Source organism: Papaver somniferum, chromosome 11 (assembly GCF_003573695.1).
Source record: "Papaver somniferum cultivar HN1 chromosome 11, ASM357369v1, whole genome shotgun sequence".
Classification (NCBI taxonomy): Eukaryota; Viridiplantae; Streptophyta; class Magnoliopsida; order Ranunculales; family Papaveraceae; genus Papaver; species Papaver somniferum.
The window spans coordinates 128,057,829-128,129,917 of NC_039368.1; the positions used below are offsets into that span (position 1 = coordinate 128,057,829).

The 72,089-nt window shown below is 35.8% G+C and overlaps 4 protein-coding genes and 4 long non-coding RNA genes across 24 annotated transcripts; 5 read left to right on the forward strand and 3 right to left on the reverse strand.

Annotated features, from left to right (window-relative positions):
- Positions 1-9,358: 9,358 nt before the first annotated feature.
- On the reverse strand, positions 9,359-14,584 carry LOC113322971. 17 transcript variants are annotated; one of them, XR_003347381.1, is made up of 12 exons: positions 14,156-14,584; positions 13,998-14,065; positions 13,820-13,897; positions 12,754-12,816; positions 12,449-12,531; positions 11,965-12,094; positions 11,500-11,672; positions 11,324-11,387; positions 11,029-11,143; positions 10,820-10,885; positions 10,645-10,726; positions 9,359-9,454 (listed from the first exon to the last, which is right to left on the reverse strand). XR_003347381.1 is itself a non-coding variant. In XM_026571183.1 (9 exons), the coding sequence occupies exons 4-9, from the start codon at positions 12,049-12,051 to the stop codon at positions 10,704-10,706; spliced, it is 528 nt and encodes a 175-aa protein (XP_026426968.1). In that variant the 5' UTR covers positions 12,052-12,816; positions 13,820-13,897; positions 13,998-14,065; positions 14,156-14,584; the 3' UTR covers positions 10,406-10,703. The 17 variants fall into 17 exon arrangements, 1 of the variants encoding a protein (XP_026426968.1); XR_003347379.1 differs by having other exon boundaries at positions 12,652-12,816; XR_003347382.1 differs by adding an exon at positions 13,681-13,730 and having other exon boundaries at positions 11,965-12,531.
- A 13,634-nt stretch (positions 14,585-28,218) lies between these two features.
- LOC113325112 lies at positions 28,219-30,119 on the reverse strand. Its single transcript, XM_026573339.1, has 3 exons — positions 30,088-30,119; positions 28,364-28,738; positions 28,219-28,248 (listed from the first exon to the last, which is right to left on the reverse strand). Exons 2-3 carry the CDS (start codon positions 28,730-28,732, stop codon positions 28,219-28,221), a joined length of 399 nt encoding a protein of 132 aa, XP_026429124.1. The 5' UTR covers positions 28,733-28,738; positions 30,088-30,119.
- A 672-nt stretch (positions 30,120-30,791) lies between these two features.
- On the forward strand, positions 30,792-33,025 carry LOC113323654. Its single transcript, XR_003347755.1, has 2 exons — positions 30,792-32,604; positions 32,765-33,025. It is a non-coding gene; the product is annotated as an uncharacterized LOC113323654 (long non-coding RNA).
- A 71-nt stretch (positions 33,026-33,096) lies between these two features.
- Positions 33,097-34,982, forward strand: LOC113323736. Its single transcript, XR_003347795.1, has 2 exons — positions 33,097-34,561; positions 34,722-34,982. It is a non-coding gene; the product is annotated as an uncharacterized LOC113323736 (long non-coding RNA).
- Positions 34,983-35,793: 811 nt separating this feature from the next.
- LOC113323866 (bifunctional protein STORR-like) lies at positions 35,794-38,150 on the forward strand. Its single transcript, XM_026572213.1, has 3 exons — positions 35,794-36,549; positions 36,626-36,960; positions 37,047-38,150. Exons 1-3 carry the CDS (start codon positions 35,823-35,825, stop codon positions 37,668-37,670), a joined length of 1,686 nt encoding a protein of 561 aa, XP_026427998.1. The 5' UTR covers positions 35,794-35,822; the 3' UTR covers positions 37,671-38,150.
- A 26,824-nt stretch (positions 38,151-64,974) lies between these two features.
- On the reverse strand, positions 64,975-66,459 carry LOC113321839. Its single transcript, XR_003346887.1, has 3 exons — positions 66,313-66,459; positions 66,173-66,224; positions 64,975-65,222 (listed from the first exon to the last, which is right to left on the reverse strand). It is a non-coding gene; the product is annotated as an uncharacterized LOC113321839 (long non-coding RNA).
- Positions 66,460-66,891: 432 nt separating this feature from the next.
- On the forward strand, positions 66,892-69,125 carry LOC113323648. Its single transcript, XR_003347748.1, has 2 exons — positions 66,892-68,704; positions 68,865-69,125. It is a non-coding gene; the product is annotated as an uncharacterized LOC113323648 (long non-coding RNA).
- A 699-nt stretch (positions 69,126-69,824) lies between these two features.
- Positions 69,825-71,263, forward strand: LOC113322713 (bifunctional protein STORR-like). Its single transcript, XM_026570855.1, has 2 exons — positions 69,825-70,689; positions 70,766-71,263. Exons 1-2 carry the CDS (start codon positions 69,963-69,965, stop codon positions 70,810-70,812), a joined length of 774 nt encoding a protein of 257 aa, XP_026426640.1. The 5' UTR covers positions 69,825-69,962; the 3' UTR covers positions 70,813-71,263.
- The last annotated feature ends 826 nt before the right edge of the window (positions 71,264-72,089 follow it).

The following is a 72,089-nucleotide window of genomic DNA, read 5'->3' on the forward strand; positions in this document are numbered from 1 at the left end:
CATGTAATCTTTTGTTTCCTTTTGATATGTATCAAAAGTGTTTTTTTTGTTAAAAAAAAAAAAAAAAAAAAAAAAATCAGAAAAATACAAAAAATCAAGTATTCCATCATCTCTTGTTCCAAAATAAAAAGAGAGTAGTCAATGTAAATAAGAGTCATGTAAAGAGTCATCTTTTGTTGTTTCATTGTAATAAGCAAGGAGGGTGTATGCCATTGATGTACAACGCGAGTAATTGTGAAATACCTCCAACTCATTCACAATTCTCGTAAAGTCCGGACAGCTAGCTAGATTTCGACCTTGGTTCTTAGCCTGAGAAACTATCTCTTGGTGATTAGTAGTCATAACTTCAGATCTTTCTTTACACATGTGTAGATACACTTTACACTCTTATCACATGTCTTTTTTTGTTATCAGTGCTAGGATTGTGCCTTCGATAGCTAGATTGACATCTCCATTTTGCTGTGAGCTTAACTGTTTTGCACATGTCACATTTGATGGAATCTGAGCTTATATTTTGACCTAGAACTTTGTAGGTACGTTCTAAGCAAACCTTCACGAGACTTCAACTCGTCCACTAGGGACACTTAGTGGTTTAAAAGGCTTAGTGCATACGCTAAATGCATTCGAGAGACCAGCGACAGTGGTATAGTTAGGATTTCCTTAGTTTTGTTTTACTTGAGGACAAGTAAAATTCAGGTTTGGGAGTATTTGATGAGTGCCAAATATTGTATATATTTATCCCTTTTTGTTGGCATTTAACTCATCTTTTATGCATTAATTCTACATTTTATCCCATATTCTGTATTTTCATTGTTTTCAAGAATAAATATTTTTATTAATTAATTTTGCATTTTTAGGTAATAAATAAAGTCTGGATGACTTGCGGAGCAAAAAGAGCAGAGAAGTAGTGAAAAGCCGGGAGAAATCACGCAAGGAAGCCGCGAAGAATGGTGCGCACAACCTCATTTTCTACACACAAAAACGCCTCCGTTCTCAGCCATCAGATCAGTTCTCAGAAGCATCCGACGGTCGCTCCTTCATAGAGCATCAAAATCTGAAGTCTCTGCCAAGCACCACAGCGCTGAAATTCCAAGCCTTCAGATTAGATGGTAGTTGAATCCAACGGTTGCTCCCTTGTTGTGCATCAAAGTTTGATATCTCCGCCTTACACTACATCACCTAACCTAATCTAGCACCGTTCGTTTCGTTGAATCCATTCATCCGACGGTCGCTCCTCGCTTGCCTCCGCATCACCGTCCGATTTACCTACCAGCTCCACATCTCACGGCTTAGTCTCGCTGAACATCAAAAATCGATGAATCCGCCACACACTGGAACACCCGAACCCTATACCAGCTAACCAAACACCCCCCTTCTTCCCAAAACAGTCGACCCTCACCATCACCACACCCTGTTTGCAGAACCAACTCCACTGCCACCACCGCCGTACCTCCATGTCCGCTACCACCAACTCCCCACCTGCTCAACATTGAAACCCCTATCACTCTAACATGCCTCTCACTTCTTTTCACTGTTTTCCCCTAGTCTAGGGTTTTGAAAATAGAGAAAAAGCATTGATAGACATGGTAGAGAATTAGGTGAAGCTAGAGTGAAATTGAAGGCATTGAGAGGTAGAGGAGGACAAATAGAAGAATGGGTCGAGTTCAATTTGATGTTGCTACATCAAATTAGGTAAAAAAATCAAAACCCTAATTTCAGTTAATTTGGGTATTTTCGAGTAAGCTCTAATTACTGTTAGGGAGAAGCATGGAGGATCATTATAGAAGATATGGGTCTGATTTGTACTGTCAATTTAGGTAGAAATAATTTACCTAATTTCTATTTGATTTTAGGGATTTTTTTGGTAGAACCCTAATTGTGTCTGTGGGTATAAATAGGAACTTTGGGATGTTGTAAAAACTTTATGCTGGACTAGCCAGTGTCCAGGACTTTCAAGTTCTGTTAATTTTCAATTTTAGTTTCACATCAGTTCCTGTTAATGTGCATGTTTTAATTTCATGTTTTAATTTCCAATCAATTCCTGTTTATGTTCCTGTTAATGTGTTTATTTTCATATCCTGTTGATGATCCTGTTAATCTGCTTGTTTTGATGCATTGTGTTGATAAGTTCCTTTGTTAATGTTCCTGTTATGTTTAATTTGCTGTTAGTTTGATGGAATGCTAGGCTAGTTACCTTTGAAGCATTGAACTGATTGAGTAATGGAAGAAATCAGTGCTCATAGCAAGCTGATTATCTTGCCATTCCTTTTGTATGCTTAGGTTGCACTGATTTGATTGAGTAGTGGGGAGAAACTAGTGCTCACTAGTGACAATGAGCAAGCTAGTTCTCTTCCCACTCTAGAAGAATGCCTTAGTTTTGCTCCATTTCAGTTTCACTATCATCCCTGCCCTTGGCCTTAGGCCTTGGTTCATCTTGCACTGTTTTCTGCTTGTAGTTGCTGTGTTCTTTCCCTTTGCTATATTGCCTTGTTTTGCTTGTTGAGTCATTGTCTTGTTAAATTTTCTTCATTGTCTTTGCTTCTTATTGCATTGTCTTCACTGTTTTGTTCACTGCCATCTTTGCTTCCACTGCCCTGCAACTCTGTTGCTTCTCTTATTCCACTGCCCTGCAACTCTGTTGCTTCTCTGTTTTCTTCCTCTTGCCTTGTTTTGCCCTGCTGTTGCTGCATTCATTGCTTATGCTGCTGCTGCTACTTGCACTGCTTGTGCAGCTGCTGTGCAGTCTTGCTACTGCTGCTGCCTCCCTTTCTCTGCTTGTGCAGCTGCTGTGCAGCACTTGTGCTGCTGCCACTTCTTCTCCTGTTGCTGCAGCTGCTGTTGCTGCAAAAGCTGAGCCCAATTCAGCTGAGCCCAAAGCTCACTTCAAAAGCTGAGCCCAATTCAGTTCATTGAAACCAAAGGTTTAAAGCCCAAGGCCCAGTGCAATTCCAAAGGTACAAAGCCCAAGGTTTAGTTCATTAAGGCCCAGAAATAGGTTCAGAACAAGAAAAGGCCTAGCTCCCAAAAGCCTGTGAGGCCCAGTTCAGCCCAAGCCTAAGTTTAAGGCCAAAGCCTAGTGTACTGATAGGCTAAAGCTAAAGCCCAATTCATTCCCAAAGAACTCAAAGACCCAAAGCCCAACAACAGCAATTTAGGAACCCAATTAGCTATAAACACTCCAAAACACACCCGATCTCTGTGGATCGACCCGTACTTGCACGAGCTACAACCGACGACCGTGCACTTGCGGTATTACTGTAGGCCCGCGTTTCATTGCGCTTTAATTTTATACATATCTCCGGGCCCACCAAGTTTTTGGCCGGGGATAATTTTTAGGACCTTTTAGAAGCCTATCACCAGTTACATGGGAACTTGTACGAGAACAATCTCCACCCAAGACAAGAAGTCGTGCGTACACAACCTTGTTGAAGGCTCTTTCAATCAAAAAGACTCATAGAGAAGCAACCTTTTAGAGTACAAGAGTAGCACCTTGTTTAACCAATCAAACAAATATAAATTTTGATCATAACAAATAAATACTTGTGGAAGCATTTTTACAGGATACACATGCTAAAGTCGATAATAAGTCATCATGGAAATCCGAAAAACACCTTGACAACAAGTTTACCTGAACATATCTCTCAACCAGGATTTTTGTGTGAGAGATTTCAACCTTGACAAATGTAAATTGTTTGTGGTTAAACCCCTTTCTTCTGTACTTTGGAAGAAGACTGTTATGATGTGAAAAATTATCATAGAATTTACTATCATCATAATATGACACATAGTGAGGATTTCTACCTGATGAGTGCTGTCTCGATGGAGAACACAATTTGTTGATGATATCCTTATATCCCTCAATAATAAATCTTAGGTTGTCATCCATCTGCTCATATTTGCATTCTTTACTCGATAAATGATTCACGTCATGATTAATATTATCTCCATTTATGATAGGAGAGAGAACACGAGTTCTTCTTGTACGATAAACGTTAACAGGTCTATTATGCTTTTGTGCATTTGAGGAACTCATCGAACTGACCTTCCTGGTAGGGATCACATGGTGTGTACTAAAACCAACTGGTTTAGACATACGAATGTCAGCTACACCTTTAAGAATTAAATCTAAGGTGTGTTGAAGTTGAACCAATGATTTATTTTTAAACTTCGATTTCCCTTTTTGCACAATATGCCCTTTTGAATTACAAAAAAGGCACACTTTCTGATCACGGGAGTGATTAGAGATTTCAGACCTAACATTTTCGTTCGGAGAATTTTGTCTTCAAACTGATGTGTGAATCCTCTACACATTAGTTTGAGTGGGAAGAGAATCTGAAGTTAAGTCTGAAACTGGAGCTCTTTCAGTTTGGATAGAAGTAGATGGCATAGCAGACTTTTCTGAACATCCTTGAATGGAGAGTTTATTAAGAAGATGTTCAATATCCAAAGCATCCTTTTTAAGTTTTGCCTCAAGTAAGATACGAGTTGATCGCACTTCAGGATTTTCCTTAGAATAAGCCTTTTCACTGGAGCCACAGTCTTTTACTACACCAAGAAGAACATTGACATGTTTTCTTAAATGTTTGAATCTATCAGCTTGAATTATAACAAGGTTTAGAATTATTTTACTCTCTTTAGCTGTTTCCTCTTGAACATAGTCAGATTCATTAAAGAAACATATGTCAGTGTTAATCTGTTTCGTTTGAACACTTGGTTCGTCTATAAGAGAGATTTAGGGATCCTTCTTGTTAGAGCATGGCTCGTTTGAACCCACCAAGCGTTGGTATGTCAAGTTTGGTTGTCATATTTTAGTGAATCAAAACTCATGTTAAGAATCGCTTGATTATGTACTAGAGTCAACTTCGTATAGGTTAGCTTGAAAGTATTAGGATATGAGACATTATAAGTATTGAGAAGTCTTGAAGATGTGAAGAAGCAAGGAGCTACAACGACAACAATCATCTTTCCACTTGAGGTTAGTGATATTTGACTTGAATTGTTTCATTCCCTAACGTATCTTTCAAGTCGTGCATGAAAGCATAACTGCGAAGCATATTTGAACTCTAGATAGACATAGTATTAAGGAATACAATATGAGGTTTATTGCTTAACCATTAAACTTTGTAGATAAGATATCGCCATAATCATGTTATTTTGATGATGTATGGGTATGAGGTGAGGATTTCATCTAGGGAACAATGTTACATGTGTTCTAAGGAAGTAAGTTCATAAACTTGTTTGTGGACCGAAAAGAAAATTTCCATGTGTTATTGGTTTTGTTATTCATTGCATATCTTATGAACAACCAATATGTGTGATAGAGTATACCCGCTCACAACTTGTTGTGTTCTTGGTAGAACTATTCACAAAGGCCTGACTTGTGTATTGGTATAAATTTTATTAGTAAAACCGATCTTAAGTAATCACCTGTGGTATGATCGGGTTTGTATGTCTGACAACTTTGGGGAAAGGGGAACCGATCCTAGTAAGGGGTGCAGTACATCAAGGGGAACCGATCCTTGTATGGGATGCATCAAGGTTTATAGCAGAAAGGGGAACCGATCCTAGTAAGGGGTGCAATACATCAAGGGGAACCGATCCTTGTATGGGGTGCAGCAATGTTTATAACAGAAAGGGGAACCGATCCTATGGACATGTGCAACACGTTTTTAGGCAAAGGGGAACCGATCCTATGTACATGTGTAATGGTGGTCCCGGGAAAGCGTATAAAATTGAAGCGAAATGAAACGGTCCTACAGTAATACCGCAAGTGCACGGTCGTCAGTTGTAGCTCGTGCAAGTACGGGTCGATCCACAGAGACTGGGGCTGTTTGGAGTTTCTAGCTATTTGGGCTCTAAATTGCTATTGGGCTTCTAATTGTGCTTTGGGCTTAGTGGGTTTTGTAACAATGAAATGGTTTTGGGCTCAGTGGGCTTTTGGATTGACTGTGAACTTATGGGCTTTTGGTCTTTTGAATTGCACTGGGCCTTGGGCTAACAGTGACTGTGAATTGGGCTTTAGCTTTTCACCTGGGCTTTGATTAAGTCCACAGTGGGCTTTTGTAATGAATCTGGGCTTCAGCAGTCTTTGAAATGAACTGAACTGGTAGCCCAGAATTGAACTGGACCTGAAGCAGCAGCAGTGGTGGCTTCAGCAGCAGCAGATGCAGTGCACAGCAGGGAAAGGGAGAGCAGGAGCTGTGCAGGCAGACAAGGTAAAGCAGGCTCTAGGCAGACAGGGCACTAAATCACACAGGGCCAAGGATGGCATTTACAATGACAATGAAGATGGTAGTGAAATAATGAGACAATGGATGATAAAACAATAAACACAAGAAAACAGATACAAATACAAAACACAAAACAGGTGACAGTGGCAGTGGAGAGTGATAGTGAAGAAAAGCAAAGGAAATGGTGAAAATGGAAGTGAGGATGGCAATGGAAATGAAGCAAAGAGAAAGACCAAGGCAGTGAAGTAAATGTGACAGTGAAGTAGAATAAAGACAATGAAGCAAAGGTAACAGTGGCAGTTAACAGGAAACAAAGCCAAATAAACCAAGGTTGTTAGCCAAGGGCAGGGAGGAGTTTGCAGCTGTGGCTAAGCTAAGGCTTAGAATCCACCTTGTGTCCTAGCTAAACAATGCAATTCTAGATTTAAAAACTTAAGCATCCAACTAGAATGGGAAGAAAATCAGCTTGCTCACTGATTTGCCCCTAGCATTGGCTGTCTTTTGAAAGCACAGTCAATCACAGGCATATCAGAGCACCAACTTCTTCCCATTACTCAAGCAAAACAGGCCTTCCTAGCAATTCATCATTCAATAGTGCACTAAGGTTTCATCTGAGCCTCAGCAGTGAACTCAGAACATAATTAACATTAAAATGGAACTAAACATGATCATGTGAAATAACATAGCATTTAAACAACTAAACAGTGAATGAAAATTGCAAATGAAGAACCCTAAAAATTAACAGTGAAATCAAATTGACATTAAATTAAATTAACCCAATTAGGGGGTTTCTCGGATGACCCAAGAACAGTTTTTGCATTCTCTACAGCTTCCCTTTTATAGTTTTTCAAAAATACAAAACCCTAATTCGAAACCCTAATTTTTTGGGGGAAAATCAAATTCTCTCACCAATTTCCTGAATTGAGCTCGACCCATGCTTTGGGTATGTCCCCTCTGCTCTTCTGAAGCTTTTCTTGCCCTCAATTTTGTCTTCTCCTCGCTGTTGGTGAAACCCTAGATCGAGCTTTCTTGTCAAACCCACACCTAGGGTTCAGAGATGTGAATTTGGAAAGAAGTCTAGGCTAGGGAGAGATGTCGTGGTGTTGTCGGGTGGTTGTGGTGGTGGTGTGGTTCGAGAAGAAGGTGTAGCTGGTGGAGGTGATGGAGTTGCAGAGAATTTGGGAAGAAGAGAGGAAGAACCCGATGGAGAAGAAGGGTCCGTTTGGTTGGGTAATAGGGTTCGGTGACTAGGGTGTGAAGCAGGGATAGCGAACTTTGATGAACATCGAGTAAAGAGCGTTGGATGATCCCATATAGATTGAATCGAACGGCTACGATGGAGAGGTATGTGTTGACCGTTGGATTATGAGATACAACAAAATTGACGGCTTCAGATGGAGTTAGGTACTATGGTGTTTGACAGGAGCTTCGGATTTTGATGCACAATGATGAGGCGACCGTTGGATGACAAGATGGATCCAATCTGACGGCTCTCATGGAAATGGGTGTGGATAATGGAAATGGATTTGGGTAAGGGTTTTGGGCCTTGGGTATGCCAAGCCCATATCTTCTTTAAGAACAATTCTTCCTCTTCAAGCCCACTTCTCGTTGATCCGGCTCTTGCAAACATCATTCTTCCCTTCCTCCTAGCGAGAGTCTTTGCCGTTCCTTTGCTCTTTTCGCTCCGTGAGTTAACCAGGCTTTATTTAGTACCTAAAAATGTAAAATTAATTAAGAAAAGTATTTATTCTTGAAAACAACGAAAACACAGAATATGGGATAAAATATAGAATTAATGCACAAAAGATGAGTTAAATGCCAAGAAAAATATATAGAAATATGCACTTTTTAGCACTCATCATGTAACACATATAAGTTAGATACCATATGTATGTGGGGAACCAATCCTAGTACATAGTCAACCAAATTTTTGGAAAGCTAGTGTGACTATACACAGTACTCACATGGAGGTAGAACCGAAACTTGTTTTGGTAGAACCGTTAAACCCATGATTGTGATTGAATGTTGGTTTGATCAATCACATAGTTCTTGAAAGTGAGATGAACCAATTCTAAACTTGTTTGGAAGTGTGGCAAATCGGTTTCAAGGTTGGAAGTGTGAAAGAGAACTTACAAAGTAAAGATGTTGACAAACTTTGAATACGTGCTATGAATGTTTATTTCTATAATTTCTCAAAGATATTCCTTAACGGCTAAAGGAAGAGAATCCCAGGATCGAAACATAATTAAGTTAAGAATCTTTTAATTAAGGTTATTAATTTCATTTTGTAGGAAATTCCATAATTAGTAATGTGCATTTACTAATTAGATTTTCCGAGAGATTTCGATCGTTATTTTCGGACAGAGCATTTCCAGGAATTATAGAAACCGAATTTGTGCTTTAATGAATATCTTGAAAATATTTTCGGTTTTGAAAATTCCGTGGTGTCCGAACTTCCTTGTCTATAAAAGTACACGAAGTTTTCCTTTCTAGCAAACAAATCCTTCGTAACAACAGATTTACTCTTTTGTTGTTGTTACTGGTGTAGCGGCCTATTCGGAGAGGAGAGTAACCTAATTAGGCGAAATCTCTTACGGCCGCTCAATTTAAAGTCTTCTTTGGGATTGAGAAGCTCTAGCGCGACCCGTTGGTGGGAAACTAGATAATTGCGGTTTATCTTTGTTTTCGATTGATTTATTTGACTAACGGTGGTTGAAATCTGATTGCACCTAGTTTGTTTATTCTTGAGAATCTTCTCTTCTGATATAAGATTCACTCAAACCAGTTCAGAGTTTCGACGGGGATCTTTAAACTGTTGTTAGTTCTAAAGACGATCTTGTGATAATCCATTGTTAACAGACTCAGTTCTGTGCGTGATTAATCACAAGAGATTCAAGTGATTGTGTGCAGGTTTTTATGGAAGATTTGAAGACAAAGAAGATATTGAAGATCTGACTTGGGTTTAATAATCTTTGGTGTGCACAATACTTGTTTCGATAAAAGAAGATCCAATTAATAATCGGTTTATCCTTGTGGTAGATTGGATTGATTAATTGAGTAGATCGGCACTAACACGATTCTTCGGATTAAAGGTGTTGTTGGTTACCTTTGGGTGATTGAACATAAGATAGATCTAAAGACCCGACGAAGGAGTTTATGTTAAGATAAACGGAAGAGCCTTTGTTAGGATCCATGCGAACTGTGAAACTTATCAGTCATGAACAGAATGCCAAAACTATAATTCTAACACGATTGAAGACTACATTCAGTCATAATTAAGAATAAATGTAATGTACTTTTCATAAAAAGCACATTAAATTCTGGAAATTATTGTGACCCTAAATTAATTTCGTGACCATATGCCACTGTAATATAAAATTTTCCAGCACAACGCAAAAAATGTCTCACGGGTTATTTATTTTATTTTTAATTCGGATCATCTACCCAAAAACAACCAAAAGAAGAACACTAGCTATGGATGCACAAGGGATGGGAGAACAGCCAAAGCTTGAGAGATGCACAAGGGAGGGGAGAACAGCCATATGGCTTTTAACATGGTTGGAAAAGCATATTAAGCTAACATATGGGAAATTGAATTTCCATCTCTTTTCATAACAGAGAACTGAGTAGAGCTCCCATTTCAAATGAGAATTCTGATTTGGCATATAATGGTTCTGATTCTCCATGGATGGACTTCATTCCCTAATATTTGAAACTCTTTTCTGATGGGAATTTATGGATGAACATGGAAATGTCAAAGCATCGAGCAGTACAAGTTTTTTTTTGCTTTATTTGGTTCTTTATAACCTAACTACACCATTTCCAGGACTTTGTCACAGGTACTACCTGTTACTGATAATATTCGCAACGGGTATAACCTGTGGAAAAGAGCCCGTTATTAATAATTGTGATCTCATTTGTAACAGTTTCATCTGTGATAATGTCCAGCTATAGTCACATCTAAAAATCACTATAACAAATAACAGTCACAACTGAACTAATTTTATGATTCCGACACGTGTTAATATTGACAGTTTTTATAATAATTATAATCGTTACTAAATATTTGCAACAAATAAGCAGGTGACACGTTCAGTCCTCAAATTGCGACATGTTCAGTCCTTAAGTCACGACTACTGTAACAGTTAAATTGTTACTCTTATTTGCAACAACTCTGAGATGACGACACGTGTTGCTTTTACTTACATTTGTTGTTTCAGTTATATCCGTTACAATACTTCAAATTACAACTAAAAAAAAAATGGGTAGCCCAGGTCATTATTATGGACCTGGGCTCCCAGTTTACAGGCATGTTCATCATCATGGATCTGTACTCAGTTTACAGGCCTGCAGTACAATTAAGTTTATACCTAAAACATAATTATACAATCTACAATACAATTCAGTGAAAACAAAAAAGAAAAACGAAAGAATTATTTGACTTCATTTGGAAGAACCACTGCAGCTTCAATGTTAGGGATATCTCCCATGTCCATCTGAAACAGCAAAAAGAAAACCATAAATCAGAAGCAAGAAAACTATTGCAGGACACAGAAAACTAGTCTGAAGTGAGAAGTGAACAAGTATACCTTTACATAAAAGCTCAACAAGATTATAAGCTCCATGTTCTTGAGATATTATTTTCTTTATGAATCCTACACAAAACAGTTGGAGAGATTAGTTCACATAACAATTTAACAACACAAACAAGAATACAAAGAAAACAAAATAAAGATCTTTCTGAGACGATAATTCTACATTTTTAAGCATCCAAGAAAACTATCCATGGAATGTTTACCTTTAACAAAAAGAAGAGCTGAGTAATTAGGGCCTCCTAGACTCAAATTCAGCACTTCCATCTTGGTTGAAATGGCATACTTGAACATGTCAAGCAACCCCGATGAAGAAGATACCTGCAATAGACAGAATGCATCTCTCATAATTTTGCAGTTGCACACAATAACAACATTTGAAACCAATAATACACTACACATACTTACCATATTAGCTCTATCAATCTATTTTCTGTGAGAAAAAGATAATTATTTCTAATAGAGTATGTAATCCATAACCAAGTAATCTGCAATTATTACCTTGACATGAACAGATACAACAAGTTTCATAAAAAAATTCGCAAGAAAGCAACTTGTAAGAAATCTGTAACACCAAAAATAAAAAAGCACAGCAAAAACAAATTACTCTCACAACCGATAAAACCAAAAAGAGAATGCAATAAAGATTAGACTCGCTTAGGGACTATAAGTAATACCTCCTCAAAACATGCGTCCAGTTCGCTCCAAAACGGCCATGGCTTCTGAAACTTTTTTCTTCAAAGCATCTGGGTAACAGATGGAGCACTTCGGTTTTATCCATCTCTAAGAGCTTGCCTGCAAAATCGTGCTCGATGCTCTTGACGAGCGGAAATAGTTGTTCTCCTAGCATCTGAAATCAAAGGACATCAAAGAATTTTAATATATAAGAAAATTAGTTGTTTCCTTGTCACCTCAGGAAAAAATATACTACACATACTTTTATGAGCTCAACCAAATTATACGCTACATATTCTTGAGATATTAATCTCTTTATGAATCCTACAGAAAACAGTTTGAGAGATTAGTTCACATAACAATTTAACGACACCCACAAGAATACAAAGAAAACAAAATAAAGATCTTTCTGCAACGATAATTCTACAATTTTAAGCATCCAAGTAAACTATCCATAAAATGTTTACCTTAACAAAAAGAAGAGCCGAGTAATCAGGGCCTCCTAGACTCAAATTCAGCACTTCCATCTTGGTTAAAATGGCGTACTTGAACATGTCAAGGAACCCCGATGAATAAGATACCTGCAATCTTCATAGCCTGTAATCCATAGTAGAAAACAATTAGTAAAATAGGCAAACAATTTTTTTAGCTCTCATAAATGTGTCTCTACTGAATAGTGTTCGTGTCTTTAGAACTTAAGCAAATAACCAACAAAAAACCATACGAAGATGCAGCAATCATAACAAGCAATAAGAAGAGCTGACTAAGACAGATTAATGGCTTTCTGACATTTCCAACTTTGTTATCGTCATTGACACTAATAGTTTGTTCTGCAACATACTAACCGAATATAGGTTAGTACTACAACGCAAATAGTAACAAAGAAATTCAGTGGGCACTACTCTGGTCAAGAGTTGTAGACATGATAGCAGCTTATCAGACCACACATACCAAATTTACATTCTCATAGGCATTAAATTTCACTACAACTGTCCCCTTCGATAAGCTCCAAACCTGGGAGATGTTGCGCCACACTGAAAAATAAAGCAATATCAAGAAGAATTTTACATATCCGGTGGCCCGAAAAATGGTAACTCCCTCTAAAATTAATGAGTTAGACTGCATGACTTTTAAGTAAAATAAAGGTATGTGACCAGGATTTATATGGCATGCTTTGAGATGTTAGCGCAGTTCTTAGTTGATCCCATGCTATTTTCTAGCACCTCTCTACAAATCATTGGGATGAATGTAACCACCTCTTTTTCTACTTGCTGGATGGAACCATCAGAAGTTTGTAGCCAAATATAAGACTTCATAGCCTGAGGTTCAGGCAATTTAATGAAAACCAGTATCAGTAAGATATTCAATTAAACCAATACCACAAGACACTAAGACCGCAGCACAAGGGAAAAGAACAGAGTAAGAATCACATCAAGAGATGGAAATAACATATTGAGTAGTAGATTAAATTACAAAAAGAGGCCCCTACCTGTATACCAATCTTCTTATACACATGCTTTAATGTAAGATGATACAAGGACTAGTACAGGATCCATATTATGCTTACACAACATAAAAATCGAAGTTATGATACATATTTAACTTGGGAATAAATTTCATCACTTATACCACTATACATGAAAAACGAATTAATCTACTAATAATACATGACATATACCCTAGGAACCAGAAATTTTGGATTTAAGCAAGTCCAACACTTAAGCAAGATTGATGGTACAAAAGTGATGCCAGCTCACGAATCATATCCAACTAAGTAAATAAGTGTAAAAAATCTTCACATTTTCAATAAATCATACAAATATCCTTAATATTCACAGCATCAACAGCTATACTACAGGAACATAACAAAGAAAAATATGTATTCTTCTATGAAGCCAGAGTTTTGTGATGCATGCAAATCCTCAAGTTATAACATCGGTGTCCAAAACAAAACTAACTCGGTATCTAAAACATATAACCATTTTTTTACAAGGTCGGATAAATGATATAAAAATAAAATTGCAGTCGATCAGGCATTTAAATATTAGTACAACAAGGTTTTTTAACATTAGTACAGTAAACCCATGAGCAAGTACAGTCTCATATTGTGAAAAAATCTAAACGACAACACGACCCTGCATCTTCCTGTGGACTCAAGGCTAGCTGTAACCAATATATCTTACCTAAAAATGATGCAGGGGCCTAACTTCATCACAAAAACTTAACCCCACTTCTATACAAACAAGAACAACATCAAACACAGACAAATCAATCAAAAAAGAACACAAAAAATAAAGGGAAAGCTGTTAAATTGATCAATACCATGAGAATCATGAAACCAATACCAATCTATGATGAGATTAAACCCTTCTTTGAGAAGTTAAAGATGTTCTCCTCAACCTGAAACAAGAAAAAACAAGAAAGAACAGCTATCAGTTAGGGTTAAAGATAAAAATAAAATTATGTATTTATGTTCAGAATTAGGGGTTTTGTCTCTTACATTAGGAGAAGAGATCTTCAACCAACTTGATGAATTGTGTAAGGAAAAGTAGAAAAGGAAACACCTTACTGCAAAAACGAGACAAGATAAGAGAAATTAAATTGTTAACAGTACAAAAATTTATAAAATTTATGAAATAAGAAGAAGATTGATATTACCCTGATAATTTCAGGAGCAAAAAAAACTAGACCTAGGTTTACAGAGTTTCATTTTAATTTCCGCTGATACATGGGTTTCGATTTTAAGATAAGGGTTAAGGATAAAGCATGGATTGCTGACAGTGAGTTTCGATCTGTGAAGTGACAGTGAGGTTCGAGTTGATTTTGTACTCAATTATTGAGAAACAAACCAGATTTTGATTCTAGGTTTTTAAGGGTTTTGTTGATTTTGAGTATGACAACTAAAAGAACTGTTGATGGTGATGAAAGAAAAGAGTTCATGATGGGGATATGATCTATGATGATAGAAAAGGAAGACAGGGTTTGGGTTCAGTTCACCATTGCAGAAGTAGGGTTTCATGTTCTTACATAGAAAAATGAGAGGGTGAGAGGCGAGGAGGAAGAAAAGTGAGGTTGAGTGATTTTCTCTCTCTTCTATGCGATATAAAGGAAAACCTAATAGCTACCTCGAGTAACTAATCAAGCAGATATAGGGACAAGATTTGTTGTTTGTGTGTTTCGCACAAGTATTTTAACTCGGTTATACTAGTATGGTAGACCTAGATAATAATTCCATACCACACTGATTTAGGCTTAAGTCGGTAATGTTGCGGCTTTTGTGAAAGCACTTTTCTACTGTTCTGTGTAAAAAAATCAGTTAAGTGTTTGTAAACTATATCCTAGAATCTAAAGATGATTAAAGAAATGATCAAATTTTCTTTGCTAAAACATAGGTTCACTCATTGTAGTTGTAACAAATGACAAAAACATACATAATATTGTAAAATAATTTTATTCAATTTTATGGGATATAACATAATTAAATATTTATATATATTTTGAGTAACTATTTTTTATTACGTATATAATTTGGGATAAAGAAATATATACTAAAATTAAATATTTATTTAATATTAGCTCTTACTTATTTATTTTTTAACTGAAAATGGAATATAAAATATAATTTGAAAGTGATAATAATAATCTTTAAAGAATGTGCCATAGATTTAAAAGAACAGTCTTTAAGGGCAATATTGGTCATTTATAGAATATTGTAGGGATATAAAAACGAAATCACGCAATAAAACAAGGTGGGACCAAAGCTTATGCTTTTAGAGCTTTTAAAAGCTCCTCAACCCCAACTTTTGAAAATTGGGGAATTTTGGAAGTGCTTTGGGTTAAAAGCACTTTGAAAATACTTTACCAAACACTAATACAAAAATAACTATTATATATATTTTTTGAAAGTGTTTTTTGAAAAATAAAAGCATTACCAAACCCAACTTAATTGGTCCATAAATATCTGATTGTTGCCTTCTTGCCATCTGTATAAAACAAAATTTATTGAACGGTTCTCATGATTTTAATAATAGGTGGTGCATTGTATGACTTTGTGAGCACCATGTGATATCGTTTAATAAGAGTTCAAAGCTTTTGGAAGTAGGAAAAATTAGTAGGAAAAATGAATAAAATATCTGGAAATCGTTATTGACCTTTACTTAAAAAAAATCAAAAAGTGTATGAGAATTATCAATTCATGTGCTCAATCCGATGAACTGAAGTTGTGAAATATCAGAATTTACAAACTCAAGTTGCCAGATTACTAGAGATAGACCCGAGTTTCTCATTCTGATGAACTGAAGATGTAAAACATCAGAATTTCACATCTCGGGATCAGAAATTATTAGAGATAGATTCGAGTTTCTCATTCCGATGAATAACATATTTTACCATCTTAGAATACTAGAGTTAGACCTGAGTTCCTCGTTCTGATAAACTGGAGACGAAATATATCAGAATTGAACATCACATGTACTAGAGTTAGAACTAAGTTTCTCTTTCGGATGAACTGCAGACGAAATATATTAGAAATGAACATCACAGGTTAAAAAATTACTAGAATTAGACCTGAGTTTCTCGTTCAGATGAGCTGGAGAGAAATATATCAAAATTGAACATCACAGGTTCAAATATTACTAGAGTTAGAACTGAATTTCTCGTTTTGATGAACTGGAGACGAAATATATCAGAATTGAACATCACAGGTTCAAAGATTACTAGAGTTAGAACTGAGTTTCTCGTACGGATTAACTGCAGATAAAATATATTAGAATTGAACATCACAGGTTAAAAAATTACTAGAGTTAGACCTGAGTTTCTCGTTCGGATGAACTGGAGACGAAATATATCAGAATTGAACATCACATGTTCAAATATTACTCGAGTTAGACCTGAGTTTCTCGTTCCGATGAACTGGAGACGAAATATATCAGAATTCAACATCACAGGTTCAAAGATTACTAGAGTTAGACCTGAGTTTCTTGTTAGGATGAACTGCAGACGAAATATATCAGAATTGAACATCACATGTTCAAAGATTACTAGAGTTAGAACTGAGTTTCTCATTCGGATGAACTGAAGACGAAATATATCAGAATTGAACATCACAGGTTCAAAGATTACTGGAGTTAGACCTGGGTTTCTCGTTTGGATGAACTGAAGACGAAATATATCAGAATGGAACATCACAGGTTCAACTGAAGACGAAATATATCAGAATGGAACATCACAGGTTCAAAGATTACTGGAGTTAGACTTGGGTTTCTCGTTCGGATGAACTGAAGACGAAATATATCCGATTCGAACATCACAGGTTCAAGATTACTAGAGTTAGACCTGGGTTTCTCGTTCAGATGAACTGAAGATGAAATATATCAATTTTGAAAACCACAGGTTCAAAGATTACTAGAGTTACACCTGGGTTTCTCGTTCGGATGAACTGGAGACGAAATATATCAGTTTTGAACACCACAGGTTCAAAAATTACTAGAGTTATATACCTGGGTTTCTCGTTCGGATGAATTGAAAACGAAATATATCAGTTTTGAACATCATAGGTTCAAAGATTACTAGAGTTATAGACCTGGGTTTCTCGTTCGGATGAATTGAAGAAGAAATATATCAGTTTCGAACATCACATATTCAAAGATTACTAGAGTTACACTTGGGTTTCTCGTTTGGATGAACTGAAGACGAAATATATCAGTTTCGAACATCATAGGTTCAAAGATTACTAGAGTTACACTTGGGTTTCTCGTTCGGATGAACTGGAGACGAAATATATCAGTTTTGAACATCACAGGTTCAAAGATTACTAGAGTTATAGACCTGGGTTTCTCGTTCGGATGAATTGAAGACGAAATATATCAGTTTTGAACATCACAGGTTCAAAGATTACTAGAGTGAAGAGATCTTCAACCAACTTGATGAATTGTGTAAGGAAAAGTAGAAAAGGAAACACCTTACTGCAAAAACGAGACAAGATAAGAGAAATTAAATTGTTAACAGTACAAAAATTTATAAAATTTATGAAATAAGAAGAAGATTGATATTACCCTGATAATTTCAGGAGCAAAAAAAACTAGACCTAGGTTTACAGAGTTTCATTTTAATTTCCGCTGATACATGGGTTTCGATTTTAAGATAAGGGTTAAGGATAAAGCATGGATTGCTGACAGTGAGTTTCGATCTGTGAAGTGACAGTGAGGTTCGAGTTGATTTTGTACTCAATTATTGAGAAACAAACCAGATTTTGATTCTAGGTTTTTAAGGGTTTTGTTGATTTTGAGTATGACAACTAAAAGAACTGTTGATGGTGATGAAAGAAAAGAGTTCATGATGGGGATATGATCTATGATGATAGAAAAGGAAGACAGGGTTTGGGTTCAGTTCACCATTGCAGAAGTAGGGTTTCATGTTCTTACATAGAAAAATGAGAGGGTGAGAGGCGAGGAGGAAGAAAAGTGAGGTTGAGTGATTTTCTCTCTCTTCTATGCGATATAAAGGAAAACCTAATAGCTACCTCGAGTAACTAATCAAGCAGATATAGGGACAAGATTTGTTGTTTGTGTGTTTCGCACAAGTATTTTAACTCGGTTATACTAGTATGGTAGACCTAGATAATAATTCCATACCACACTGATTTAGGCTTAAGTCGGTAATGTTGCGGCTTTTGTGAAAGCACTTTTCTACTGTTCTGTGTAAAAAAATCAGTTAAGTGTTTGTAAACTATATCCTAGAATCTAAAGATGATTAAAGAAATGATCAAATTTTCTTTGCTAAAACATAGGTTCACTCATTGTAGTTGTAACAAATGACAAAAACATACATAATATTGTAAAATAATTTTATTCAATTTTATGGGATATAACATAATTAAATATTTATATATATTTTGAGTAACTATTTTTTATTACGTATATAATTTGGGATAAAGAAATATATACTAAAATTAAATATTTATTTAATATTAGCTCTTACTTATTTATTTTTTAACTGAAAATGGAATATAAAATATAATTTGAAAGTGATAATAATAATCTTTAAAGAATGTGCCATAGATTTAAAAGAACAGTCTTTAAGGGCAATATTGGTCATTTATAGAATATTGTAGGGATATAAAAACGAAATCACGCAATAAAACAAGGTGGGACCAAAGCTTATGCTTTTAGAGCTTTTAAAAGCTCCTCAACCCCAACTTTTGAAAATTGGGGAATTTTGGAAGTGCTTTGGGTTAAAAGCACTTTGAAAATACTTTACCAAACACTAATACAAAAATAACTATTATATATATTTTTTGAAAGTGTTTTTTGAAAAATAAAAGCATTACCAAACCCAACTTAATTGGTCCATAAATATCTGATTGTTGCCTTCTTGCCATCTGTATAAAACAAAATTTATTGAACGGTTCTCATGATTTTAATAATAGGTGGTGCATTGTATGACTTTGTGAGCACCATGTGATATCGTTTAATAAGAGTTCAAAGCTTTTGGAAGTAGGAAAAATTAGTAGGAAAAATGAATAAAATATCTGGAAATCGTTATTGACCTTTACTTAAAAAAAATCAAAAAGTGTATGAGAATGATCAATTCATGTGCTCAATCCGATGAACGGAAGTTGTGAAATATCAGAATTTACAAACTCAAGTTGCCAGATTACTAGAGATAGACCCGAGTTTCTCATTCTGATGAACTGAAGATGTAAAACATCAGAATCACATCTCGGGATCAGAAATTATTAGAGATAGATTCGAGTTTCTCATTCCGATGAATAACATATTTTACCATCTTAGAATACTAGAGTTAGACCTGAGTTCCTCGTTCTGATAAACTGGAGACGAAATATATCAGAATTGAACATCACATGTTCAAAGATTACTAGAGTTAGAACTAAGTTTCTCTTTCGGATGAACTGCAGACGAAATATATTAGAAATGAACATCTCAGGTTAAAAAATTACTAGAGTTAGACCTGAGTTTCTCGTTCAGATGAGCTGGAGAGAAATATATCAAAATTGAACATCACAGGTTCAAATATTACTAGAGTTAGAACTGAGTTTCTCGTTTTGATGAACTGGAGACGAAATATATCAGAATTGAACATCACAGGTTCAAAGATTACTAGAGTTAGAACTGAGTTTCTCGTACGGATTAACTGCAGACAAAATATATTAGAATTGAACATCACAGGTTAAAAAATTACTAGAGTTAGACCTGAGTTTCTCGTTTGGATGAACTGGAGACGAAATATATCAGAATTGAACATCACATGTTCAAATATTACTCGAGTTAGACCTGAGTTTCTCGTTCCGATGAACTGGAGACGAAATATATCAGAATTCAACATCACATGTTCAAAGATTACTAGAGTTAGACCTGAGTTTCTTGTTAGGATGAACTGCAGACGAAATATATCAGAATTGAACATCACAGGTTCAAAGATTACTAGAGTTAGAACTGAGTTTCTCATTCGGATGAACTAAAGACGAAATATATCAGAATTGAACATCACAGGTTCAAAGATTACTGGAGTTAGACCTGGGTTTCTCGTTTGGATGAACTGAAGACGAAATATATCAGAATGGAACATCACAGGTTCAACTGAAGACGAAATATATTAGAATGGAACATCACAGGTTCAAAGATTACTAGAGTTAGACTTGGGTTTCTCGTTCGGATGAACTGAAGACGAAATATATCCGATTCGAACATCACAGGTTCAAGATTACTAGAGTTAGACCTGGGTTTCTCGTTCAGATGAACTGAAGACGAAATATATCAATTTTGAAAACCACAGGTTCAAAGATTACTAGAGTTACACCTGGGTTTCTCGTTCGGATGAACTGGAGACGAAATATATCAGTTTTGAACATCACAGGTTCAAAAATTACTAGAGTTATATACCTGGGTTTCTCGTTCGGATGAATTGAAAACGAAATATATCAGTTTTGAACATCATAGGTTCAAATATTACTAGAGTTATAGACCTGGGTCTCTCGTTCGGATGAATTGAAGAAGAAATATATCAGTTTCGAACATCACAGATTCAAAGATTACTAGAGTTAAACTTGGGTTTCTCGTTTGGATGAACTGAAGACGAAATATATCAGTTTCGAACATCATAGATTCAAAGATTACTAGAGTTACACTTGGGTTTCTCGTTTAGATGAACTAAAGACGAAATATATCAGTTTCGAACATCATAGGTTCAAAGATTACTAGAGTTATAGACCTGGGTTTCTCTTTTGGATGAACTGAAGACGAAATATATCAGTTTCGAACATCATAGGTTCAAAGATTACTAGAGTTACACCTGGGTTTCTCGTTCGGATGAACTGAAGACGAAATTTATCAGTTTTGAACATCACAGGTTCAAGATTACTAGAGTTACACCTGAGTTTCTCGTTCGGATGAACTAAAGACGAAATATATCAGTTTCGAACATCATAGGTTCAAAGATTACTAGAGTTAGACCTGGGTTTCTCGATCGGATGAACTGAAGACAAAATATATCTGATTCGAACATCACAGGTTTAAGATTACTAGAGTTAGACCTGGGTTTCTCGTTCAGATGAACTGAAGACGAAATATATCAGTTTTGAACATCACAGGTTCAAAGATTACTAGAGTTACACCTGGGTTTCTCGTTCGGATGAACTGGAGACGAAATATATCAGTTTTGAACATCACAAGTTCAAAGATTACTAGAGTTATAGACCTGGGTTTCTCGTTCGGATGAATTGAAGACGAAATATATCAGTTTTGAACATCACAGGTTCAAAGATTACTAGAGTTACACCTGGGTTTCTCGTTCGGATGAACTGGAGACGAAATATATCAGTTTTGAACATCATAGGTTCAAAGATTATTAGAGTTACACCTGGGTTTCTCGTTCGGATGAACTGGAGACGATATATATCAGTTTTGAACATCACAGGTTCAAAGATTACTAGAGTTATAGACCTGGGTTTCTCGTTCGGATGAACTGAAGACGAAATATATCAATTTTGAACATCACAGGTTCAAAGATTACTAGAGTTACACCTAGGTTTCTCGTTCAATATATCAGTTTTGAACATCACAGGTTCAAGATTACTAGAGTTACACCTGAGTTTCTCGTTCGGATGAACTGGAGACGATATATATCAGTTTTGAACATCACAGGTTCAAAGATTACTAGAGTTATAGACCCGGGTTTCTCGTTCGGATGAAATGAAGACGAAATATAACAATTTTGAACATCACAGGTTCAAAGATTACTAGAGTTACACCTGGGTTTCTCGTTCGGATGAACTGGAGACGATATATATCAGTTTTGAACAGTTTTGAACATCACAGGTTCAAAGATTACTAGAGTTATAGACCCGGGTTTCTCGTTCGGATGAAATGAAGACGAAATATAACAATTTTGAACATCACAGGTTCAAAGATTACTAGAGTTACACCTGGGTTTCTCGTTCGGATGAACTGGAGACGATGTATATCAGTTTTGAACATCACAGGTTCAAAGATTACTTGAGTGATAGACCTGGGTTTCTCGTTCGGATGAATTGAAGACGAAATATATCAGTTTTGAACATCACAGGTTCAAAGATTACTAGAGTTACACCTAGGTTTCTCGTTTGGATGAACTAAAGACGAAATATATCAGTTTTGAACATCACAGGTTCAAGATTGCTAGAGTTACACCTGACTTTCTCATTCGGATAAACTGAAGATGAAATATATCATTTTGGAAATAAGTAAAGTAAATATTACAAATTAAGAAACTCACCATATTACCCTTATCGGAAATAAGTGAAGTAAATCGTATAAACAGTGAAAATGACCATATTACCCTTACTAGAAATTAGTGCAATAAATATCATGGAGATAGTGAAAATGACCATACTACCCCTATCGGAAATAAGTGAAATAAATATTACAGATTGTCAAAATGACCATATTACCCTTACTAGAAATAAGTCAATAAATATCACACAGGCAGTGAAAATGACCATATTACCCTTATAAGGAATTACTGCAATAAATATCATGGAGACAGTTAAAATGACCATATTACCCTTATCGGAAATAAGTGAAGTAAATATTATAGATAGTGAAACTGACCATATTAACCTTACTAGAAATAAGTCAATAAATATCACAAAGACAGTGAAAATGACCAAACTACCTTATCAAAAATGAGTAAAGTAAATATTACAGTATGCTAAAAGGACCCTTTTACCCTTAGGGGAAATAAGTGCAATAAATGTTATGGAGACTTTCAAAATGACCAAACTACCCTTATTGAAAATAAATGCAATAAATATCACACCGACGGTGAAAATGACCATACCACCCTTACTGGAAATTAGTGACCTAAATATTATAGAGACTGTGAAAATGACCAGACTAACCTTATCAAAAATAAGTAAAGTAAATATTACAGACTGTGAAAATAACCATACAACCCTTACTGGAAATAAGTGCAATAAATATTATGGAGACCGTCAAAATGACCAGACTATCCTTATCAGAAATAAGTAAAGTGAATATTACAGAAGGTGAAAATGACCATACTACCCTTACTGGAAATAAGTGAAATAAATATTATGGAGACTGTGAAAATGAACAGACCACCCTTATCGGATATGAGTAAAGTAAATATTACATTCTGCTAAAATGACCATTTTACCCTTAAGGGAAATAAGTGCAATAAATGTTATGGAGACTGTCAAAATGACCAAACTACCCTTATTGGAAATAAGTGCAATAAATATCACACAGGCAGTGAAAATGACCATACTACCCTTACTGGAAATTAGTGAAATAAATATTATGGAGACTGTGAAAATGACCAGACTACCCTTATAAAACTAAGTAAAGTAAATATTACAGACTGTGCAAATGATTATTTTACCCTTACTGGAAATAAGTTTAATAAGTATTATAGAGACTGTCAAAATGACCAAACTAACCTTATCGGAAATAAGTAAAGTGAATATTATAGATAGTGAAAATGACCATGCTACCTTTACTGGAAATAAGTGCAATAAATATTATGGAGACTGTGAAAATGACCAGACCACCTTTTTCGGATATGAGTAAAGTAAATATTACAGTCTGTGAAAATTACCATTTTACCCTAAGGGGAAATAACTGCAATAAATGTTATGGCGACTGTAAAAATGACTAGACTATACTTATCGGATATAAGTAAAGTAAATATCACTGACAGTGAAAATGACCAAATTACCCTTACTAGAAATTAGTGCAATAAAAATTATGGTGACAAAGAAAATGACCAGACTACCCTTATCGGAAATAAGTTAAGTAAATATTATAGACTGTTAAAATGGTCATTTTCGCAGACTCCATAATATTTACTGCACTTATTTCCAATAAAGGTAATATGGTCATTTTCACAATATGTAATATTTACTTATTTACGATAAGGATAGTCTAGTCATTTTCACAGTCTCCATAATATTTATTGCACTAATTTCCATTAAGGATAATATGGTCATTTTTCACATTTTGTAATATTTACTTTACTTATTTACGATAAGGGTAGTCTGGTCAATTTCACAGTCTCCATAACATTTATTGCACTTATTTCCACTCAGGTAAAATGGTCATTTTCACAGACTATAATATTTACTTTACTTATTTTGGATAAGGGCAGTTCAGTCATTTTTATAGTCTCCATGATATTTGTTGCAATAACTTCTAGTAAGGGTAATATGGTCATTTTCACAGTCTGAAATATTAACTTTACTTATTTTTAATAAGGGTAGTCTGGTCATTTTCACAGTATTGCACTAATTTCTATTAAGCGTAATATGGTCATTTTCAGAGTATTGCACTAATTTCTATTAAGCGTAATATGGTCATTTAATAAGGATAGTCTGGTCATTTTCAGAGTCTCCATAACATTTATTGCACTAGTTTCCATTAAGGGTAATATGGTCATTTTCATAGTTTGTAATATTTACTTTAGTTATTTCCGATAAGGGTAGTTTGGTCATTTTCAACAGTTTCCATAACATTTATTAACCTTATTTCCAATAAGGGGAAAATGTTCATTTTCAAAGACTATAATATTTACTTGACTTATTTTTGATAAGGTCAGTTTGGTCATTTTATAATCTCCATGATGTTTATTGCATTAATTTCTAGTAAGGGTAATATGGTCATTTTCACAGTCTGTAATATTTACTTTACTTATTTTCGATAAGGGTAGTCTGGTCATTTTGACAGTCTCCATAATATATATTGCATATGTTTCCACTAAGGGTAAAATGGTCATTTTCATAGTCTGTAATATTTACTTTACTTATTTTTGATAAGGGTAGTTTGGTAATTTTCATAGTCTCCATGATATTTACTGCATTTATTTCTAGTAAGGGTAATATGGTCATTTTTACAGTCTGTAATATTTACTTATTTCTGATAAGGGTAGTCTGGTCATTTTCATAGTCTCCAGAATATTTATTACACTTATTTCCAGTAAGGGTAAAATAGTCATTTCCATATTATGTAGTATTTACTTTACTTATTTCTGATAAGGGTAGTTTGGCCATTTTCATAGTCTCCATGATATTTATTGCACTTATTTCTAGTAAGGGTAATATGGTCATTTTCATAGTAAGGGTAATATGGTCGCTTTTACAGTCTGTAATATTTACTTTACTTATTTCTGATAAGGGTAGTCTGGTCATTTTCATAGTCTCCAAATATTTATTGCAGTTATTTCCAGTAAGGGTAAAATGGTCATTTTCACAGTCTGTAATATTTTCTTTACTTATTTCTTATAAGGGTTGTATGGTTATTTTCACAGTCTGTAATATTTACTTTACTTATTTCCGATAAGGGTAGTCTGGTCATTTTCACAGTTTCCATGACATTTATTGCACTAATTTCCATTAAGGGTAATATGATTATTTTCACAGTCTGTAATACTTACTCCACTTATTTATGATAAGGGTAGTCTGGTAATTTTCACAGTCTGCATAATATTTTGTTGCACTTTTTTCCATTAAGGGTAATATGGTAAAATAATAAGGTTAAAATAGTCATTTTCACAGTCTGTAATATTTACTTTACTTATTTACGGTAAGGGTAGTCTGGTCATTTTCACAATTTTCGGAATTTTTATTGCACTTATTCCGATAAGGGTAGTCTGGTAATTTTCACCGTCTTCGGAAGAAGCAGATATGTCAAAGTCAAATTTCTATAAAGTCATGACTTGTTGACTTGGTCTTGATCCTGTTTCTAATATTAAGAAACTTCAAACGAAAAGGAAAATTATATTTTGATTTAGAGAAATGAAATATAATTGTTAGTTTGTACAAATGTGGAAAATTTAGTGATAAGCAAAATTCAAAGTGTTATAATTTTGGGGTTGTTTTAGATGTGGTGAAATATTTGGGTGGAATCATCACTTTGAATTATAATTGTGATTGTCTGTAAAATTGTCAACAAATATTATTGTGACTAATAAAAGAATTTAATATTCCAAATTATTATCTCGAATACAAAATTTAATAACAATTATAACTGTTGCAGGACTTATCACAGGTATATCTGTGACTGAAAAATAAACTGTGACAAGTTGCACTGTTACAAATCCTGGTTTTGGTGTAGTACGGAAAAGGAAATGGAGAAAATCATGATTACGGAACACATGTAGATAATGCAATATCAAGTCAATTCAAGGATTTCACTTAGGTGAAGCTCGAACTTAGCCATATTATCCTCAAGAAAGCTCGTCCAAACTTCTATGCCTTCACCACATTTCGTATCATTCATGAAAAAACAATTCTTGTTCGGCTTGATATTTGGATCAACTGGTACCCAAATTGGCTTTCCCCAACAAAATCAATCTCGTACAATCCCATCCTGCACCAGCTACTTATCCAAAAGTTTATCACTTCAACATCATTGATTTTCTTTATTGAAGCATCATGACCAGAAACAAAATTTTGAATGACTTTCTCCAAGCTACCTTTATCACCCTTGACCTTATATATTTCACTCCTCATCTGAGCTATAAAATCATGTAACTCATGAAGTACCACTTGCGATTCACTACTCGTAATATTGATTGTCTTGCTGACCGCATTTGTTGTTGTCGTTGTTGTTGCTGGTAAGAACGTCGAAACAGTTACAGATAGATTTTCCGAATGACACATCTTGTAATGGTGGGTCCATTTTCTTTCTAATGGTGTTCGATCATGTGTTGGAGCAGTGTCCCATATCAACCCTTATCAATTCTTCTTAAAATAAAGGGGAATGATTTTGCTGACATGGCAGAACCACAACAATCACTAGTGGAAAACAGAAGTTCCGCGACCGTCAGGACAGGTCATATATCCGAGTTAAACGACCCTTTCTAACGGCCTCTGAAGGGGTCGCTGATAAAGCTTCTTTTAATTAGACGACCCTAAGCCGTGGGTCTCTGAACTGAGACCGCTTCTAAACGTAACTGGACACTGACTCGTGAAATCGGTCGTAGATTTGAATTACAATATAAAAAAATAGATTCCGATTTGCTGAAATGCCTGAATGGTTGAATTAATCTGACTGCGATTGAAGTCAAATTGAAGTCAAGTCAAACAGAAGTCAAGTCAAACTCAAGTCAAGTCAAATTGAAGTCAATTACAAAGTCAAGTCAAGTAAATCCCCACTGAAATTCAAATCCACCTTCAAATTTAACTGAAATTTGTAATCAAACCGAGAATTTTAACATTCATATTCAATTTATCCTTTGGGTTCAAAATTACACAAAAAGTGGATAAAATACTGAGTTCAGAGAATACATAAGCTAGCTAGTAAATTCTAACAACAACATGCTAAACCAATAGAGAACTGATAAAAAAACCAAAATTATAATTAGGCTCCTCCGATGACAATGAATTAGCCAATACTTCACAAATGATATCAAGCAGATCCTCCATGTGTTGTGTCCTTGGTTCACATGCGACTTCCTGCAAAGCAAATCAACAACAACACAATGACTTTGTTCAGTACATAATACACGATAGAACAAAATAAGTTACTAGATATAGGTCATGTAGACAACAATGTAAGGTAATTTGACAGACATTCTAGCAATGGGTACCTGGAGTAGCTGGAAGCACATATGTGAGAGGTAATTTGACAGATTAAACCTAGATATAGGTCATGTAGACAACCGTTGGCTCATCAATTGCAGGGATCAAACCATAATTATTTCCATTCTACCAGACTAATTAAGACCACAACTATGATTCACATCACTTGAACAGCTTATATAATCCAAGCAAAACTCATTGTTATACACAATCATAAACTCAGCTTACTTTCCAATCCACTGATAGCTGCAATCATTTCAATCATCACTAACAATCTCAATTTCCCTGAACCACGACCAGCAGATTCAACAACCTCATCATTAACAGTGCTAAAAACTCATTTGCTGCATCATTTCCATACATACAAATTCTCTGTGATTCAACCATAATTTTAACTACAACCATAACCATAACCTAATCTAGGTGATCATGTCTGAGGTAAATTTGACAAATCAAACCTTAGTTGTATGTATTCTAGAAGGGCACATCACATATGTAACTTAACAACTAATAATATTAGATGGGGTGATGATAACTATAATAAGGTTCAAGGTTTGTTGTCAACTCACATGTGCGCAGGGGGAGCTACATGATTTCCACCAGTGGAATTATAAGGTGTTGGGAAAGTTCATTCACGCGTATCCCCATTTCTCGTGCTCTTGGAAATACAACCAATTGTAGAAAATAAAATTAATACTAAAGTAAAAGAGCTAACATAATAAATATGGAATCTACTATAAGAGACATATAAGAAGAAATAAAATGAATCTCACCCGAGTTTCTCCGTTCCAATACTCATCATCTCCAACAGTTGTCAAAATTGACGGAGCTTCATTCGTATCGCCAGGATCATTATCTTCCTGATGAAAAGCATCGTGCCATCCATGTCCCTCTGCTTGATTCCCAGTACCTTGGCTTAGAGAATCGTCACCATCTGACGAAGACACACGTTGACTCCCTACACTTGGATGTCCAGCTGTGTGTTCACCATCAGTTAATGGAGAGCCTTGTGAATTGAGCAACCCCCTTGGCCAGTTCACTTCATTAGCGCTAGGAGTAGTAGTAGGCGATCTAGTACTAGCAGACCTAGTACTTCCAGACCTGAATCGGCTGCTGCTACCACCAATAGGATGTCTTGCCATATTTGTCTACAAGAAAATCACTTTGAAAAAGATTAACAACCATTACACAAAACCTATAGAGATAATACCACTATCAATACTAACACCGAAGAATAGAAACTATAAACATCTGATTAGAAAAATTTTCAATCATTGCAAGCTGCTCTAAATTACTAAACTATAATGCATCCGTTAAATTTACAATCAAACTACAAATATTCTACCAAAACAAATAAACCGAAACAAGAAAACATGAGAAGCATTTCTGCCAAATGGAAACTTTGCTCTGAACCATATGATGTAACTATCGTTTAATTATTTGAATATTTACAATCCTCTACTAATCAAATGGAAGTCCAAAATCAGTACATAACACAATGAACGCCTCCAGTGAACTCATTTTATGACTCTTATGTATATCTACAAATGAGCTAGAACTCATTTTATGACTCTCGAGTACTCAAGTTGGTTAACACCTACACCCTTATTCTTCATGAGTTTGCAAGAAGAATCATATGGAGTGCAAACAGGTTTACAGTTAAACTGATTATATTTCTTAAGTATGGATTCAACATAATGAGACTGACTCAGACTATAGCCATTAGAAGTTTTTCTAATCTTCATACCTAATATGACATCAGCAGGGCCTAAGTCTTTCATGTCAAAGTCCAAAATGGAAGTTTTGCTCTGAACCATATGATGTAACTATCGTTTAATTATTTGAATATTTACAATCCTCTACTAATCAAATGGAAGTCCAAAATCAGTACATAACATAATGAACGCCTCCAGTGAACTCATTTTATGACTCTTATGTATATCTGCAAATGAGCTAGAACTTAATTTTAAATAGAGATTTTGAGAAATGATAACCCCAAACTCACCACTTCAACCCACATAATCAGTAGAGTAGATGCTTATAAGGAAAATCAACACCAAAGAACTTAAAAAATGTCTTAGTTAGGCATACAATCACTCCACTCAACGAATTTTCTACCATATAATACAAGCCTTCTAATGAAACAACACAGTTCCACATGCCAAAATCCAAAGTTACAGAACAATCAATTTAAGGAAGACATACAAATAACTTACTACCATCAAGTTATCAACACACATAGAAAATTCCTCAAGCCTTTCTACCAAACAAATCCTACCATCATTCATCATCAACAACAAAACCTAACCAACAAAATAATTATCATATCCTACTCAACTGTTGACATCAACTGTATCTGCTGTTTGTAAAATCAAACCCTAGAAACTCTGAATTGAGAGATTAACCTGAAACCAAAGAATAAACGCAAAAAATTAAAATCCAATGATACAAAAACAAATAAAACAGAAATAAAAATTAAACTGAAACCCTAACTCACCTGATTTTGTTTGTAAAATCAAACTCTAGAAACTCTGAATTGAGAGATTAACCTGAAATCAAAGAATAAACGAAAAAAATTAAAAACCAATGATAAAAAACAAATAAAACTGAAAAAATTAAACTGCAACCCTAACTTACCTATTTTGTTTGTAAATTAAACCCTAATTACACAAAATCCAAATACGCAGAAGGTAGATCGAATTTCTATTAGGTATCCGATGAATTCATGGTGGAGTTTCTGCTGGTTCGTTCGGTGGTGTTGAGAGAGAAGAGGGTTTCTGCAGGATAAGGGAAGAGAGAGAGAGAGAGCGAAGGAGATAAGTGAAGAGAGAGTGATATGTGAAGAGATATATATATGGGCCGATAATACCGAAGTTGCTATTCCGAATCCCGAGATTAAACATATCTTGACCGTGCAAAATGGCGCGAACATTCTCGCCCAGAAAAGCACCAGTTCTACATTGCTGGTCAAGGGTCGTTGAATCGGTGGTATATAAATTTTCCATATCAGAGACGGCTTACTAAGCTCTCGGAATTTTTCCTTTTTTTTCCATATCAGTGACCGTTATGTGTGGTCAATGATCCAACTACCGATAACGGGGGACTCTGATGTGAGACACAAAAACGCCATTTTACACAGGTGAATCCTCATGTTTCCTGAAAAATTAGGCAGCCACGTGGAGTTTATAGGTCGATATTGTTGCCGACATGGTAGCCCAATCACCCCATACGTTTCCCGGAAATTTAATTGGAACTGATGCGTCGTTTGGTTATCTTTTGTGCAGTTACGCATAGGATTAGGCTGTAATTTGAAAAGACACGTCTTTATGTTATAGCATTGCGTGCCCAGCTAAACTAAACAGGTATGTATTTTGGTAAACGGTCTTTAGCTAACAGAATAAATCAAAAGATTCATAGTCTTCCCGACGTTTCGGCACACCTTTTTGGGAATTACCGACACGACTCTTCGGTTGCTTTAATGATGACTCTTTGGTTGCTTTAACAATTACGCCGAGCACACATCCCTCCGATCAAATACATCAGTTGCGACAAACCCTTCCTCTGTGTTTCTTCTGTTCACAGAGTCTTCCAATTGTTGGCTTTAAATCGAGTAGTGGTTGTAAGAATTCACTTCTTTCCATGGTTTCAATCACTTTATCTTTATTGTGATCGAGTGGTGGTAGTTGGATAATAATTTGGTGAAGAAGAAGAAGAAAAAGATGAGACTTCGAAACTTTCATGAAACAGCTCTTTCGAAGTAGTGAGACAAACATCTTGGTTAACTTTTTTTTTTTGAAAAAGGGGGTTAAAATTGATAACTGGATGCGCATACATTACACAGAGTTACAAGGGAAAAGAAATAAAGATAAACAATACAGTTTGAAGTCTCTTTTGGTTCTGATTCTTTGTTTTGACACAACTTTGGGAAAACGTTTCTTTTTTTTTTTCTATTTTTCTTTCTTTCGGCTTTTAGTCTCTGTATCTCTTTAAAATTCCCCCCATCATCTTTTCGATCGCATAATTACCGGTCGCAAATATAAAGAGGAAAATAAAAGGTTAATTTCTAAAGAAGAAACGGATGATAGATGTGAAAGTCAAATGCAGTTCTTCAATGAGAGTTTTAAAGTTTACCAAGTATATACACTAGGTTATGGTTAATGGATCTTTTTTGGCAGCAAACTTCTACTTGGAAACATCTCCACCATTCATTTATGGTGAAAATGGCTAAGGTGATGAAGGGTTTGTGCCAGCACATTCGACAGCTTAGGAGAACATAACAACACTGATGGGTTGTATTAAACAAAAACAAAAAAAAACACTAATGGCATATATATTAACTCAAGGTGACAATTTTCCCATTCGATCGCTCATCTGTTGTTGCTTACCATGGGGAAGGGGTGAATCTCATAAGAAGGCCTCGCACTTTCATGAACCGGAAAAGGCATTCTACTATAGTGCAGAGCAGCCAGTTAGTCGTGAACGGGATGAAATGGCACAAAATGCTATTGGTGTTCTGTTTGTGACAGCGTTGTCACAAAATGCTATTGATATCCTGTTTGTGACGTCAACTCACGGATTGGAGCAGTTGGGAGAAAATTGCAGACTGTGCAGTATTGGGATAGAGAGTGCAGGACGGGGATAAAGTGGCTATGCTCGGTCGTGATGACATAAGCACCCATTCTTCACTGTTCTTAAGCTTTTTTGGTCTCAGGCTCGATCTTCCTATGATTCATCAATTTTGTGTTCATCATAACACTATATTCCGTCAAGTTGATTCCTGGATTCTTTGTACGGTTAGCTATATATATATATCTATATAGGCTTTCAGGTTATAATCTAGAATCGTGTAAGGAACTAATGCATCTTCCTAGATGTCCAAATATTTTTCGGTCAAGAAAGGAAGACACCCGAGCACCCTGTGAGCGAGAATCCAGAAAAAACTAGATTTGCATTTCTAACAAAGGGTTGATCAGAAAAGAAGAAAAGCCACACATCTTCACAGTTAATTCTTTTGGTAAAGAAAATTTATGAATTTTGCATCTATGCTCATGGTTTAGTTTTGTAAATTTCGTTGATCAAAATAAAAAAGAAATGCTTTATGGGTAGGATTTAAAGTTTTGTGAATTCAGATTTTATACCGGTATCTGACTACATATGTGGTTTGTTTTTATCAGGGTCTGAAGCATGAAACAAGTAAGAGGATCACGATAGTGTACATGGTTACATGTTGGATAGAAATACCCTGCATATATTGGATATCCTTTTGAAACCTCTTTTTTCAAAAATTTTATCCTATGAGTAATTAGAGACGGTAATGCATTAAATTATCGGCCATGAAGCAGTGGATTGATTCAATGTTGAATGTTCTTTATTGAATCTTTTGTGATAGTATCGTTAACCTATTGAATTTGGAATTAGCCTTAATTACAGAGGAATAATTGGTATCACATTTTAGCTGCACATATTTTTGATTTCAAAAAAAATGATCGACCATGTAAAGTTGCGACAAACCCTTCCTCTGTGTTTCTTCTGTTCACAGAGTCTTCCAATTGTTGGCTTTAAATCGAGTAGTGGTTGTAAGAATTCACTTCTTTCCATGGTTTCAATCACTTTATCTTTATTGTGATCGAGTGGTGGTAGTTGGATAATAATTTGGTGAAGAAGAAGAAGAAAAAGATGAGACTTCGAAACTTTCATGAAACAGCTCTTTCGAAGTAGTGAGACAAACATCTTGGTTAACTTTTTTTTTTTGAAAAAGGGGGTTAAAATTGATAACTGGATGCGCATACATTACACAGAGTTACAAGGGAAAAGAAATAAAGATAAACAATACAGTTTGAAGTCTCTTTTGGTTCTGATTCTTTGTTTTGACACAACTTTGGGAAAACGTTTCTTTTTTTTTTTCTATTTTTCTTTCTTTCGGCTTTTAGTCTCTGTATCTCTTTAAAATTCCCCCCATCATCTTTTCGATCGCATAATTACCGGTCGCAAATATAAAGAGGAAAATAAAAGGTTAATTTCTAAAGAAGAAACGGATGATAGATGTGAAAGTCAAATGCAGTTCTTCAATGAGAGTTTTAAAGTTTACCAAGTATATACACTAGGTTATGGTTAATGGATCTTTTTTGGCAGCAAACTTCTACTTGGAAACATCTCCACCATTCATTTATGGTGAAAATGGCTAAGGTGATGAAGGGTTTGTGCCAGCACATTCGACAGCTTAGGAGAACATAACAACACTGATGGGTTGTATTAAACAAAAACAAAAAAAAACACTAATGGCATATATATTAACTCAAGGTGACAATTTTCCCATTCGATCGCTCATCTGTTGTTGCTTACCATGGGGAAGGGGTGAATCTCATAAGAAGGCCTCGCACTTTCATGAACCGGAAAAGGCATTCTACTATAGTGCAGAGCAGCCAGTTAGTCGTGAACGGGATGAAATGGCACAAAATGCTATTGGTGTTCTGTTTGTGACAGCGTTGTCACAAAATGCTATTGATATCCTGTTTGTGACGTCAACTCACGGATTGGAGCAGTTGGGAGAAAATTGCAGACTGTGCAGTATTGGGATAGAGAGTGCAGGACGGGGATAAAGTGGCTATGCTCGGTCGTGATGACATAAGCACCCATTCTTCACTGTTCTTAAGCTTTTTTGGTCTCAGGCTCGATCTTCCTATGATTCATCAATTTTGTGTTCATCATAACACTATATTCCGTCAAGTTGATTCCTGGATTCTTTGTACGGTTAGCTATATATATATATCTATATAGGCTTTCAGGTTATAATCTAGAATCGTGTAAGGAACTAATGCATCTTCCTAGATGTCCAAATATTTTTCGGTCAAGAAAGGAAGACACCCGAGCACCCTGTGAGCGAGAATCCAGAAAAAACTAGATTTGCATTTCTAACAAAGGGTTGATCAGAAAAGAAGAAAAGCCACACATCTTCACAGTTAATTCTTTTGGTAAAGAAAATTTATGAATTTTGCATCTATGCTCATGGTTTAGTTTTGTAAATTTCGTTGATCAAAATAAAAAAGAAATGCTTTATGGGTAGGATTTAAAGTTTTGTGAATTCAGATTTTATACCGGTATCTGACTACATATGTGGTTTGTTTTTATCAGGGTCTGAAGCATGAAACAAGTAAGAGGATCACGATAGTGTACATGGTTACATGTTGGATAGAAATACCCTGCATATATTGGATATCCTTTTGAAACCTCTTTTTTCAAAAATTTTATCCTATGAGTAATTAGAGACGGTAATGCATTAAATTATCGGCCATGAAGCAGTGGATTGATTCAATGTTGAATGTTCTTTATTGAATCTTTTGTGATAGTATCGTTAACCTATTGAATTTGGAATTAGCCTTAATTACAGAGGAATAATTGGTATCACATTTTAGCTGCACATATTTTTGATTTCAAAAAAAATGATCGACCATGTAAAGTGGAGTGGTGAAGACAAGATAATGATTAGACGAAAGCAGCATTATTGAACTTGTATATATATATATATATATATACTATCTTTTATAAAGGATCGATGCAATATGCTGATGCTTTCTATAAAGCTGTCTGATTGTCGGGGGGGAGCAGTGTCGCATATCAGCCCACGAGAGTAATGCAAGAACCTCGTGGGGATGATTAAGGTTACCATGCTATATGTGGCTTTTATAGGCGTACGTAGAACGGGAAGAACAATAAGTATACATAGACGTAGTGACAATGGTAGTGACAATAGGCGTACGTCGAACGGGAAGAACAGTAAGTATACATAGACGCGAACAAGATTTTTGCACAAGTTTTATATAGTTTCTCGCATGACCCAAGTTCTTTGGAACACTCCAGCTCCTGAAATGTCCAAGGGCAACTTGGAGATGGAATAGTATAGGTGCCAAACACACATACGGCGGAGACTTTCCCTCTCCATTTACAAAAGGACACTAAATGTAAAGAAAAAACAAACCCCGCTTATGAAGAATACGGCTAAAAAAGCTAAGTACTACTCAAATTTAAACAAGCATATATGAAATGTACTGACTACGGCCATGTACAATCAAATTGCAACAAAAGAGCATGAAAATTGGAACAGCAAGATTGCTACAGCGTATTAGTAATATATTAATTACTAGCCTATTAAAAAGGAACGAAGTGAGTATATAAATGCCCTGGGATTAAACACTAATCTGCAATTCAGACATCCAGTATTTTCCAGTGCATATCATGTCGTGTTTGATGATGAAGAAATCTTTCCACATTTTTTATGATCAAGCAACTTCGATTTTCACTCTTCTACTAGCTTTTCTAGTGACATTTTCAACTATTATCATCTACTATGTACAGAAGAAGAGGGACTTGAAGCACAATGTAACCTCATCGTCAAGTAGTGCAATTACCACGACTCCTTTATTACCAGAAGCATCGGGTTCATGGCCAGTGATCGGACATCTTCTTCTTTTCATGGGAGAACATCAATTAACTCATGTAACTCTTGGTAATATGGCCGACAAACATGGACCTATTTTTAGTGTACGACTCGGTAGTCACAGAACTCTAGTTGTTAGTAGCTGGGATATGGTAAAAGAGTGTTTTACAGGTATGACCGACAAGTTGTTGTCGAATCGTCCTGTCTCTTTAGCGACTAAAATTATGATGTATGACACTGAATCTTATGTTTTTGCACCTTATGGAAAATATTGGAGAGAGTTGCGAAAGATATCTACACATAGACTCCTTTCTCATCAGCAATTAGAAAAGTCGAAATATATGCGAGTTTCTGAAGTTGATAACGCCTTTAAAAAGCTTCATGAGTCATGCAGCAACAACAAACAGGGAGGTGACACTGCTTCTGCAACTACTCTTGTGAGAATGGATGATTGGTTAGCATACTTGACTTTTAACGTAATAGGGAGGATCGTCGGCGGATTCCAATCAAATGCGGTGACCACAGGTGAGTAAATGTAAATAATGATATGTCGGTTTTGTAGATATAAAATCATTCATATTCTAATAATTGAATAAAATAGGTACCACAAGCAGCCAGGAAAAGTTCAAGCTTGCATTGGATGAACTGTCACAACTTATGGCAATGTTTGCCGTTTCAGATGTGGTTCCCTGGCTTGGGTGGATTGATCGATTGAGTGGTCTTACAGGAAAGATGAAGAACTGTGGAAAGAAATTAGATGCAATAGTTGGGAATGCAATTGAGGATCATCGCCAAAAGAATCGAATTTCTAAAGAAAACCCGGGAGCTGTTATGGAGCACAAAGAAGAAGACTTCATCGATGTTTGCTTGTCCATTATGGAGCAATCACAGATTCCTGGAAACAACCCCGAAATCTCTGTTAAAGCTATGATCTTGGTAACACGTCGATCTCACAGAAGCATGTTAAAGGACTTCACCTTTATATAAGTTTTTTTATTTTTTTATTTTTTGCGTATGTGCAGGACATGTTAATTGGTGGGAGTGACACCATAAAATCAGTCATGATATGGACCCTTTCTTTGTTGTTGAACCATCAAGATGTGTTGGACAAAGCAACAGCGGAAGTAGATAAACACTTTAGGAAAAAGAAGAAGTTATCGCATAATACACCTACCGTGGATGCTGCTGATATTCCTAACCTCATCTACATCCAAGCGATCATCAAAGAATCAATGCGATTATACCCTGCCGGCAACTTGACGGAGCGAATGACGAGTGATGATTGTGAGGTTGGTGGCTTTCACATACCTGCTGGGACTCGCTTATGGGTTAACGTATGGAAAATGCAACGAGACCCAAAGGTGTGGAATGATCCCTTGGTATTTCGACCTGAGAGATTTTTGAACAGTGACATAGATGTGAAGGGTAAGCATTATGAACTGGTACCATTTGGAACTGGTAGACGGATATGTCCGGGGGCATCGTTTGCCTTAGAAGTCTTGCATTTGCTTCTTACTCGTCTTATTCTTGAGTTCGAGATGAAGGCACCAGATGGGAACATTGACATGAGGGTAAGACCAGGTTTTTTCAACAGCAAGGTAATGCCGCTAGATGTTCTGGTCACCCCACGCAAACTAGAATACTAGATAATAATAGGGATGAGTTGCAGCTGCGCTTTGTAATTGGGAATTGAATGCAGGTTTCTAGCAGCAGCATGATGCTTGCCACCGTATTTCTCTATTTCTTTTTATTTTATGAAATTGCATATTGATTTCGCGGTTTCACTACTCATTGTGCCTTGGCGAGAGTACGAAGTTGCCCAATTAGTATGTTATGTACGTGTTGTAGGTGTGCCAGTAATTAATTAGTAGATGTATTCGTATTAGTTTAGAGTTTTAGTTTGATTTGAATTGTAATGGATGGTAATATAAGTCAGGGTCTTCGCGTCCCTGAATTATAGGTGTTTGTTGTGTTTAAGGTGTGTGTACGGTTATATTTAGATAACCATTATGTTAGTAAGTTTCATATGCAGTTATTCCTTAGTTGTAGGAAGTTATGTAACTTCTCTATGCGTGTATAAATTCACAATCAATGAATGAAGAAATCATAGACTGTTTATGTAAACAGATTGTTAGTCTTTTGTAACAAAGGTATTAGTGTCCCTTCGACGATATTAGAGGTCGTGCGCCCCTCTACGGATACCACAACCCCTTTTCTATCAATCCATTAACAAAATAGGTAGAAAGAAGGATCGAAACCCTGTTGTTCCATCTTCTTCTTCTTCCCATTAACAACACAGCAAGAAGTGTGGCAAGCACGAAGAAATTGGAGTCCTATGCCAAGCACCTTACTTCATTTATTTGAAGCTTGGTCTTCCAATGTGTTGCGTGGTAAAGGAAGAGAAGTGTGGCAAATACTTCATTATGCGATTTGCTGGGCCTTGTGGAAGGAATAGAATGGAAGAGTTTTTGGAGGTAGGCATAAGTGTGTACAAGAAGTTATTGACTTGATTAAGCAATTGATAGTCTTATGGTCTTGTGATAAGGATACCTTCAAGTTTGTCGATCCTAGCTTAATTTGGAGTAGTTGGAAAACTTTAATGTGTATGTAATTACCACTGTATTGTCCTTGGTTTTAAACCTTGGTTCAATTTTTTCTTTTTAATATAACTTTCCCTTTCGGAAAAAAACAGCAAGAAGATATGATCAAGAGCATAAAAGAATTTTTTGAAGCCTTTAATTCTCGTTTAGATAAACACATTGATAAAGAAGCAAGGAAGGTGATGATGAATCAAATAGTGTTAACCGTAATGTAAGTAAAAACTCCACACACAACTCTAAGAATTCTTCTGCTGCAAAGTTAAAGCTTCCTGAATTCAATGGTACTGAAGATCCAACTAGTTGCCGGTGTCACTGTAGTACAGTGGTAAAGTTGGGTGATAACACCAGTGATTTCCTTAAGTGGTTACTGAGGTGTCCAATATTACCATATGAGGCGTAAAAGAAGTATGTGGAATACTTTTCATAGAGAGAACTATTTTGTATGCATGAATGTTTACTGTTCTTTTAAATTACTTTGAAAAAGCTATTACGTTATATTTCGGTGTTTGGGGAGAATGATGTTGAGAATCTTATGTCTGATTGTTGAACCTAAACGATGTAAATGACTCTCCATGAATAGGTTCTATATCGTTAACAACATTAGATATCTTTAGATACTTGTTATGTAGAGTGCACATACATTGAGGTAATGGTAAGGTACCAATCTTATCGACTACGGGGCCGCAAACCTCAGGGTGCTTTAATAATCATTAATGAATCCGCAAGAGTCACGCCTTACCACACGAATGGAATACGTCGCTCAACTATTATTTATGTTGTGAATGTGTGCCGGATTGGTTGGTAGAACTTTATATTTTCCGTACAACTTATTATCTTAATATGTTTTATCTGTTTTCCGTGTTTTATCGTTTTTCAGTAAAATATGCATTGTCTTTAAATCATTCTAGCGGGATGATGTGCTCACCCATTCCCACTTTTAGTTTCAGAGACCAATCAAGATGTGCACGTGGCGATGGAAGCGTCGAGGAGTTGGTTCCGTTAGTTGGTTAGCTTCTACTATGTTTATATTGTGTTTATATTCTATTTGTAAACCAACTCATTATTATTTATGTATCATCTGAGAGGAGTTCTTGTATATATTTCAGAGAGGGTTTTAGATTTGGGTTAATCTTTGTTTAGAACTTCTTTATTTTTGTTTTAGATAGATGTTTTATAACCTTAGTGCCTCATTTTATAAATAATATATAGGATAAGTCAGTTGCTAGCTTTGGGGGCGCTACAATGTTGGTATCAGAGCTCACCATTATATCAGTGCAAGATAGTGAACTAGAATAGTTTAGAGTTGGGTTGGGTTTGTGAGATAAATCTTAATTCACTAAAAACAATCAATAATTAAAAGATGAATTGAATTGTTTGATTGTTTTGTATAACATGTTGATTGTTTGTTCTTTGGTTTTTGTAGATTTGTTATTTTATAATTTATAAAGTAAAAATTGTAGGTTGAAACCAGTTACATAATAGTTTAGTAATTTCAATAGAAGTTTAGAAATTGATTAGTGTTTAATTGAGTGATACTTAAATAATCCAGCACAGGGAAATAGTGAGGTTTGTAATTCTGGTGAGTTTGTGTTATCTTTGGCCGTAGGAAAGCATTGTCAGGCGTCATGAACCTAGACAGGGCAACTATATGTGGGGATTACTATTCATAAAAGGATAACTTGCTTCTATTAGTGAACTAATAGATCCCAAATTTTTACTTAGAAACTAAAAGAATACTTTTTCTCGTAATTAGAACTATTAATATATTAAAGTAGAAAGTTAATGTGAAAAATATAGACCTAGTCAACTGTTAGAATTTAAATTAGTATAGTTGAACCTAGAACTACAAATTATAGATTTTAATTATAGAAAATTATATAGATTTTTGTTTCGAACTCATTTGAAATGAGTTGCTTTTTCGCGCGTTTGTAAATATGAGCAGTACTTGCATTTAGTCGAGATAATAGTATTTTTCTTTAAGGTGGGGAGTTTCTAAAGACAAGAAGTAAAGACCAGAAGGATGGTTCCATACAAGTCTATCTAATTAATCTAAGCCCATTTATGACGTTAAACCTCTTCATTCTCTATCTTTAGCATATCTAGAGTTTACTAATTCAATTAAGTTGGTTCTATAGTCCATTAGCTAAATCTTAAGAATATATACAACTTTGTAGAAGAAGCCATCGGCTAATTCAGACCATAAATGGTCCAAAACATCTAATTAAAGTAGTCCTAATCCCAAGTCATCTACTCTGGCACATTAATCTAAGTCCCGGTCCGTTACAATTAACTAACGGTCGGTAACACTCCACAAGTCAACTGACGGTCCACGTCTAAAGTCAAGGTCGGAGTCCAGGGTCTGGTCAGTCAAAGTCAAAGTCAAAGAAGTCAAAGTCTAACTATTCTTGTCAAATGAGTCAAGATTGGGTTAACTCACTCACTAAGAATGATTCAGGTGAGTCAGCTAGGCTGACTGGGAAGACTAACATGCAACAATTTTATTTCATTTTCACTTAAGTTATAATTCTTACATTCTCAACTAGATTAACAAAGAAACTTCAATTCAAATATATGAAAACAATGAATTTCATTTACAAGCAACAACTTTGATTACCTGTAATTGCAGCTTTAAGCAGCACTCATTCTACAATCAGCTAGCTATAATAGTAATCTACCTAACAACAACAACACTAGGTCTACAACCTGCAATTACCCTCAACAACAACTCCATGATCGTGCACATATTAAACCAACTTCAGTTCCATTTATTGTACAAAACCATTACTTGTATCTCCCTCGGATCTTAAAAACACCAGCACCTAGTTTTTATACCTCCACCAGCCACTTATATCAACAGCACCACTTCGACTTATAACCGAACCCAACAATCTCTAATCCATTCTCAATCTTCAGCCAAACTGAAATCTTTAATGCCTAAACTACAATACTGTTATAGCATAGCTCGGTCGAACTCGCATGCGTTGCTATCTCAAGCATGTTTGTCAATGTTAGTGATCAAAACTATGAGTCTTGATTTCTAGCCTACATAGCTAAGTCTAGGACTAGGATAGAAAAGTGTAGTTGATATAAAGGACTTCATAGAGATTCATCATACAACGACGAAGATCTATACAAGGAACCGTGGAACATCATCAACAAAAAGGTATGTGGAGACTTGAACTTATCTATCACTCAAAAGTCTATCTTTTCTATCTCCTACTTTTTATGAGACAAAATTCATAAGCTATATAGACTAGATCATACACATTTGATGATTCGAGCCGAGTATATCTCGCCTATCTATATCTCGAAATCATGTGTTGGTAAAGCGTTTCGCTTAGATCAAGGTTATCTTTACCTAGTGAAGAAAGTCATGAAAAGTTTCAATTACTTTGAGAATTGCTCTGACGTGAAACGGTCTGTGAATAACAGCTACATAGCGTCCTCTGAGAATGTCTCAATGATTGGAATGAGAGTTTATATTACATAACCATGTATTCCTTGAACTGAAGTTTTCGAACTTTGTTGATCAAGAGAAATCCAAATGATTGTGGAATTGGCTTACCAAGTCCGCGAACCCAGTCCGCAGACTCAGTTCGCGAACTGTCGGAAGTTCTCAACCGAGAATTTCTGCTGGATTTTCCGAAACTCGTTTGTGTGCTTAGTCCGCGAACTCAGTCCGCGAACTGGCGGAAGTTCTCTTTCCAAGAATTTCTGCTAAGTTTGGAAAACTCAACCGGTTTACTTAAGTCTGAGAACTTGTTTGTGAGCTTAAGAGGTTATGATATAAAGATGTGCTCTGAATATGAAACTTCAATTACTAACGAATGCTTTATGCAAACGGTGGCTATAATATTCATGAGCCGATTCAATCGAATCGAATCATCTTTGTTTCAATTGTGTCTTGTGTAGTTACATAAGATCTCATAGCAATTGAACAACTCTTTAACTAGTTCATTTGAGTCAATTTAACTAGTTATGGTGAAGAAGAACAAGGTTAATATGAAATGCTCATATGCTTAACCTTTTGGGTTACTATGTTGAACCAACATACGCGTACACGTTTGGGCATGGTTTTCAGAAACCCAGTAAACGTCTACCCAACTGTGTGTGACAAGGATGAATATGGATTGCTTTGTAACTAAGTAAAAACCCTGATTTGAAGGCTATATAAAGGAGACATCTAGCATTGTGCAAAACTAATCCCCACACGTCTGTGTGATACTAGTGCGCTCGCTAGAGTCGATTCTCCTTTAACTTTTGGTTTTCTTCTCTAAAACTAGGTTAACACCTTAAAGACTTCATTGGGATTGTGAAGCCAGACCGATACTACTTTTATCGTAGTTGTGTGATCTGATCTAGCATCTTCTATCATACGAGTACAATCGATTGATTGGCTTGAGATCGTGAGAGTTCTCCGATAGGAAAGATAAATAAGTCACAAACATCTTCGTCTCACTGCTTGTGATTCCTCGACAAACCGCATGTGTAGTCAGGAAGGATTGTAGAAAGGTGATTGATTAATCTAGGTTGTTCTTCTTGAATATAAGACCGGATTATCAACTGGTTCCTGTTCACCTTGATTTTATATCTTAAGACGGAACAAAACCTAGGGTTTATCTGCGGGAGACAGATTTATCCTTTGATAGACTTTTCTATGTGAGACAGATTTGTTTATATCAAGTCTGTGATTTTGGGTTGCAGCAACTCTTGGTTGTGGGTGAGATCATCTAAGGGAATCAAGTGCGCAGTATCCTTCTGGGATCAGAGGCGTATGAGTACAATTGTACCTTAGATCGGTGGGAGACTGATTGGGGTTCAACTATAGTCCAGTCCGAAGTTAGCTTGGAGTAGGCTAGTGTCTGTAGCGGCTTAATACAGTGTGTATTCAATCTGGACTAGGTCCCAGGTTTTTTCTGCATTTGCGGTTTCCTCGTTAACAAAACTTCTGGTGTTTGTGTTATTTCTTTTCCGCATTATATTTTATATAATTGAGATAATACAGGTTGTGCGTTCGTGATCATCAATTGGAAATCCAACCTTTGGTTGTTGATTCATATTGATTGATCCTTGGACATTGGTCTTTGGTACCGTCCAAGTTATCTCTCTTTGATAAAGACTCGCAGATTTCTATTTGCTTGAGTAAAGATCGAATCGAGAGATTGAGATATAAACTCTTTGATATGTCTTTTTATTGATTGAGTCTAAGTGTCTAGTTGATTCTCATAAAAAGTATATTGGAGTTAGTCCATACAGATTGCTAAGCGAAATATTGGGTGGTGTTGTTAGACCCCCGCTTTTTCAATTGGTATCAGAGCAGGCAAACACGTTAAGACCTCATCAGTCTGTGTTTGTAGCGATCTGACTCTATGGACAAGAGTACTATCTCTGATAAACGCGTCACCAGTAATAAAGATTATCTCTCGTCTAAATCTATTAAAGATAATAGTTCAATCTCGAATATAGAGAAACCTTGTAGTTCGACGAGACAGACAAACAATGGCATGAGTGTTCATGATTACCCTTCGAAAGAGACCTTCTCTTCTAACGAATGGGATACAGCTGAAGAGAGTAAATTGATTCTAAATCTTGTTATAATTCAAGATGTTAGAATGAAACACCATGTCAATGTTCTTCTTGGTATTGTTAAAGATTGCAATGTCCATGGCAACCCTGGAGATCAGTCTTCATGCTTGACTCTTGAGGCCAGCCTCGAAAAGGATGCCTTGGATATTGAACTTCGCTTGAATAAACTCTTCATTCAAGGATGTTCAAAGCAATCTAATGTACCAAGAACTTCTGATGCTTTGTATTCAGAAGTCAATACATATGTTCCTAATGTTTCCTCCAATCATGAATTTGGGACATTATGTAAAAGAGACAACTTCTATGACGATGACATTAAGACTACATCCTCAAATCATTCCTATGATCAAAAGGTATGTCTTTTCTGTGAGACCAAGTGTTCTGTTAGACAAAAGAGAAACTCTAAGTTGAATAAAGACTCCTTAGTTCAACTTCAACACACCCTAGATTTGATTCTCAAAGGTGTGAATGACATCCGTATGATTGAGCCAATTGGTTTTCATACCTATCATGTGTATGCAACCAGGAAAGTCAGTATAGTGAGTTCCTCCAATATTCAAGGGCAGAATAAACGTCTTAATAAACATCGTCCTAAGGAAGTTCGACGCAACATTATTCCTGTTGAGAAAATCAGTCCAGAAGAAAGGAGAATTGATAAGATACAAAGATCTTGTCAACAGATTATATTCTTCCTCATGTCAAGACACTTCTGGTAAGAACTCTAATTATGTCTCTTATATTGATGACAATAAATTTTATGATAATTTCTCTTGTCAAACAGGTTCTCTCTCTAAGACTAAGAGGAAAACAAATTTAACCAAAGACATAAACCTCGAAATGAGACTGTGGCTCGTACTTGTGCTAATTAATCACAAGGTTAGAGAACTAACTCATATAAAATCCTGTAGAGTAAGTTGTGTTAGAAACAGGTGTACTTGTTGCTTGCATCTTTTAAGTTAAGTTATTTTCTTATCGTCCATAACTAAACTTGTGTTGACAGATCCGCTAAGGTACAGTTGTACTCCTACGCCTCTGATCCCAGCAGGATACTACGCACTTGATTCCCTTAGCTGATCTCACCCACAACTAAGAGTTGCTGCAACCCAAAATCGCAGACTTGATAATAAACAAATCTGTCTCACACAGAAAAGTCTATCAAAGGATAAATCTGTCTCCCACAGAAAAACCCTAAGTTTTTGTTCCGTCTTAAGATATGAAACCAAGGTGAACAGGAACCAATTGATAATCCGGTCTTATATTCCCTAAGAACAGCCTAGATTAATCAATCACCTCTCAACAATCCTTCCTGACTACACAGGCGGTTTGTCAAGGAATCACAAACAGTGAGACGAAGATGTTTGTGGCTTATTTATATTGCCTATCGGATAACTCTCACGATCTCAAGCCAATCAATAGATTGTACTCGTATGATAGAAGATGCAAGATCAGATCACACATCTACGATAAAAGTAGTATCGGTATGGCTTCAAAATCCCAATAAAGTCTTTAAGTCGTTAACCTGGTTTTAGAGAAGAAAACCAGAGGTTAGAGGAGAATCGACTCTAACGAGCGCACTAATATTACACAGACGTGTGGGGATTAATTTTTCCCAATGCTAGATGTCTCTTATATATAGTCTTCAAATCAGGGTTTTGCCTTAGTTACAAAGCAATCCATATCCACCGTTAGATGAAAACCTGATTTAGATTCAAGTTAATATTTCTCAACCGTTAGATCGAAAACTTAGCTTGTCCTACACACTTGAGATATACGTTTACTGGGTTTGTGAAAACCGTGCCCAAACGTGTACGTGTATGTTGGTTCAACATAGTAACCCAAAAGTTTAACCATATGAGAATTTCATATTAACCTTGTTCTTCTTCACCATAACTAGTTCAATTGACTCAAATGAACTAGTTAGAGAGTTGTTCAATTGCTATGAGATCTTATGTAACTACACAAGACACAGTTGAAACAAAGATGATTCGATTCGATTGAATCGACTCATGAACTTTATAGCCAAGGTTTGCATACTGCATTCCGTAGTAATTTAAGTTTCATGTTCATAGCACATCTTTAGATCATAACCCACTCAAGTTCGCAAAAAATTTCGCGAACTTAAGGCAGCCGGCAGAGTTTTCCAAACTCAACAGAAAATCTCGGCAAGGAGACTTCCGCCAGTTCCTGGACTAGGTTCGCGGACTGAGTTCGCGGACGAGTTTTTGGAAAATCCCAGCAGAAATTCTCGGCAAGAGAACTTCCGTCAGTTCGCGGACTTGGCAAAGCCAATTCCTCCGGTTTCTCTCAATCAACAAAGTTGGCAAACTTCGTATTAAGGAATAGGACTTATACACATATGTTTTACCACACAATGCTTATATCCATCATTGATTATATAGACCTAAACTCTCATTCCAACCATTGAAACATTCTTAGAGGACGTTATATAGTTGTTATACTATTTATCGTCATAGCGATTTTCAAAGTGATTTTAACAATCTGACTTTCGTTATTAAGTGAAGATAAACCCGATCAAAGCGAAACGCTTTACCAACACATGATTTCGAAATATATATAAGCGAGATATACTTGGCTCGAAATATCAAATGTGTATGATCCAGTCTATAGAGCATACGACTTTTGTCTCATAAGAAGTAGGAGATAGAAGAGATATCCTTTTTAGTGATAGATAAGTTCAAGTCTCCACATAACTTTTTGTTTATGAAGTTCCACGGTTCCTTGAGTAGATCTTCGTCGTTTTATGATGAATTCCTATGAAGTCCTTGAGCTCAACTACACTTTTCTATCCTAGTCCGATAATTAGCTATGTAGGCTAGAAATCAAGACTCATAGTTTTGATTACTAACATTGACAAACATACTTGAGATAGCAACGCATACGAGGTACACCGAGCTATGCTCTAACAATCTCCCCCTTTGTCAATTTTAGTGACAAAACTATTAATACATATGGAATACAAAAAAGCTAAACTTTAGTGGCTCCTATTCCATAGTCTAATCTTCAACGTTCCCTGAAATCTTCATCCATCCAAGTACTCCAATGATCCCAAAGGTTGTAAGTTTAGCATCACCGTTGTTGAAGATCCGTAGCTATAACAATAAGAGAAATTGATATTCTCGATCATCATTATATAGTGACATAGTATTATTATGTAACATCAAAGTCCAATTGCATCACGAATTTAACAATAATACTACGGTGATATGTATCACTACCCCTTAGTCAATACTCTATCTCACATAGAAACCACTCCCCCTTACACAATGATCCGAAAACCATATGTATATGTAGTAGAACTACATTAATTCTCCCCCTTTTTGTCAATAAAATTGGCAAAGCTATAAGAACGGGATCCTAATGAAATTTACGAGAAGGGACGTTTCATAGACTAAAATAAAAAATACATACCAACTTAATTTAGATGCAATCATAAAGCCGAAGCTAAACGCATTCATCAAGGAGTTTTAAGATACAAGATAACCCCTATAAAATTCCACAGCCGCACACCCCGCAAGATATTACTATTAAGCACAAGTTCAAAAGAACTCTCCCCCATTTGATGTCATTCCCGAGAGAACAAAAAGAGCGACCTTAATTTCGAAGGAAAAGAAGGATTTTTAATTGGACACCAAAAACCATAGGAATGATTTTCTATATCCAAGACTCAATCAAATTAATCACAGGTAAACCCATGATTAATTTAATTGGAATACGCAACCAAATCAAACCACAAAAGTGATCAATTTAATTGATAGTGCTCAACATAAGTAAATTTACGGAGCTACGACTTAGGTAATCATATGGAGATGCTTAATCGTTCACATACTCAACATAAGGAAAACCTTACGGAATATACGACTACATCAACCAATAGAACATGGTTAGTATAGTCGTTCATATACTCAACACAAGAATTTGTGGAATATATGGAAACTCAACTAGACTAATTACAAGAGAACCCATAATTAATATAATTGGAATACAAACAACCAAACTAATCACGAAAGTAATCAATTTAATTGTCAAAAGTTTGGCGCAACAAAAGAAGACTTTCAGAGCAAATAACTAAATAACCAACCAAGATGATTAATTTAGTTCATAATACTCAACATATATAAGGAACAACCAACAAAGCCAATAAGAAATCGACTTAGTTGTATCGTGCTCAACATAAGACACACAACGGAGACTTCACGGTAATACATAACAAAATGGATCAATGAAGATCAATACCATGGATAACATACAAGGATCTATTATATTTTCCATCATAACGACATAATAGACTTTATCCTTGTCACACAAAAGATTTTATCCTATTTTCCATCAAATACATGACTGCATAGGTATAACTTTTGTATTTGTCAAAAGTCCATTCGTCCTTTCATCAATACGAATACCAATCCATGAACGACTTTACTTTTGATGGCATATGGGACCTTAAAGTTCACGGACGCAAAAAATACATATCCCATAATCAAATTGCAATATCACAAAATCATAAAGATCAATAATGCAGTAACATCATCCTCCAAATATTTTTAGAATTTAAAAACAATAAACCTAAAAAATAACACAAGAAGATGAAAACAAAAATAGCTATGTGTAGTCACAATCATCGCTATTGAAAACACTAGTTATTCTTCCAACTAAACCAAAAAGAAGACTTACTAGGTATCAAAAACATAAACTCAGTTTTCCTTGATGATTTCATACCTCTGAAATGGTCCATAAAAATAGGAGTCACTGATATCCTTGATCCTGTTGACTGTGATGAAAGCATGTTCAAAAGTTAGAATGCTGACTTTTCGATCAATAGTGCGAGCATAATGGCGAGCTTTTGTGCAGTCCAGGATAACTTTCTTCTGATTCCTGATCAAGATATTTTGAGTACCAAGGATTTTTTCCTGTCCATCAATAAGCTGGTTTATATGCAGTTGAAGGTTAGCAAGTTCGTTCTTGACTTCATTTTGAACACGAATCAGATCCTTGACAGATTATCTAATCCAAGAGTTATACTCTTTTCTTTCAACCATCTTCTTCAGAATAAAGTCTTGACCAGAATCACATCCTTTGAGATCATCCTTAACCATAGGTTTAACTTCTTCCTTGGGAACAGATTCCATAGAGTTCCTTTCTGAAGAATAAAGAAACACATATAAGTCTTATATATGTTCGTGAGTACCCTAGCTGGAAACCCTAAAGTTCCTTGAGGAGATACGGACGTTCCTGGGCCAGCCAAAGTACAAATGGCCCAAATTAGAAAAACTGCATACTATGTTTCTTTTAAAGATCCTCTATCTCCAAAAGATCACAGTGACAAAAGAAAGAAGTACTAACAACATTGCATCATAAGATATACAAAGTGGAGAAAAACAACACAATACTTGAGCATCTCACAAATCCTCATTCTTGTATCTCTCAAGTTAGACACAAGAATAGACTTTCTGCTACAAGGTAGCAGAGGGAGACATAGTCTCACCATAGGTTCTGTGAGAATAACAGTTATTTCCTCCAGGTTGTTCTGACCTTAGCATTTCTTGTCCTTCCTTGGAAGTTTCCAGATATGGGAGAACGTCTCAGAGTCTATCTGGGAATCGCAGGTGAGGAATCTTTCTGATAACAAAGTCTAGGACCTCTAGAAATAGGTTCTAGGGGATTTCCGAAATTGGTCTCCATACACTAGACTTAGATTTACTAGAGTTGTTCTTATAAGCAAAATACATGCTTTCATAGGTAGTATGATTTATACCACTAGAATTAACCAATGTCCTGTAATGATTTATAGAAGAGAGATCACTTTTATAAGATGCCTGGTCCTGTGTGGAAGCAAGGTTCACTGCAGCAGTCGTCTGACTATTTACTCCATTGACAGTAGAAAGAAGCAATTTGTGAAGTTTAGAGACTTGTTTCTTTCTGGCAATAAAATGGATAGCATAGTGATTTCCTTTTCCACAGAAGGTACAGGTTCATGGAGGAGAAGTAACAACATGCACTTGTTTGAACTTCATAGCCACCGGAGAAGATTGCAAGTTATGAAAACTTTTCTTGACGCAATCTTCATCTGGAGAAAATTTCATTTTGTACAGTAACTCATGAGAATTAGATTGTGCAGAAAAACTTTTCATTAAGACAGAGTTTTCCTCTTCCAAGGATTTGCACTGTCTATGGGCTAGAGCAAGTGAGGCTTCAAGCTTCTCTTTCTCAAAATGAAGTCTGTCTAGATCGGATGAATGCATCTTGATCAAACATTTTTCTCTAATTGATCCTTCTTTAACTAGCTTTTCAAGATCACAAATCTTTTCACGCTGTAAATTGTTTTCTTAAAGAAGTTTCTCAATTTCCTTAGAGAATGATCCTATAATGTTGTAGAGTACCTGTTCACGATCAATAGACTTCTCGAATTCATCAATGAGCTGTACATGATCCTTGAGATCAACAAACTCTGTATAATTTTTTGAAATTCTGGTGAGCTCCATTTCAGCTTTAGCCATTATGTCCAATGTCTCATTGTGGGAAGAGTGGATGACACAAGATGAGACAGTCTTCCTACCTCGGGATTCGGAAGAATCAGCTAAGGAGTGATCCTTTGAGGTATTTCCGAGACACTTGACAAAGTTGTCAGCTTTAGGAGGCATTTTGGTAGGCGTATGAGATTCTATCCACATACTCAGACTGCGACAAACACATACATATAAGGTCTTTAACGTGTTTGCCTGCTCTGATACCAATTGAAAAAGCGGGGGTCTAACAACACCACCCAATATTTCGCTTAGCAATTTGTATGGACTAACTCCGAAATACTTTGATAGAGAATCAACTAGATAGTCAGACTCAATCTTGATAAAAGTATCTCAAGGAGTATTTATCAAATACAAGGAATAACTTAGACGGGACCACAGACCAATGTCCAAGTGTTAATCAACGAAATCAACAACCACAAGGTCGGATCTCTAATCGATTAAACTTTAATGCACAACCTATATTATTTCAATTATAAAGATAAACAATATAATGTGGAAAATGAAATAACACAGACACCAAAATTTTTGTTAACGAGGAAACCGCAAATGCAGAAAATCCCTGGGACCTAGTCCAGATTGAATACACATAGTATTAAGACGCTACAGACACTAGACAACTCCAAGCTAACTTCGGACTGGACTATAGTTGAACCCCAATCATTCTCCCACCGATCCAAGTTACAGTTGTACTCCTACGCCTCTGATCCCAGCAGGATACTACGCACTTGATTCCCTTAGCTGATCTCACCCACAACCAAGAGTTGATGCAACCCAAAATCGCAGACTTGATGATAAACAAATCTGTCTCACACAGAAAAGTGTATCAAAGGATAAATCTGTCTCCCACAGAAAAACCCTAAGTTTTTGTTCCGTCTTAAGATATGAAATCAAGATGAACATGAACCAATTGATAATTTGGTCTTATATTCCCGAAGAACAGCCTAGATTAATCAATCACCTCTCAACAATCCTTCCTGACTACACAGGCGGTTTGTCAAGGAATCACAAACAGTGAGACGAAGATGTTTGTGACTTCTTTATCTTGCCTATCAGAGAACTCTCACGATCTCAATCCAATAAATAGATTGTACTCGTACGATAAAAGATGCAAGATCAGATCACACAACTACGATAAAAGTAGTATCGGTCTGGCTTCACAATCCCAATGAAGTATTTAAGTCGTTAACCTGGTTTTAGAGAATAAAATCAGAGGTTAGAGGAGAATCGACTATAGCGAGCGCACTAGTATCACACAGATGTGTGGGGATTAATTTTGCCTAATACTAGATGTCTCCTATATATAGTCTTCAAATCAGGGTTTTTCCTTAGTTACAAAGAAATCCATATCCATCGTTAGATGAAAACCTGATTTAGATTCAAGCTAATATTTCTCAACCGTTAGATCGAAAACTTAGCTTGTCACACACACTTGAAATATACGTTTACTGGGTTTGTGAAAACCGTGCCCAAACGTGTACGTGTATGTTGGTTCAACATAGTAACCAAAAGGTTAACCATATGAGCATTTCATATTAACCTTGTTCTTCTTCACCATAACTAGTTCAATTGACTCAAATGAACTAGTTAGAGAGTTGTTCAATTGCTATGAGATCTTATGTAACTACACAAGACATAATTGAAACAAAGATGATTCGATTCGATTGAATCAGCTCATGATCTTTATACCCACGGTTGGCATACTGCATTCCTTAGTAATTTAAGTTTCATGTTCAGACCACATTTTTAGATCATAACCCACTCAAGTTCGCAAACAATTTCGCGGACTTAAGGCAACCGACAGAGTTTTCCAAACTCAGCAGAAAATCTCGGCAAGCAGACTTCCGCCAGTTCGCGGACTAACACGCAAACGAGTTTTTGGAAAATCCCAGCAGAAATTCTCGGCAAGAGAAACTATGTCAGTTCGCGGACTGATTTCGCAAACTAAGTTCGCGGACTTGGCAAAGCCAATTCCTCCGGTTTCTCTCAATCAACAAAGCTCGCAAACTTCGGATTAAGGAATAGGACTTATGCACATATGTGTAACCACACAATTCTTATATCCATCATTGGTTATATAGACCTAAACTCTCATTCCAACTATTGAAACATTCTTAGAGGATGTTATATAGTTGGTACACTATTTCTCGTCAAAGCGATTTTCAAAGTGATTGAAACAATATGACATTCGTCATTAGGTGAAGATAAACCCGATCAAAGCGAAATGCTTTACCAACACATAATTTCGAGATATAGATAGGCGAGATATACTCGGCTAGAAATATCAAATGTGTATGATCCAGTCTATAGAGCATACGACTTTTGTATCATAAGAAGTAGGAGATAGAAGAGATAGACTTTTGAGTGATAGATAAGTTCAAGTCTCCACATACCTTTTTGTTGATGAAGTTCCACGGTTCCTTGAGTAGATCTTCGTCGTTGTATGATGAATCTCCATGAAGTCGTTGAGCTCAACTACACTTTTCTATCCTAGTCCAAGACTTATCTATGTAGACTAGAAATCAAGACTCGTAGTTTTAATCACTGACATTGACAAACATGCTTGAGATAGCAACGCATGCGAGGTCGACTGAGCTATGCTCTAACACTAACATCTTTGTTTTGTTATTCACATGTCTGGCGAGTAAAAGGATAGTGTTTTCATTTCGCATACTGAATACTAATAGCAAATTGTTTCATTGTTTGTTGTAGATTCTGAGCAGCTTCACTGAAAGTAGGCGTGCGATATCTAGCACATTGATCTTGCTGGTTTCGATAGAAATTCCTCACAACCCATGGTGACAACTTAAACTTCAACCTTTAGGCATGCCTCATGCAGCAGAAATATTCACCTACGTAACGGGTTTCCATAGTTCCATAGAATGTGATAGTTATTTTTTCTTTAAATCACTTTGAACCTTGGTGTGAAACTGAATTTATAGATTTATCCACATGACAATCCTTCATATGATTTTTGTGATATGCTTCATACTTTTTGTGTATGAGTTCATCCTTGTGAATTAACTCTAAGAACACTTTCTTGATACTTTTGTTGGATTAATTTGATTTTCAAATGAACAGGGGAAACTTGATTTTGCTACATGGAATTCTAATATTGACCTGGTTTTGACCTATCAAACCAGCCAAAACCACTATTTTTTCGATGTTACAAAAATTTCGCAACTACAGCAAGCAGTTGCGACCATCAATTACCCAACTGTTTGAAACAGTTGCGAACTTCCAGCGTTACAATAGATATAAATTGTTGCAACCGAAAATTTGCAACGGAAATAAAGCCATTGCGAAATATTGCAACATCGACTTTTGTAACAGAGCCTAACTATTGCGAGCCCACTTTACAACTGCCACCTACCGTTGCTAATCACTAAAAATGGTGTAGTGTCTAGACACGGTGCATTGTAGGAGAGTGGAATTCTGCGAAGGAATTGTGGGAACCATGAAGATATTTTTACACCTTAACGACTATGAAGTTTTTAGTATGTATTCTTGGCAAGTTGATTATGGTGGTAAATGGAATGAGATGGACATTAATTTAAACACTCATTTAGATGTTATTATACTCATTTCTGCTTCAGGTAATAATGCTTCAGGTTTCGCTATAGATTCTTCTTACCCCTTGTACTTTGTGACATTTATGAGTGCTTCAATTATGCAAAAGTTAAGAATGGGTAGTATGATAATCTATAGACCACTCCAAGTGCTTCCGTTATTACCTCAAAACAAGTGGTGTTGTAGGAAGGTTGAAAAAGATGTTAATGGGATTAATGTGAGGCATGTTTCACCTTGTTGTGGGATTTTGACCAATACTTCGCTAATTGCTGGGTGTGATTCTATGTGGGGATACGTAGATGTGAGCATTTACACAGGTAATTGTAGAAGTGCAACTGACTGCATCCTAGCTACATTGATTCTTATGCACAGGTTCATAGGTAGGGTCATATTGATGGTGTTATTCAAGGGTCATGCGAGCATCTCTCGTCACCAATGTGCCTAGGAAATAATGACAATGAGGATACACAATGAGATTTATGTTCATGTCTGCCAAGCCGTGACCTCTACAGTTTCTGGGGGGTTTTAGTACTAAAGAAATAAGCACAAGAGAGACCAGTTTCTTGATTGTTTTTTGTAGAACTATGGAGACCGTGGTCTATATTTTTATTCACAGGCTGCAATTCTTTATGCTAGTTCTGTTAAATCATAAGAATCATCATCCTTCATATACTACCAATGATTCAGTATACAAACACTACAACTCAAGATAACCTACATAGAGGGGTACTTGGTTACTGCATCATTCTTATTGTAATGGGGACATAGTCAAATTCTTATTATAGTGGCAGTAGATGGATCTGCATTGATCACGCGTGTTTCTTATCCTCCATCCTTGAGGACAAGGATGATTCGGAGGGGTAGGTATTTGTCATGTCCCTCATGACTAGTATGTCTGGTTATGGGCCACCCAATCGGGGAACCCCCTTGTTAGGTGTAGATATCCTCTGTCACGAGTATCTTCCCTTCCACGTCGTGTATGCCATTTATATGCAATACTGGTACCATTCGTAAGATTATCAAGGAATAATGTAAAACCTTACTATAACGAGCCTCAAGCTCGTCAACGCAATTAGACCAGTCATGAGACGACTAAGCCGTTATTGATCCGATTAATTAGAGACGAACGTTAATTAATAGAAATTAATCTAACAACGATCTAGTTACGAAATTAGTATCACTAGATAGGTATCAGAAAGTTATGCGAGATAGACTACTCGAACGTGTCAATCAGACACTTGATTATCAGATTTATGAGAAGGGAAAAATAATCATTTATACTTCAAACCGTTTGGCTACCCTTATCTGTATATCGGGTGCCTTTAATATTTCTGGTCGGCCTTATCGACCTGTATCGAGAGGATAAACTCATTTCTCTTTTCTTTCTTCTTCATTCTTCTTCCTCCTTTCTTCTTTTTCTCTTTTGTTCTTCTTGATCTCGAGTTTCTGTGAGAGTTTAAGTAAGAATTGATTGATGAAATCATATACGGATGCTAATAGATGATATGGAAGATAACAGGATCGTTGGTTTTGAAGCAGAACAATTAGGGTTGAATCTAAAAATATCAAATTAGGATTTGATAAGGAATTGAGAGGTGAATTGAATCGTTAATGGAAGAATATTGATGGGGTTATTGTTGATTTATTGATTGGAGGATATTCTGATGAAAAATCACAAAACCAATAAATTAGGGTTTCTTTAGTAAGCTCTGTTTTGTGTGAATTGATGTATTGTTTGATCAATTAGTATTGAGTTTATTCTTAATTGAAGTATATATAAGTTTATGGAGTTCAGTTTTAGTTTATTATTTAATTAAATATGAAATTAGGGTTCATGCAGTTTAGGTTGTCTAAGTTGGAAGTTACAGATAAAGGGGATATTTTGATTCAACTGAACTGGTGGTGCTGGTTGTGTTAATTTGGAGGTGTTGTATCTAGAGATGGTGGTTGCTAGTGTATTAAGATTGCAGGACAAGGAAGAGTAGTTGATATTGTTGTCTCTTGGGAAGAACTGGAATGGTGCATATGAAGTTAGAGACTGTTGTGCTGGTGGGTTGAAGTGGAAGTTGAGGTGGAGGTGAGTTTGGAAATGGGTCGTTGAATTTTAGGTTACAAAATTAACTGAATACATATATGAATGGAGGTAGTAATTGATGGATAGAATGAGATCCAAGGAACCTCATTTACAATCTGGTGGATCTAGATGATTTCAGGTAGTTCATTGAGTTAAGCTTAGTTAGAGATGAAGAAGATGATTGCTTGTGATGTTGTTGTTGTAGCTGACATGAAGATATAAAGATTATGTTGAAGTTGTTGACTGCATTTAAGTTGGCTGGACAAAATAAGGGAGTGATCTAGTACTGGGTTAAGTTGATGGAGATTAAATGTATTGCAGCTGAACCAGGTCTGAGGATGTTGGTGAATTTAGGTTGTTGTTGGGGATTTAGGATTAGGTTTTTGTGACCTAGGATTGAATTGAAAGATGTTGTTGAATGAGATAGCCTGATGGTGGTAGTGTCGAGTTATGGTTGGATTGAAGTCTAGATGATAAATCTGTGGTATTGGAGGGGATGCAATTGTTTAGTTGGTGGTGTAGTTTTGAGATGCATCTGAAGTTAATGTAACTGGTAGAGACTCAGTTTGATTATACATGGTTACTTGAATTGAAGTTTAGATGAAGGAATATGGGTTTTAAGATACAGTTTGGTAATTAGAATTGGAGGACGAATTGTATTACAGTTGATTAGAAGTTGCAGCCGGTGACTATGTGATGTTTGAATCTCAGAAGTGTTTGGTTTATGCAAGGACTGAAGTTACATAATGTATTGATGTTGCATATGAGTTTTTGGAGATGAAGTAGAAGTTGGTTATTATGAAGATGTTAGTCTTAAGTTAATTGTGTTTAGATATAAGTATGGAGTAAATTTTGATGAAGTTCCTGTTGAGGTGAAATGTAACTGAAGTGAAGTTTCAAATTGTGTAAGAGTGTTAATGAAGTAGTAATGGAATTGATTGAGATTCAAGAATGTGAATTAAGGATTGTAAATTGTTTAAGCTGTAGGTTTGCAATTAGAGTTAGAAATGCATCATGTTAGTCTTGGCATGAGTTGTGTTGCTTCATGTTTGTGTAATGGAAGTTTGTCCTGTGCAAGGGCCTTGGTTTGTATAATCTGAATCAGTCTTGTTGACTGAGTTGTCTCACTGATTTCCTGTTTAACTCAGTGGACCTTGAACAGTTGACTGTTGACCAGACTTTGACTAGTTTTACTTGACCTTAACCATAGACTTTGACTTTGACTGTTGACCTGACTTTGGACGTTGACTGTTATTAGATCTCTTTGACCCGACATGGACTGTTCATGACCGTTAGTTGATGTAGTTTTTAAGTGGTAGTAAAGTTCGTTCAACTCGGACTTGATAAGATTGGGTTCTAAACTTAAAATAGAAATAGAAAATATATATACAAAAGTTTTGTCACAATGTCGAGAGAGACTGAGACTCAGGATTCCACCAAATTCCGTTCATGCGACTCAAATAATAATTCCAATCAATTATTGTTCAAATAATAAAAATATGGACTCTTGTTCTTTGCCAAAAATAGATTTTTTTAAAAAAAATGACTATAAATCAAAAGCATGATGTATCAAAAATACATAGACCAAGCATACACCATCAAACGAAATCACACCCATTCAATAAAAATCATAAATCTATTAAAAATCAATGCAAATAGTCATAAAAGAATTATTAGAATTACCGCATGCGTGAAATAGGGATTCCTCCGTCATCCCAGTGTTAGGGTTTAGCTACTCATATTAATCACTTGCTCAAAATACATGTTTATAGCTCAAAAGTTGATTAAAAGAGTAAAAAGAATAAAATCAGTGAATCTGCGACCCACAGAAGGCGTCCAGAAAACAACGATAAAACTGAAGTGCTTTTGTTGTTGTTGTTTTAAGACTGTCTTGCGTCTGTCCTTGTCATTGTAGAAGAACGAATGCCTGTGAAAGTCTGTTCTTCGTGTTCTTCGTGCTCTTCTATGGAAGCAGCAGCAGCAGAGACGGACTTCATGTAATCTCTGATTCTCGCCTTCTGAGCTCTCCTCTCGACCCCAAACTCTCCGTCTTTCTTCTAGGGGACCTAAGCATCCTATTTATACACAAAAGGGTCATTGAATCTTTCCCAAATCGCATCAAAATTCCCTTTTTCCTTTCTTGGCAGTCACAACAATAATTCCTTCCATAAATTGTTTCACGCATTTCTGAGCTTTCCCACTTATCTCAAACTCTTCCTTAGATAGACACCAATCTTTGGGAAGTTTTGTAGCACTTTAATCTCTCTGAATGTCCAAAAACAAACCCAACATGACCGTGTTTCCGTATTTGCTCTGTTTCCTTTTTCCGGCCATTCCATCCCAAGTTGATCGGTCCAATTGCTTCTAATGAACTTGTTAAGTCATATCAAGTCCAACCCAATCAATTTCCGGTGTTGAATCTCCCTGAAACAGCTCCAAAAATGGAGTCCAAATTTGCTAGGCGTGAACTCATTTTTTTCCCGCCAATTTTCTAATTTGAAACGTGAAGAAGGAATTCCCCCTATCCTGTGTTTTTCCCCCTTTAGCAGCTGCCTGGAAATAGGTTACCCCTTAGTAATTAGGTTACCCCTTATCCAAAGTGAGAGTCTGTATAGTAATTTTCTCCCACGAGCGCAAAAACCACTTTTTTAGCCAATTTCGCCGCAAAAGCTTATTTCTCCAAAAATACCTACAGGGACATAAAAAGCCATAATAAATATAAAATCGAGCACTAATAATATATACAATTGAGATTATATAAGACACATAAATGCGTCTATCATTAGTTGACCCGTATGGACTGGACCTTAGATTAATGGGCCGGTTTGGTGGGCTTAGGCTTAGGGCCAGTTTTATTGATTAGACCTTTGGACCCTTTTATGGTCCGAATTGACCTTTGGTTCTTTCTACAAAGTTGTATATAATATTAAGACATATATAATGGACTATAGAACCAACCTAATTGCATAGTAAATCATAAATGCGTTAAAGATAGATAATGAAAAGGTGTAGAACCATAAATGGACTTAGAACCATTAAACAGTTCACTTAGCTTATAACTAGAGAACTGTATGAGATTACGATATGAGCCTTGTATGGGCCTTTTGGATAATCTCTTAGAGTACTTGTGTGATTAACAGTTACTCTGTTATTAACAACGATCGATTCAAAGGACGAACCAGTGGATTGTGGATCTCGAGGTAGGCAAGGCTTGTCATCAAAAGAGGTGGGAATTGATAACGAACTCTCTTGTTTTCATTATTATTTTACAAATCTATCTTTTGTGAAATTCATGCATATCTTTGTTACTATAAGATATGTGTATGCATGTATTATTTTTGTATAGTACAAACTAGTTTTCTTTTACATTTTGGGATGGGCTTGGATCTTTAGAAACAACTAATATCTGTGTTTTGGGAGAATTTACTTATTTTCAAAAAGTGATTCTTTCCATTGACTGGAAAGTGGTTACATTCTTTATTTTTTGTTAGCATGAAAGGAAGAGGGTTTCCTTTTGATTGGTGTATAGAATGAGTTCCTTCACTGCTCTTTACACCTAGTTTTTAAGCACTTATGTAGGGGCGTAAAAGCATCCAATATTACATAGGCCCGGATGGTTTCCTTAAGTGGTTACTGAGGTGTCCAATATTACCATAAGAGGCGTAAAAGCAACCTGTGGAATACTTTTCATAGAGGGAACTATTATGTATGCATGAATATTTACTGTTCTTTTAAATTACTTTGAAAAATCTATTACATTATATTTCGGTGTTTGGGGAGAATGATGTTGAGAATCTGATGTCTGATTGTTGAACCTAAACGATGGAAATGGCTCTCCATGAATAGGTTCTTCCATCGTCTATATCGTTAACACCATTAAATCTCTTTAGATACTTGTTATGTAGAGTGCGCGTACATTGAGGTACTGGTAAGGTACCAATCTTATCTGACTACGGGGCCGCAAACCTCAGGGTGCTTTAATGATCATTAATGAATCCGCAAGAGTCACGCCTTACCACACGAAAGGAATACGTCTCTCAACTATTAATTCTGTTGTGAATGTGTGCCGGATTGGTTGGTAGAAATTTATATTTTCCGTGCAACTTATTATCTTAATATGTTTTATTTGTTTTCCGAGTTTTATCGGTTTTCAGTAAGATCTGCATTGTCTTTAAATCATTCTAGCGGGATGATGTGCTCACCCATTCCCACTTTCAGTTTCAGAGACAGATCAAGATGTGCACGTGGCGATGGAAGCGTCGAGGAGTTGGTTCCGTTAGTTGGTTAGCTTCCGCTATGTTTATAGTGTGTTTATATTCTATTTGTAAACCAACTCATTATTATTTATGTATCATCTGAGAGGAGTTCTTGTATATATTTCAGAGAGGATTTTAGATTTGGGTTAATCTTTGTTTAGAACTTCTTTCTTTTTGTTTTAGATAGATGTTTTATAACCTTAGTGCCTCATTTTATAGATAATATCTAGGATAAGTCAGCTGCTAGCTTTGGGGGCGCTACAATGTTGGTATCAGAGCTCACCATTAAATCTTACATGGGAAACAATAGATAATAGCCAGTGCAAGATAGTGAACTAGAATAGTTTAGAGCTGGGTTGGGTTTGTGAGATAAATCTTAATTCACTAAAAACAATCAATAATTAAAAGATGAATTAAATTGTTTGATTGTTTTGTATAACATGTTGATTGTTTGTTCTTTGGTTTGTGTAGATTTGTTATTTTATAATTTATAAAGTAAAAATTGTAGGTTAAAACCAGTTACATTATAGTTTAGTAATTTCAATAGAAGTTTAGAAATTAATTAGTGTTCAATTGAGTGATATTTAAATAATCCAGCACTGGGGAATAGTGAGGTCTGTAATTCTGGTGAGTTTGTGTTATCTTTGGCCGTAGGAAAGCATTGTCAGGCGTCATGAAGCTAGACAGGGCAAATACATGCGGGGATTACTATTCATAAAAGGAGAAATTGCTTCTATTAGTGAACTAATAGATCCCAAATTTTTACTTAGAAACTAATAGAATACTTTTTCTCGTAATTAGAACCATTAATCTATTAAAGTAGAAAGTTAACTGTTAGAATTTAATTTGGCATAGTTGAAAAATATAGACCTAGTCAACTGTTAGAATTTAAATTGGCATAGTTGAACCTAGAACTACAAATTATAGATTTTAGTTATAGAAAATCATATAGATTTTTGTTTCATTTCTTGTTGTTTCGAACTCATTTGAAATAAGTTTTTTTTCGCGCGTTTGTAAGTATGAACAATACTTGCATTTAGTCGAGATAATAGTATTTTTCTTTCAGGTGGGGAGTTCTAAAGACAAGAAGTAAAGACCAGAAGGATGGTTCCATACAAGTCTATCTAATTAATCTAAGCCCATTTATGACTTTACACCTCTTTTTCAAAGATTATAATATTTACTTGACTTATTTTTGATAAGGTCAGTTTGGTCATTTTATAATCTCCATGATGTTTATTGCATTAATTTCTAGTAAGGGTAATATGGTCATTTTCACAGTCTGTAATATTTACTTTACTTATTTCCGATAAGGGTAGTCTGGTCATTTTGATAGTCTCCACAATATTTATTGCATATGTTTCCGCTAAGGGTAAAATGGTCATTTTCATAGTCTGTAATATTTACTTTACTTATTTACGATAAGGGTAGTCTGGTCATTTTCACAATTTTCGGAATTTTTATTGCACTTATTCCGATAAGGGTAGTCTGGTAATTTTCACCGTCTTCGGAAGAAGCAGATATGTCAAAGTCAAATTTCTATAAAGTCATGACTTGTTGACTTGGTCTTGATCATGTTTCTAATATTAAGAAACTTCAAAAGAAAAAGAAAATTATATTTTGATTTAGAGAAATGAAATATAATTGTTAGTTTGTACAAATGTGGAAAAATTAGTGATAAGCAAAATTCAAAGTGTTATAATTTTGGGGTTGTTTTAGATGTGGTGAAATATTTGGGTGGAATCATCACTTTGAATTATAATTATGATTGTCTGTAAAATTGTCAACAAATATTATTGTGACTAATAAAAGAATTTAATATTCCAAATTATTATCTCGAATACAAAATTTAATAACAGTTATAACTGTTGCAGGACTTATCACAGGTGTATCTGTGACTGAAAAATAAACTGTGACAAGTTGCACTGTTACAAAATCCTGGTTTTGGTGTAGTACGGAAAAGGAAATGGAGAAAATCATGATTACGGAACACATGTAGATAATGCAATATCAAGTCAATTCAAGGATTTCACTTAGGTGAAGCTCGAACTTAGCCATATTATCCTCAAGAAAGCTCGCCCAAACTTCTATGCCTTCACCACATTTCGTATCATTCATGAAAAAACAATTCTTGTTCGGATTGATATTTGGATCAACTGTTACCCAAATTGGCTTTTCCCAACAAAATCAATCTTGTACAATCCCATCCTGCACCAGCTACTTATCCAAAAGTTTATCACTTCAACATCATTGATTTTCTTTATTGAAGCATCATGACCAGAAACAAAATTTTGAATGACTTTCTCCAAGCTACCTTTATCACCCTTGACCTTATCTATTTCACTCCTCATCTGAGCTATAAAATCATGTAACTCATGAAGTACCACTTGCGATTCACTACTCGTAATATTGATTGTCTTGCTGACCGCATTTGTTGTTGTCGTTGTTGTTGCTGGTAAGAACGTCGAAACAGTTACAGATAGATTTTCCGAATGACACATCTTGTAATGGTGGGTCCATTTTCTTTCTAATGGTGTTCGATCATGTGTTGGAGCAGTGTCCCATATCAACCCTTATCAATTCTTCTTAAAATAAAGGGGAATGATTTTGCTGACATGGCAGAACCACAACAATCACTAGTGGAAAACAGAAGTTCCGCGACCGTCAGGACAGGTCATATATCCGAGTTAAACGACCCTTTCTAACGGCCTCTGAAGGGGTCGCTGATAAAGCTTCTTTTAATTAGACGACCCTAAGCCGTGGGTCTCTGAACTGAGACCGTTTCTAAACGTAACTGGACACTGACTCGTGAAATCGGTCGTAGATTTGAATTACAATATAAAAAAATAGATTACGATTTGCTTAAATGCCTGAATGGTTGAATTAATCTGACTGCCATTGAAGTCAAATTGAAGTCAAGTCAAACAGAAGTCAAGTCAAACTCAAGTCAAGTCAAATTGAAATCAATTACAAAGTCAAGTCAAGTAAATCCCCACTGAAATTCAAATCCACCTTCAAAATTTAACTGAAATTTGTAATCAAACCGAGAATTTTAACATTCATATTCAATTTATCCTTTGGGTTCAAAATTACACAAAAAGTGGATAAAATACTGAGTTCAGAGAATACATAAGCTAGCTAGTAAATTCTAACAACAACATGCTAAACCAATAGAGAACTGATAAAAAAACCAAAATTATAATTAAGCTCCTCCGATGACAATGAATTAGCCAATACTTCACAAATGATATCAAGCAGATCCTCCATGTGTTGTGTCCTTGGTTCACATGCGACTTCCTGCAAAGCAAATCAACAACAACACAATGACTTTATTCAGTACATAATACACGGTAGAACAAAATAAGTTACTAGATATAGGTCATGTAGACAACAATGTAAGGTAATTTGACAGACATTCTAGCAATGGATACCTGGAGTAGCTGGAAGCACATATGTGAGAGGTAATTTGACAGATTAAACCTAGATATAGGTCATGTAGACAACCGTTGGCTCATCAATTGCAGGGATCAAACCATAATTATTTCCATTCTACCAGACTAATTAAGACCACAACTATGATTCACATCACTTGAACAGCTTATATAATCCAAGCAAAACTCATTGTTATACACAATCATAAACTCAGCTTACTTTCCAATCCACTGATAGCTGCAATCATTTCAATCATCACTAACAATCTCAATTTCCCTGAACCACGACCAGCAGATTCAACAACCTCATCATTAACAGTGCTAAAAACTCATTTGCTGCATCATTTCCACACATACAAATTCTATGTGATCAACCACAATTTTAACTACAACCATAACCATAACCTAATCTAGGTGATCATGTCTGAGGTAAATTTGACAAATCTAACCTTAGTTGTATGTATTCTAGAAGGGCACATCACATATGTAACTTAACAACTAATAATATTAGATGGGGTGATGATAACTATAAAAAGGTTCAAGGTTTGTTGTCAACTCACATGTGCGCAGGGGGAGCTACATGATTTCCACCAGTGGAATTATAAGGTGTTGGGAAAGTTCATTCACGTGTATCCCCATTTCTCGTGCTTTTGGAAATACAACCAATTGTAGAAAATAAAATTAATACTAAAGTAAAAGAGCTAACATAACGAATATGTAATCTACTATAAGAGACATAGAAGAAGAAATAAAATGAATCTCACCCGAGTTTCTCCATTCCAATACTCATCATCTCCAACAGTTGTCAAAATTGACGGAGCTTCATTCGTATCGCCAGGATCATTATCTTCCTGATGAAAAGCATCGTGCCATCCATGTCCCTCTGCTTGATTCCCAGTACCTTGGCTTAGAGAATTGTCACCATCTGACGAAGACACACGTTGACTCCCTACACTTGGATGTCCAGCTGTGTGTGCACCATCAGTTAATGGAGAGCCTTGTGAATTGAGCAACCCCCTTGGCCAGTTCACTTCATTAGCGCTAGGAGTAGTAGTAGGCGATCTAGTACTAGCAGACCTAGTACTTCCAGACCTGAATCGGCTGCTGCTACCACCAATAGGATGTCTTGCCATATTTGTCTACAAGAAAATCACTTTGAAAAAGATTAACAACCATAACACAAAACCTATAGAGATAATACCACTATCAATACTAAAACCGAAGAATAGAAACTATAAACATCTGATTAGAAAAACTTTCAATCATTGCAAGCTGCTCTAAATTACTAAACTATAATGCATCCATTAAATTTACAATCAAACTACAAATATTCTACCAAAACAAATAAACCGAAACAAGAAAACATGAGAAGCATTTCTGCCAAATGGAAACTTTGCTCTGAACCATATGATGTAACTATCGTTTAATTATTTGAATATTTACAATCCTCTACTAATCAAATGGAAGTCCAAAATCAGTACATAACACAATGAACGCCTCCAGTGAACTCATTTTATGACTCTTATGTATATCTGCAAATGAGCTAGAACTTAATTTTAAATAGAGATTTTGAGAAATGATAACCCCAAACTCACCACTTCAACCCACATAATCAGTAGAGTAGATGCTTATAAGGAAAATCAACACCAAAGAACTTAAAAAAATGTCTTAGTTAGGTATACAATCACTCCACTCAACGAATTTTCTACCATATAATACAAGCCTTCTAATGAAACAACACAGTTCCACATGCCAAAATCCAAAGTTACAGAACAATCAATTTAAGGAAGACATACAAATAACTTACTACCATCAAGTTATCAACACACATAGAAAATTCCTCAAGCCTTTCTACCAAACAAATCCTACCATCATTCATCACCAGCAACAAAACCTAACCAACAAAATAATTATCATATCCTACTCAACTGTTGACATCAACTGTACCTGTTGTTTGTAAAATCAAACCCTAGAAACTCTGAATTGAGAGATTAACCTGAAACCAAAGAATAAACGCAAAAAAATTAAAATCCAATGATACAAAAACAAATAAAACAGAAATAAAAATTAAACTGAAACCCTAACTCACCTGATTTTGTTTGTAAAATCAAACTCTAGAAACTCTGAATTGAGAGATTAACCTGAAATCAAAGAATAAACGAAAAAAAATTAAAACCCAATGATAAAAAACAAATAAAACTGAAAAAATTAAACTGCAACCTAACTTACCTAATTTTGTTTGTAAATTAAACCCTAATTACACAAAATCCAAATACGCAGAAGGTAGATCGAATTTCTATTAGGTATCCGATGAATTCATGGTGGAGTTTCTGCTAGTTCGTTCGGTGGTGTTGAGAGAGAAGAGGGTTTCTGCAGGGATAAGGGAAGAGAGAGGGCGAAGGAGATAAGTGAAGAGAGAGTGATATGTGAAGAGATATATATATGGGCCGATAATTCCGAAGTTGCTATTCCGAATCCCGAGATTAAACATATCTTGACCGTGCAAAATGGCGCGAACATTCTCGCCCAGAAAAGCACCAGTTCTACATTGCTGGTCAAGGGTCGTTGAATCGGTAGTTGTTTGATGGCAAGATGGTATATAAATTTTCCATATCAGAGACGGCTTACTAAGCTCTCGGAATTTTTTCTTTTTTTTCCATATCAGTGACCGTTATGTGTGGTCAACGATCCAACTACCGATAACGGGGGACTCTGATGTGAGACACAAAAACGCCATTTTACACAAGTGAATCCTCATGTTTCCTGAAAAATTAGGCAGCCACGTGGAGTTTATAGGTCGATATTGTTGCCGACATGGTAGCCCAATCACCCCATACGTTTCCCGGAAATTTAATTGGAACTGATGCGTCGTTTGGTTATCTTTTGTGCAGTTACGCATAGGATTAGGCTGTAATTTGAAAAGACACGTCTTTATGTTATAGCATTGCGTGCCCAGCTAAACTAAACAGGTATGTATTTTGGTAAACGGTCTTTAGCTAACAGAATAAATCAAAAGATTCATAGTCTTCCCGACGTTTCGGCACACCTTTTTGGGAATTACCGACACGACTCTTCGGTTGCTTTAATGATGACTCTTTGGTTGCTTTAACAATTACGCCGAGCACACATCCCTCCGATCAAATACATCAGTTGCGACAAACCCTTCCTCTGTGTTTCTTCTGTTCACAGAGTCTTCCAATTGTTGGCTTTAAATCGAGTAGTGGTTGTAAGAATTCACTTCTTTCCATGGTTTCAATCACTTTATCTTTATTGTGATCGAGTGGTGGTAGTTGGATAATAATTTGGTGAAGAAGAAGAAGAAAAAGATGAGACTTCGAAACTTTCATGAAACAGCTCTTTCGAAGTAGTGAGACAAACATCTTGGTTAACTTTTTTTTTTTGAAAAAGGGGGTTAAAATTGATAACTGGATGCGCATACATTACACAGAGTTACAAGGGAAAAGAAATAAAGATAAACAATACAGTTTGAAGTCTCTTTTGGTTCTGATTCTTTGTTTTGACACAACTTTGGGAAAACGTTTCTTTTTTTTTTTCTATTTTTCTTTCTTTCGGCTTTTAGTCTCTGTATCTCTTTAAAATTCCCCCCATCATCTTTTCGATCGCATAATTACCGGTCGCAAATATAAAGAGGAAAATAAAAGGTTAATTTCTAAAGAAGAAACGGATGATAGATGTGAAAGTCAAATGCAGTTCTTCAATGAGAGTTTTAAAGTTTACCAAGTATATACACTAGGTTATGGTTAATGGATCTTTTTTGGCAGCAAACTTCTACTTGGAAACATCTCCACCATTCATTTATGGTGAAAATGGCTAAGGTGATGAAGGGTTTGTGCCAGCACATTCGACAGCTTAGGAGAACATAACAACACTGATGGGTTGTATTAAACAAAAACAAAAAAAAACACTAATGGCATATATATTAACTCAAGGTGACAATTTTCCCATTCGATCGCTCATCTGTTGTTGCTTACCATGGGGAAGGGGTGAATCTCATAAGAAGGCCTCGCACTTTCATGAACCGGAAAAGGCATTCTACTATAGTGCAGAGCAGCCAGTTAGTCGTGAACGGGATGAAATGGCACAAAATGCTATTGGTGTTCTGTTTGTGACAGCGTTGTCACAAAATGCTATTGATATCCTGTTTGTGACGTCAACTCACGGATTGGAGCAGTTGGGAGAAAATTGCAGACTGTGCAGTATTGGGATAGAGAGTGCAGGACGGGGATAAAGTGGCTATGCTCGGTCGTGATGACATAAGCACCCATTCTTCACTGTTCTTAAGCTTTTTTGGTCTCAGGCTCGATCTTCCTATGATTCATCAATTTTGTGTTCATCATAACACTATATTCCGTCAAGTTGATTCCTGGATTCTTTGTACGGTTAGCTATATATATATATCTATATAGGCTTTCAGGTTATAATCTAGAATCGTGTAAGGAACTAATGCATCTTCCTAGATGTCCAAATATTTTTCGGTCAAGAAAGGAAGACACCCGAGCACCCTGTGAGCGAGAATCCAGAAAAAACTAGATTTGCATTTCTAACAAAGGGTTGATCAGAAAAGAAGAAAAGCCACACATCTTCACAGTTAATTCTTTTGGTAAAGAAAATTTATGAATTTTGCATCTATGCTCATGGTTTAGTTTTGTAAATTTCGTTGATCAAAATAAAAAAGAAATGCTTTATGGGTAGGATTTAAAGTTTTGTGAATTCAGATTTTATACCGGTATCTGACTACATATGTGGTTTGTTTTTATCAGGGTCTGAAGCATGAAACAAGTAAGAGGATCACGATAGTGTACATGGTTACATGTTGGATAGAAATACCCTGCATATATTGGATATCCTTTTGAAACCTCTTTTTTCAAAAATTTTATCCTATGAGTAATTAGAGACGGTAATGCATTAAATTATCGGCCATGAAGCAGTGGATTGATTCAATGTTGAATGTTCTTTATTGAATCTTTTGTGATAGTATCGTTAACCTATTGAATTTGGAATTAGCCTTAATTACAGAGGAATAATTGGTATCACATTTTAGCTGCACATATTTTTGATTTCAAAAAAAATGATCGACCATGTAAACTGGAGTGGTGAAGACAAGATAATGATTAGACGAAAGCAGCATTATTGAACTTGTATATATATATATATATACTATCTTTTATAAAGGATCGATGCAATATGCTGATGCTTTCTATAAAGCTGTCTGATTGTCGGGGGGGAGCAGTGTCGCATATCAGCCCACGAGAGTAATGCAAGAACCTCGTGGGGATGATTAAGGTTACCATGCTATATGTGGCTTTTATAGGCGTACGTAGAACGGGAAGAACAATAAGTATACATAGACGTAGTGACAATGGTAGTGACAATAGGCGTACGTAGAACGGGAAGAACAATAAGTATACATAGACGCGAACAAGATTTTTGCACAAGTTTTATATAGTTTCTCGCATGACCCAAGTTCTTTGGAACACTCCAGCTCCTGAAATGTCCAAGGGCAACTTGGAGATGGAATAGTATAGGTGCCAAACACACATACGGCGGAGACTTTCCCTCTCCATTTACAAAAGGACACTAAATGTAAAGAAAAAACAAACACCGCTTATGAAGAATACGGCTAAAAAAAGCTAAGTACTACTCAAATTTAAACAAGCATATATGAAATGTACTGACTACGGCCATGTACAATCAAATTGCAACAAAAGAGCATGAAAATTGGAACAGCAAGATTGCTACAGCGTATTAGTAATATATTAATTACTAGCCTATTAAAAAGGAACGGAGGGAGTATATAAATGCCCTGGGATTAAACACTAATCTGCAATTCAGACATCCAGTATTTTCCAGTGCATATCATGTCGTGTTTGATGATGAAGAAATCTTTCCACATTTTTTATGATCAAGCAACTTCGATTTTCACTCTTCTACTAGCTTTTCTAGTGACATTTTCAACTATTATCATCTACTATGTACAGAAGAAGAGGGACTTGAAGCACAATGTAACCTCATCGTCAAGTAGTGCAATTACCACGACTCCTTTATTACCAGAAGCATCGGGTTCATGGCCAGTGATCGGACATCTTCTTCTTTTCATGGGAGAACATCAATTAACTCATGTAACTCTTGGTAATATGGCCGACAAATATGGACCTATTTTTAGTGTACGACTCGGTAGTCACAGAACTCTAGTTGTTAGTAGCTGGGATATGGTAAAAGAGTGTTTTACAGGTATGACCGACAAGTTGTTCTCGAATCGTCCTGTCTCTTTAGCGACTAAAATTATGATGTATGACACTGAATCTTATGTTTTTGCACCTTATGGAAAATATTGGAGAGAGTTGCGAAAGATATCTACACATAGACTCCTTTCTCATCAGCAATTAGAAAAGTCGAAATATATGCGAGTTTCTGAAGTTGATAACGCCTTTAAAAAGCTTCATGAGTCATGCAGCAACAACAAACAGGGAGGTGACACTGCTTCTGCAACTACTCTTGTGAGAATGGATGATTGGTTAGCATACTTGACTTTTAACGTAGTAGGGAGGATCGTCGGCGGATTCCAATCAAATGCGGTGACCACAGGTGAGTAAATGTAAATAATGATATGTCGGTTTTGTAGATATAAAATCATTCATATTCTAATAATTGAATAAAATAGGTACCACAAGCAGCCAGGAAAAGTTCAAGCTTGCATTAACAAAATAGGTAGAAAGAAGGATCGAAACCCTGTTGTTCCATCTTCTTCTTCTTCCCATTAACAACACAGCAAGAAGTGTGGCAAGCACGAAGAAATTGGAGTCCTATGCCAAGCACCTTACTTCATTTATTTGAAGCTTGGTCTTCCAATGTGTTGCGTGGTAAAGGAAGAGAAGTGTGGCAAATACTTCATTATGCGATTTGCTGGGCCTTGTGGAAGGAATAGAATGGAAGAGTTTTTGGAGGTAGGCATAAGTGTGTACAAGAAGTTATTGACTTGATTAAGCAATTGATAGTCTTATGGTCTTGTGATAAGGATACCTTCAAGTTTGTCGATCCTAGCTTAATTTGGAGTAGTTGGAAAACTTTAATGTGTATGTAATTACCACTGTATTGTCCTTGGTTTTAAACCTTGGTTCAATTTTTTCTTTTTAATATAACTTTCCCTTTCGGAAAAAAACAGCAAGAAGATATGATCAAGAGCATAAAAGAATTTTTTGAAGCCTTTAATTCTCGTTTAGATAAACACATTGATAAAGAAGCAAGGAAGGTGATGATGAATCAAATAGTGTTAACCGTAATGTAAGTAAAAACTCCACACACAACTCTAAGAATTCTTCTGCTGCAAAGTTAAAGCTTCCTGAATTCAATGGTACTGAAGATCCAACTAGTTGTCGGTGTCACTGTAGTACAGTGGTAAAGTCATTGGGTGATAACACCAGTGATTTCCTTAAGTGGTTACTGAGGTGTCCAATATTACCATATGAGGCGTAAAAGAAGTATGTGGAATACTTTTCATAGAGAGAACTATTTTGTATGCATGAATGTTTACTGTTCTTTTAAATTACTTTGAAAAAGCTATTACGTTATATTTCGGTGTTTGGGGAGAATGATGTTGAGAATCTTATGTCTGATTGTTGAACCTAAACGATGTAAATGACTCTCCATGAATAGGTTCTATATCGTTAACAACATTAGATATCTTTAGATACTTGTTATGTAGAGTGCACGTACATTGAGGTAATGGTAAGGTACCAATCTTATCGACTACGGGGCCGCAAACCTCAGGGTGCTTTAATAATCATTAATGAATCCGCAAGAGTCACGCCTTACCACACGAATGGAATACGTCGCTCAACTATTATTTATGTTGTGAATGTGTGCCGGATTGGTTGGTAGAACTTTATATTTTCCGTACAACTTATTATCTTAATATGTTTTATCTGTTTTCCGTGTTTTATCGGTTTTCAGTAAAATATGCATTGTCTGTAAATTATTCTAGCGGG

Bases quoted from the DNA above. Each gene is read 5' to 3' on its own strand.
- LOC113322971 (XM_026571183.1), bottom strand. From the start codon at position 12,051: ATGTTCAAGTACGCCATTTTAACCAAGATGGAAGTGCTGAATTTGAGT. The intron at 11,388-11,499 runs GTATTACTTATA...TTGGTGTTACAG, and splicing joins TGGACGCATGTTTTGAGGAG to ATTTCTTACAAGTTGCTTTC. The intron at 11,144-11,323 runs GTAATAATTGCA...TGTCTATTGCAG, and splicing joins TTGTATCTGTTCATGTCAAG to GTATCTTCTTCATCGGGGTT.
- LOC113325112 (XM_026573339.1), bottom strand. From the start codon at position 28,732: ATGGCAAGACATCCTATTGGTGGTAGCAGCAGCCGATTCAGGTCTGGA. The intron at 28,249-28,363 runs GTGAGATTCATT...TGTATTTCCAAG, and splicing joins ATTGGAACGGAGAAACTCGG to AGCACGAGAAATGGGGATAC.
- LOC113323866 (XM_026572213.1), top strand. From the start codon at position 35,823: ATGTCGTGTTTGATGATGAAGAAATCTTTCCACATTTTTTATGATCAA. The intron at 36,550-36,625 runs GTGAGTAAATGT...TGAATAAAATAG, and splicing joins ATCAAATGCGGTGACCACAG to GTACCACAAGCAGCCAGGAA. The intron at 36,961-37,046 runs GTAACACGTCGA...GCGTATGTGCAG, and splicing joins CTGTTAAAGCTATGATCTTG to GACATGTTAATTGGTGGGAG.
- LOC113322713 (XM_026570855.1), top strand. From the start codon at position 69,963: ATGTCGTGTTTGATGATGAAGAAATCTTTCCACATTTTTTATGATCAA. The intron at 70,690-70,765 runs GTGAGTAAATGT...TGAATAAAATAG, and splicing joins ATCAAATGCGGTGACCACAG to GTACCACAAGCAGCCAGGAA.